At 36.5% G+C, this 72,089-nt stretch overlaps 3 protein-coding genes across 3 annotated transcripts; all 3 read left to right on the top strand.

Annotated features, from left to right (window-relative positions):
* Positions 1–36,831: 36,831 nt before the first annotated feature.
* Positions 36,832–39,003, top strand: LOC145127319 (uncharacterized). Its single transcript, XM_079062535.1, has 3 exons — positions 36,832–36,955; positions 38,457–38,701; positions 38,794–39,003. Exons 1-3 carry the CDS (start codon positions 36,832–36,834, stop codon positions 39,001–39,003), a joined length of 579 nt encoding a protein of 192 aa, XP_078918661.1.
* Positions 39,004–57,284: 18,281 nt separating this feature from the next.
* On the top strand, positions 57,285–64,114 carry LOC145127318 (uncharacterized). The gene is made up of 4 exons (XM_079062534.1): positions 57,285–57,445; positions 62,519–62,579; positions 63,383–63,695; positions 63,789–64,114. The coding sequence occupies exons 1-4, from the start codon at positions 57,285–57,287 to the stop codon at positions 64,112–64,114; spliced, it is 861 nt and encodes a 286-aa protein (XP_078918660.1).
* A 35-nt stretch (positions 64,115–64,149) lies between these two features.
* Positions 64,150–64,881, top strand: LOC145127317 (putative mitochondrial protein AtMg00310). The gene has a single exon (XM_079062533.1). The coding sequence runs from the start codon at positions 64,150–64,152 to the stop codon at positions 64,879–64,881; it is 732 nt and encodes a 243-aa protein (XP_078918659.1).
* The last annotated feature ends 7,208 nt before the right edge of the window (positions 64,882–72,089 follow it).

The following is a 72,089-nucleotide window of genomic DNA, read 5'->3' as shown; positions in this document are numbered from 1 at the left end:
AGAGAGGTGGTTGAGGAGAAAGGTTGATATGTTGGAAGCAGCTAGTGAAAGGGGGTCGAGTCGGAATCGGAAGATATGTGATAAGAGAGGCAGTGGGAAGGATATGGAGTTCTCCACGTTGCAAAACCGAAGAATTGAATAACATGGGAAGTTGGGGAAGATGCAAAATCGACGAACTGGCTAAAGTGGGACGTCTGAAGAATCAGAATTAGAGGAAGAAGACACGTATCCTAGATTCAAAATCCGGTGGAGTGTATATGTTAATATTCTATTGGTTAACAATGGTGGTGAGTAACAGGTGTAGTTTGGACAGCCTCCAACCACTGACCACCCATTTTCTTTAAAGGAATAACAAGAATAAAAAATGGACCAATGACCACCAAGAACTGTTCATAAGGGGAGGTCTAAATTCATATATATATATATATATATATATATATATAAATAAATAAATATATATATATATATATATATATATATATATATATATATATATATATATATATAGAGAGAGAGAGAGAGAGATAGGATCATATGTAAACTAACATATATTGTGTAATTGTGAAACCGATTCCTATCCAATCATTATATAATCTTTTTTATTTAAATTTAGTTCATAAAGGGTTTTTTAGTCATTTCCATATACTATACTATATAATTCCAAAATTAAACAAATAGATTTATGGAAACAAAATTGTATCATTGATTGACTATTGACTATTTTACGTCTTCTCTATATCATACCTAGGGCTCTAACGAATTTCATACTCGTTTCATGCCCCCATCTTCTTCAATTCATTAGAGCTTCAAACTGTTGGCTTTTGAGCATTCTAACACTCCTAAGGTGTTCATGCAACCCTAGAAACCTTGGATCTATGTTAGACTAAAATACATGCAAAATAATTTTTCCAAGGTTCATAACCTATCTTAGCATGGCATGGGGTACTTTTAAACATAAAAGATACTAGAAGAATTACATACCTTTAGTAGTGAGTTGATTCCTTAGGAGTTTGAGAGCCTAGCACCAATAATGTGAATGCCTCAAATGGAAATCACAAAACACCACAAACTTGGAAAACTTTATGAGAGAGTATGTTTGCTCTAGAAATCGGCCACTCTTATGCACACACACATAGTGTCATTTCAAGCATCACAAGCCTCTTTATATAGTGTAGATGATTAGGGTTATGAACCATGTAAACCCTAATAACCCATGTCTTTTCCTTTTCCAAGGATCCATGGGTTAAAAGCTCCATGGATCATCCATGGACTCCCATGCAAGCTTAGCCCATATCCTAATGAGTATTATCCCACACTATATAAATATAATAGCCCATATTTAATTAGTCACCTTTTGATCACTAAATTAATTCATAATTAATTTAAGATCAATACTAATTAAATAATATGATTTCATATTAATATATTATAACTTATAATATATGAATAAGTCATAAACATACTATTCTCATAATATTATCCATATAAATAGTTCGGGTGAAGTGCAAACCAAATGGACCATGCCGGGTCAGGTCAAGTATATACCAAATAAGTTATGGACTTAGACACCTTATCCAACAGTCTCCCACTTTGATATGTCTGATAACTGTATTTGCCTATATAGCTTCAGGAACCAACCGGCAATCGTAGCTCTCGAAAACTCTGTTGAACTATGAAGCGCCATTTTAGATAAGTAATCATATAATCCTCTGCTCTCATGATATCAGCCGGACAAATACATGGAACAATGTCTTACTTATTGTCCAACAGTTTGTTTCCCGATTTCCGATTTGTTTGACATAGAACTAAATTGAACACATCAATTAGGTTCTGACCGGGCCCGATACATAGGTCAAAACAAAATCATCGAGGGGCCCAAATATCGCTTCTAATCTTCCAAGGACTAAAAGGAACAGATAAACTTCAACTCATATGCTTGTTCTACTACTTGTTGAATTGTACACAAAGGAACGTTTTATAACATCAAGTTACTGATGCGTTTTCGTGCAATCAATGTACAACCAACTCATTGGTTACAACTCATATCTCTAGGTTTGAAGACTTATATGATATTACCGTCTCACGATCACTCGAGATAAATTCCATGAAGTGATGCAAGTGAGTGTGGGTTTATTCCAATACTCAGAACTTCTGAGCACTCATGAATGTTGTAGCAACCATTGATATGGCTAAACACCTTTAGTCATCTACAAGCCCAATTAATGACAGTCTTAATTCATACCTACTTCCGACGTATGACCGACTGTCGAAGTTTGAATAACTTAGTCATTCGGAAAGAATAACCTAGTTATTATGGAAGTCAAAACATGCAAAGTGAAACACAAGAATAATTGAATCCAATATGGTCTCAGCACTTATGAAGATAAATAAAACACCTTTTATTCATCACCATATTGATTCCACATTATTCTGTTTCGATTTATCAACTTAACACTTGAATTAAAACAATAGTTGTCCCATGCTCCAAGCATGTACACTATGTTTTCTAAACAATAGTCATGCCATACTCCAAGTATTCAAACTATGTTTGTCTATGATCCTTACTTTGTGAAGTAGATCAATTGAACACGATTCCAATGATGCTCATTTCACAATCCCAAATCCTTACCGTATATGTAAGAATATCAAATTCTTGTCATTTACTGTAATCTGTTAGATTTTAAACTCATATGCATTGTTCCTCTTGCAATGACTATGCACAAATGTCACAGAGACCTGACAACATACGTTACAAAGTATTCCAGTGGAAATCAATTCCATGGAAATGAAGTCTCACATTCAAAGTACATTTCTTTGAATATCCTTCTTGCATAAAAGTTTCTAACTTTTTCATAGATTCTTAAAATCCAACTCCCAATATTGAAAACATTTCCATATTCCCATATTGACTATCACTTCTGAGCAAGGGCTACCTCTTTTTAGAATATATCAATATGGCCCTTTCCAAATTTAATATCATACTTCCAACTGTCCATGAGAAACCAATCTTAGGTAAACCTCAGATTGTTCTCGACAATTGCTTAACCATTTCAGTTATATCCGGTTCTATTCCTTTTTCCCTCTTAATGCTCTAGGCATTTTGAAAATTTAGAACGGATAAATATTATAGCACATGTGACCGATTCTATAACCAAAGCATATGGGACACGATTCATGATGTCTCACATAAAGACATGATGCTAGATCAGTCTTTTGCTACAATATTTTTTTATTTGCCATGTTCTCAAAAATCGACTATGAAGAGGGATGCCGTAATCATAATCGAATTTTGAGAACGCAATATATATATATATATATATATATATATATATATATATATATATAGAATTCCCTTATGTTGAACCATTCAAACATAAAATTCATATATATATATATATATATATATATATATATATATATATATATATATATATATATTCTTGACTAAAGATGATTAAAATCTCAATCTAAACTTTTAGGATTGAAATGAAGTATAATCTCCTCTCCCTTAATTATAGCAAAACAACCTTTTTCCAAGCGAAACTTTTATTTTCTATAATTAACAATACTTATGATAATTGATTATGCTCCCACTGGCATAATAATTATTTAGCATAACAATTTTGCTCCCACTGGCTTTGACATGTACTCAGAAATCGACTTCTAGAAATCAATAATTTATTGACTTTCATCACCAAAGTTCAGATTTCTGATACGAGATGCTTCGACAAAACTTTATCTAAGCTTCTCAGACTCGTACATCTTTCCTTAGACAGCTCACATGTGTGTCTAAACAATTTCAGAACTATAAAAATGGATGGCTTAATCATAGTCTCAATTGTTTAGACCTTTGCCATTCCTCACAAGTCCATGTTAGTGTGTCGGTTAACCACACACGCTCCACTAACGACTTTGAGAATGCAAATTTCACAATTGCTATCTACTTAAAATCTACGTAGTAAAAGCGTTTCCTCACCATCATTTTCATGAATCGGAAAGAAACCTTATGACACTTAGATTTTATGATGTATGTGTTCCTATCCATGTGAATTTGTCAAAACCATAATCACAAGACAAGGTTAGTGACAAACTTAAACTCATATGAATTGAACTTGTTCAATCTTGATTTCTTGCCTCTTGGTAGCGCAAGGGCCCACGATTGCTTCCAAGTTGTTATGCTCACAATTGAGACTTCATAGAACTCACATACATAGTCAACTTTACCGGAATAGGCACAAAAACAGGAATTATGTCAACACGATAGGTTACAAACCTCAAGTCGTGTGCTAGCGATAAACAATAGGTTTTATCCTTGATTAGTTCTTGAAACTTTCAAGACCTTTAAGACTCCCACTGTCCTCTTGACATATAAGTTTCTCTTTGTCAAGAACCATTCCTTGACAAACAAACAAATATTCGAGAGTCAGTGCTAATTCTTATCAAGATAAACACTTCACACAATTGGTCTCAGTTGGTCTTTGTTTTATCCAAAACATCACAACTTACCAATTTCAAATGTACAAGAGTAGAAAACATTTTACTCTTACATCTGACAAGTGTTATAAAACCTTCTTTAAGATGTGTCACTCAAGTTACAATCTTGGAGTATGACTCTAAGACTTGTTTTTGGAATGAAGTATGACTTATATTCTCGATTTTAACCACTTCAATAATTCATGACCCCTCTTCTTAGCCATAAGAATGCACTAAGATGTCCCTAGAGGATGAATTGTGATATGGTCTCACAATCATTAAGATGATCATAAAACATGATACTAAAGTACTCTCCCATCTTTTCAGATTTGAGAAACGTTTATCTTTCTGCAAAATTTGATTCTTCCCATTCGCCCTTCCATACATTGAAACTTTTCCAATGTTTCAGAATTGTACTTAAACTTGTAGGTACAACCATATTTAATAAACTTTAGTAAATCATGACGAATAGTATTATTGATCTTTGTGGTGGACTTTGACCTGCACACACCCAGTGTACCCGATCCTTCAGTCTTTCACCTGACTCACATATACATGTGGTCAGGGAATTTGTCTTAACTTTCCAAAAATGAAAATTCTCATTCATCATGCAATACAACCTGCATGATTCCAAGTTTCGGTCCAATTGAAACTTGGGTGATGAGAATCTTTCCTTATTTGGTAAATTTAGACACTACCACAGATGAAAGAATCAAATTCATTATTGCTAGAAACATATTAACTTTCCATAAATGCCATTGCAAGGAGATATAAAATAAAGTAAAACAAAAATTTTATTTATTTATAAAATGCTGAAAAAACCTTTCCTTACAATGCAACTTTAAATGGAACTACGCTATTACATATTTCCTAGAAATATATCATAACTCCTAAGTAGTAGCTCAAGAATCCGATCTTCGAACCATGCAATTTAAATCCATCTTCGTGATCAGATTCAACATACTCTTCTTTTAAGCTTCCTTCCCTTTGCTTGATCCTGCCGTACATCAAAATGTATTAAGAACCTTCAAATAGGAGCTTAAGAGAGTTAGATAGTGGACTTACCTGAAGCAGAGTCAAACTATTTGACTTGACCTTCTCTTAGACCTTTCAGGTAGTTAGGGAAGATTTGCAACCAATGCCCCTTCCTTTGGCAATTGAACTAAATGGACCCTTTGGGAAAGGTACACTGGACTATCTCAGAATTGCTTTCTCTTTACCATTTGGTCAACCGAGTTGACTATGGCCGATCCCTTTCCATTGGGAAGAAAAAGTTTTTCTAGATATCCAATGTTACCGATTGTCAATGTCCATGGTAGTTTGGGGAGTTGATCTACTAATCAGATTTGATTTACCAGAGCTCCAAATCATTGCTGATTCAGCAACACCAAGCAAATAGATAAGATCATTAGGGTCATGTCATAGTCTATTACATAGTAGTCCCAAAGGATCTCACTGTGTGACTTAGGAAGTGATTGAACAACCAACTTTCTCAAGACTTTGACACCCAACTGTCCTAACTTGTCAATATGTGAGCACACATAGACCTTGCTTGCCAATAGGGCTTGAGTGACTTTGAACTATTCAAGAACTTGTGGGTTAGGGAGAATAATTGGAGGAGGTGGAGGAAGTGAAGCATGATGTTGTGGGACATCATCTTCAAGAGGAAAGCTTGTTCCAAGAGATTTAGGAAGATCACACTTGTCTGAACCAGACATCTACAATGGGAGAGATTCAAGTTAGTTGATTTAAAATCCTTAATATAACACCCAATATGAAATATTAAGGCTAGGACCCAACACAATATTTTATAACTTGGAAGAGGGATGCCTTAATCCAAGCTATTGAATATTTGAAGGTAGACGAATGACGATTCACTAATTTCCACCATGAAAAACGAAATAATTTTTTAGGTTTTAATTTGATTTGAAACTCCTCGATTGTGCCCTCTCAAATTTTGTGACTGGGATGCCGAGGATCACAAAACAAGGTGTGAATAACTATGCAAATTCACTTGGTATCCTTAATATTATCACCTAATCAATGTGCCGATTAACGACACGTGCTCCACTGATCTATGATAAACATTAAGTCACCCTTTGTGATCCTTACTAGTCCAAGTTAGTGTGCCGGTTAACCACACACGCTCCACCAACGACTTGGTAAGGTACAAAGTGTGAATTTCATGGGTTAGCACCATTTTCACATTTTCCTAAAGTAACTATGATTGGGAATTTATAAAAACATTTAGTTACTTTATAATAATCATTATACTTTTAATGAGAATTTAAAGTCATTGTCCTACCCGTTCGGCTAACGACCCTCCACCGATCAAAGAAGCGGTGGGTGAGAATGGACACCTATTAAGCTTCCATTTTATAGGCAACAACCTTATACCCCCCTTATAGACCGACTTCGTGAATGAGGCCTACTAACGGTAAAACAACTTAATCTTATACATATATATAATAATTAACCATTAATGTTATAAATAGTATAATGGTTGAATTTTAACTTTTAAAACTCTAAGGGTTGGAATTAAAGTATATTAAAGTGTGTGCAACTTTAAAAATTCCAAGACTTGAGGACAAGTTTTGAAACTATTCAAAACTTTTCATTTCATAACTTATGAATTAATGGTTCATAAAAATGAAGACTCTTCATTTTCATGTAACTTATGTGTTTTAAATGTGCATAAAAGAAAGTGACCTTTGGAAATCCATAACTTGAGGACAAATTATGGACTCCATTAAAACACATAAATGATCAAGAATTAATTAATAAACAATTTAGCAAGTAATTCCTATGATCTAACAATAATTCATAAGAACATGAATATCATATCAAAATTTCAAGAACATATGAACACATATAAACATGGAAATTTGATATTGGCCATTGTAAATGGATTAGCACAAACATTACACCACCTAAAACAAGTTTTAAAACACCAAAACAGTTTAGGGTAATGTTTCTAGTCCATTCCAGCAGCAAAAGTCGAAAATCTACACTCTGCCTAGCCGACTCGTCGAGTGCAAGAACTGACTCGCCGAGTTGGTTGAAGATTCGCTTGGACTCGTCGAGTCCCCTCATGGAATCGGCGAGTCCCCTGTTCAGACAGCAAGAACTTCGACTTTTCAGCTATTTTGCATCAAGTATCAAACAAACAATCCTAGGCTCTGATACCACTGTTGGGTTTTGAGCATTCTAACACTCCTAAGGTGTTCATGCAACCCTAGAAACCTTGGATCTATGTTAGACTAAAATACATGCAAAATAATTTTTCCAAGGTTCATAACCTATCTTAGCATGGCATGGGGTACTTTTAAACATAAAAGATACTAGAAGAATTACATACCTTTAGTAGTGAGTTGATTCCTTAGGAGTTTGAGAGCCTAGCACCAATAATGTGAATGCCTCAAATGGAAATCACAAAACACCACAAACTTGGAAAACTTTATCAGAGAGTATGTTTGCTCTAGAAATCGGCCACTCTTATGCACACACACATAGTGTCATTTCAAGCATCACAAGCCTCTTTATATAGTGTAGATGATTAGGGTTATTAACCATGTAAACGCTAATAACCCATGTCTTTTCCTTTTCCAAGGATCCATGGGTTAAAAGCTCCATGGATCATCCATGGACTCCCATGCAAGCTTAGCCCATATCCTAATGAGTATTAGCCCACACTATATAAATATAATAGCAAATATTTAATTAGTCACCTTTTGATCACTAAATTAATTCATAATTAATTTAAGATCAATACTAATTAAATAATATGATTTCATATTAATATATTATAACTTATAATATATTAATAAGTCATAAACATACTATTCTCATAATATTATCCATATAAATAGTTCGGGTGAAGTGCAACCCAAGTGGACCATGCCGGGTCGGGTCAAGTATATACCAAATAAGTTATGGACTTAGACACCTTATCCAACACAAACAACTAGGCAACAATAGAGCTCTGTATTTTGGCTCCTTCAACGTTATCCTATGTAAAATCTTGTGTTGTTTCTGCTCCAATCTCTTAGATTTCTCTCTACAACTCCTTGAGACCTACCAAACAAGTCACTTCTCTTATAATATCTCATTCTTCTCCCCACTTCATCCATTTCCCGAGAAAGTTATCAATCCGCGCAAGGGCTATACCGTCAAATGCACCCTACCTGCTGATCTCATCGTCCAAGAAATTCAGGAACCGAATTACAGGATGATCTCCTCTAGTTTCTTGTAATGTTCAATGTATTTATGTAGATTCGAATTTGGTTGTAATATGTCGAATCTGTGTAATTGTCTTTTTCGTATGTTCTATATGTATTTACTAAGGCATCTGTTTGTACGAAGCATGAATGTTTAGCCTTAGTATTTTTTGTACTTTCAGCCTCCTATAAATAGGAGCTGAACATAGACTAGATGATAGAGTTTTTACCAGTTTCTATTATAATTTGTACTCGTGTTCATTGGAAGTAATGAGAGCTTAAACCAGACCTTATTTACTTCTCGTGTTCAACTTACTCTGATTTTGATTCTTATACTCGATTAATCACTTCTACAATTGGTATTAGAGCAGGAATCTATACTGCTAAGATCTAAATTCCAATTGAATCTCTAGTTTTTGAGTCGCAAGTTTGTGTCAAAAGTTTCCGCACTGTTTGATTCTGAAAATCATCTCTGATCTTCAGTTTTGATTTGATTCTGCGTTTGAATTGAGTAATCTAGTAGTCGTTTTTGAGTTTCAGATCAATTCAGTCATTCAATTTCAAGTTTCTTCAAGTTTTTCTGAAAATCTCATCCGTACGTTAATGGCGAACTTCAATATGAACACGATGACTTCATTTTCTCATCTGTTAGGATCTTCTACGAAGATTCCTATGTTGATTCCGGAGTACTATGATTAGTGGGCTGATCGAATGGAGGATTCCTATATTGATTCCGAGGAACTCTGGAGCTGCATAACTGGAATCGCTCAACCTCCAGCAAATGTTCAACATATTGGATCATCTGGATCAGCACCTGCAGTTTATGATCAACTCACCTGGATGAAGAACAATGAAAAGCGCTGTTTGAGGGAGTTGCGAGGTGCCTTGCCACCTGTTGTTTACAATTACATCCGTGGTTGTAAAAATACAAAAGATATTTGGAATACTCTTAAGGAAAAGTATCCGGAAAGCGAGAAAACGAAGATCAACTCTGTTAAACAATGTCTTGTGGAGCTGAAAGAGTTTAGACAAAAGGAGAGTGAAACGATTGAAGTTTACTATGATCGTATTAATGAACTGATCTATAGGTGCAATCGTTATGGAATCATAAGGTCATCAATGGAGTTCAATCTCACTTTTGTGATGGGACTTCGTAAGGAGTGGAGACGTGTAAGCATGATGGTGAAGAATCAAAAAAGCTTTGATACTTCGTCTTTGAATTATTTGTATAATCAGTTGAAAACTCACGAAAGTGAAGTGAATGAGATGGATGAAGAGTCGAAACTGAGTTTGGGTGGTCCGTTGGCCCTAGTTTCGAAGGTGTCTGAGAAGGATGATTCTGATGAAAAAGGCTTCATAATAAATTCTGATGATGAAGCGGTTGCTTTTTACTCGAATAACCGAGTTAAAAAGTTTTTCAAGAAACCTATAAGTCTGGGGGTGAGGAGAAGAAGAAATTCGAGAAGAAGGATGTGAAGGCAACAGAAGCCAAAATAGAGAAGAAACTAAAGGGAGACTCGGGTATTGACTGTCATTACTGCAACGGAGCAAATCATTTGGCTAATGATTGTATGCTTCGTAAGAAAGAGGAGAAAAAGAATAGGGTGAAGGACGAAGCCTATGATGTTGAGAGATTGGAAGAAGTACGTGCAAAGAAGAAGGGGCTATCTTTTGTTGCTTAGGGAGAAGGTGAGGAGGATGGCACTTATCAGATCTGGTCTTCAGGATCTGACAATGAAGAGATGCGTAATCCGACACATGGTGCTATGTTCGCAAAGTTTGAAGAGGATGAGGACGAAAAGGTGACTGGTCGCTATTTCATGACCAAATCAGGAGACAAATCACCGATGACAACCAAGGTACGTGCTATTCTTCAATCGTTTAACATTCCTTTACAAGCTTATGATTCTGAAATAATTGCATTTGATGATACTGTTGCTTACTTTGATTCAATTGTGGTGTCTGCTAGTAATGAAGCTAAGAAACTGAATATCCAGTTGCTAGAGACACAGAAATTGTTAGATTCGAAAAGAAGCAGGGTAGAGTATTTGGAAATGCAATTGAATAATGTAAACAATGATAGGGAAAATCTAGACACGGATGTAAGAATGTTACTTGCACAAAGAAACATTTACTATAATTCTGCAAAGCGGTTGTATGCTAAATTGACGTCATTGCATCATTCGTCTGACATTAGCAAAGAATAACATAGGAAATTATTGCCTTTTCTTGTTTTTGAAAGATAGAAAGTTGATAGTTTGTCCTATGACTGTGAGAAAACTATAGCAGAATTCGATAAAGTGCCTGATAATCGATTTGCTTATGGTATTGTTAAGATAGACGAATAATTGAATGCTGATGAACTTGTTGAGATAGTAAATGATACTTTGACCAAAAGTGAACAAATCAAAATTTTGAAAAGAACTGAGAATTCGAAACTTGACTCTCAATCAAATTTCGCTGATGTCAATGATAATTCTGATAGTTTTAGCGAAATCAGTGAAATTGAGGAGGAGGAAAGTATCGATTGTTATCAGTTATCTGTCATTAATGTCACATCTAAGTCAACAGGTAAAGAAATTTGTGATGATTCGATAGTTAAGGATGACATTGATAGACCCTCTACTTCGAAAGTGTGTGACTTTGATCATGTGATTGTAAGAGACAGCCAAACATATAGTATTGATGATGAGAGTGAAGAAAAGGTTTCGAATAATTCTGAGCCAGAAAAGAATGTCTCGAATGAAACATCCATTCCACGGGTTGTTGTTGATCAAGTGTATGGAGACACTGAAAATTTCGACAAAATCGTCTCTAACAAAGGAGCTCACTATTTGGAAACAAATACAGTTGTGTATCCAAATTTCAAGTGTACAGATGATGTTGTATTTCCAAATCAAGTGTTTGTCACTATTGGAAATGTTGAAAACATCAAACCTGAATTCAACAAAATGGTCGAAGATGATAACATAAAGCATCAAAAGAAGGATTGTTTTCAAACCAAAGCACTGTCGAAAACAATCTAACAAAGAATTCATATGTTTTTCAAAGACAAAAACCACAAAGAAAATGGGTTAATAAACAAGAACTTACAAACGAGGTTTTAAAACAAGAATCTAATGAAACAAATGAATATGTGAAACTTAGTTCACAAGAATTTAAGGATCTTGTTGAAAAACTTTCGAAAGAAAAAGGAATTTCAAAAAGACAGGCACGAAAAAGAATTTTTTGGCAAGTTGTTTCCAATGAAAAACAATCAAATTTACCAACTAAGAAAATGCCTGAAAATGAGTTGCCTAAATCAGTGAAAACAAAGATTTCAACTTGTTCAGATAAAAAGGAAAATCTCGCTCAACCAATTTTGTCTGTTATTGAAAAATCTTCAACAAAATCTTCAAAATCAACATCTTCAAAGACTTCTCAACCAAATGTGCAACAAAAGAATTTTCAATCACAAAACCAAAAAAAGTTTTCAACTCCAAATTCATCTTTTCAATAACCAACAAACAATCAAAACCGTTTTTCTTCTAATAGTACAAATCGAACTTTTTCTAATGTTCGTCCATTTAACAATGATCGAAAATTTGAGAATATTCGAAAATTTGACAATGTTCAAAAATTCGAAAATGGTCGAAAATTCGAAAATGATCAAAAATTCGAAAATGATCGAAAATTTGAAAATGGTCGAAAATTCGAAAATGTTTGAATGTTTGCAGACCATCAAACAGTTGTGCATGATAAATCCACAAAAACTGCAAAGTTTATTCCACAGGAACCAAATTTTCTGAATCCTTCAATCCACAAAGCCACTAAAGTTTCGTACACAAGAGGTTCGTCTGGGGAGAGAAGAATCAATCATTGGCTTGAAAACAAAGGGAGAAAGTATCAATTGGGAAAGTTTTCTCAACATCAAATCCAGAAGGAATATGAACAGTATTTGAATGATACTTCATCTGGAAGTTCATCTTCGAAGGAATCAAATACTCCAGTTCAAAAATGGCAACCAATCCCAAAAGAAAGACACATTGAGAAAAATGAGAAGAAAATCAGTGAAAATCCAAAACTATCAAAAAATTATGTTTCGGCACCTTTAACTGATGATGTCGACATAATTGATTCATTCAAAACTAAAGTTCGAAATTGGGCTTTAGGTTCTCAATTTCATTCGATTTTTCAAACTAATGACCAAGGACCCAAACAGCCTTGGGTACCTAAATTCTTTTAATGAATGCAGGTACTGTGTGATGAGCAATATGATGAGAAATGGTACATTGATAGTGGTTGCTCACGTCACATGACAGGAAGAAAGGAGAACTTAAGAGATTTTAGAAGTTTGGTAAATGCTGGTGTTATGAAGTTCGGGAATAATCACAAGTGTCAAGTCAAAGGATATGGGAAAGTAACGAATGGACAGTTTACTATGAATCATGTTGCCTATGTCGAAGGTCTACAACATAATTTGATAAGTTTTTCACAACTTGTTGTGGGCACTGGTAATCAAGTTGTGTTTAACGAAGAAGGAAGTATCATCTCCAATGTTGATACGAAAGAAGTGTTGCTAAAATCAAAGCGATATGACGATATGTTCACCTTTGACATCAAACCTATTGTTGGGAAACCCTCAGTTTGTCTACTTTCGAAGGCTTCATCTGATGTCAGCTGGCTATGACATCGACGTTTATCACATTTAAGATTTCGAAATCTCAATAAGTTGGTGATAGATGATCTTGTTCTAGGTTTACCTGTTCTAAAGTTTGATAATGATACTTTGTGTGCAGCCTGCGAACAATGAAAACAGCATCGCAAAGGTCATCCAATTGTTATAGATTCGAAAATTGTTGAACCGCTGGAACTTCTGCATATTGACCTTTGTGGACCATCGAATGTTGAAACTCTCAACAAGAAACGGTACATGTTGGTTATTGTTGATGATTTTTCACTATTCACTTGGGTGTATTTTCTCAGGTTAAAATCTGAAGTCGCTCAAACAATGATCGAGTTTATCAAGAAAATTGAGACAAGTCTGAAACGGAAAGTTCGTAAAATCAAAAGTGATAATGGTTCGGCGTTTAAAAATAATGTGCTCGATTCGTTCTTAACTGAGAAAGGAATTTCGCATAATTTGTCATCGCCATATACACCATAGAAAAATGGTGTGGTTGAAAGGAGGAATAGGTCTCTTTGCGAAGCAGCAAGAACAATGTTGACATATGCGAATCTTCCTCAATATCTAATGGCAGAAGCAGTTTCGACAACATGCTTTACTCAGAATAGATCTTTCATTCATTGTCGTTTCAATATAACTCCGTATGAAATCATAAATAACCGAAAACCTAATGTCAAATTCTTTCATGTGTTTGGCTGCAGGTGTTTTATCATGAATCTCAAAGATAATCTTTCGAAATTTCAAGCTAAGGCTGATGAAGGAATATTTTTGGGATATTAAAATAATTCGGTTGCATACAGAGTGTTGAACAAACGAACAAGAAAAGTTGAAGAAATGTTTAACCTCACTTTTGATGATTACTATGTGAAACAAGTTGAAAAACAATTCGAACAAAAAACAAGTCTTAATGAATCAAATGATGAATCTGAAAGTTTTAATTCATCTGATTTTGATTATGATTTAATTTTTGGTGTTCCAGATAGGGTTGTAGATGCTGAAGTCCATGCTGCTGATAATCAAACTCCTGAATCCTCGAAGCATTCTGATGATTCGACACTTACATCAGATACAAATGCTAATGGAGAAAGTTTGCTAGATGCTCAAGTGGAGGGGGAACACTTGAATATTCCTACAACAGTTGGAGGGGAGCATCCTTTCGAGGGGGAGAATAGCAGTAGAAATGCAAGTTTCGAGGGGGAGCATCAAGATGACAATTGTGTCGAGGGGGAGCATAATGATAATGAAACCATAAATGTTGATGAAAATGATGAATTTCATGAATTAAATGATAATATTTCTGTTGTAGGATCCGAAAATGAAGAGATGTATGAAGATGCACCTTTAGACTTTGATCCGGCATACCCACCATTGGAAAAGTGGACAAGGAATCATCTTAAAGAACAAGTCATTGGAAATCCACAAGATGGAGTTTTGACTAGATCTCAAATTCGTGCAAAGAATGAGGTACTGAATGCTCGACAAGAATTTTGCATGTTTAATGTTTTCATCTCGAAAATTGAACCTAAGACAGTCAAGTTTGCAATGGAACACTCTGATTGGGTTGTTGCAATGCAATCTGAACTGGCTGAGTTCGATAAAAACAAGGTTTGGAGATTAATTCCTAAACCTGAAAATGTTTCGATTGTCGGATTAAAATGGATTTTCAAAAACAAAACCGACAAGGATGGAAATATTATTCGAAATAAAGCAAGATTAGTCGTTAAAGGATATTCGCAACAAGAAGGTATACAGTATGAAGAAACTTTTTCCCCTGTCGCAAGACTCGAGGCTGTTCGAATATTCTCGGCTTATGCAACTCACAAAGACTTTGATGTATATCAAATGGATGTGAAATGTGCTTTTCTCAATGGTGAACTTGAAGAAACTGTTTACGTTGAACAACCTCCAGGTTTCATAAATGAAGAATATCCTGATCATGTGTATATTTTAGATAAAGGAGTATATGGGTTAAAACAAGCACCAAGAGCATGGTATGCAACTTTTACCAGTTTCTTAAAACAATCGAAATTTAAACAATGATCAGCTGACCCCACATTATTTCGAAAGAAAGTTGGGAATCATCTAACGCTTGTTCAAATTTATGTCGATGATATTATTTTTGGCTCTACTGGCCCTGCTTTGTCTAGTGAATTTGAAAATTTGATGAAAAGCCAATTAGAAATGAGCATGATGGGTAAAATCAATAATTTTCTTGGTTTAAAAATTCATCAAAGCAGAGAAGGAATTTTCATCAATCAAGAAAATATACAAAGAATTTGCTCGAAAAATTTGGAATGAAAAACAGCACGAAGTTAAGAGTGATGGGTTTCGAGCAATACATCATTACTATGGTGTACATGCAAACCCTAATAGCTTTTGGATCTAGTTTGTCTAATGAACATTCAATTGAATATCCAAAGCTATAAACCCTAGATCTATCATATAAGAACTGAAATAAGGGGTTTAGTAATTACCTTTGGATGTTATATAGTAATAACAATCAATTCCTTGCTTTGATTGGCTTCAGAAAGCTTAGTGCCTCAAGTGTTACACCTCTAATGGAGTCACAAACATCACTAAGCAATTGGATGAAGGAGAGAAGAGAGGGGAGGCACCAAAAACGGCTGGAAACCCTAAAGGAACACTTGGCCACGTTTTTGGGGCATAGGGGTCCTTTATATACATGTAGGCTATTAGGGTTTGCAGCTAGGAAACCCTAATCTGACTGCTTAGGCCCTAAGCAGCCCATGGACTCCTTTAACATATCCCTTGGACGAATTCCTTATGGGCTTCCCATAGAATTCATCCAACCTATATATTATTAGGTGATCCATAGCCCAATTGTATTTATCTTATAATTACAACTCCAGTCCCCTAAGTTTAATTAATCTCTTTTAGTCACAAAATTAATTCTTAATTAATTCTTGACTAATATTAATTAAAAAATATGATTTCTCCTTTAATATATTATTCTTATAATATATTAATAAATCATAATTAAACCTTTCTCTCCTTAATTCATCCTACATATTGCTATGGTGAAGGCAACCCAAAAGGACCATGCTCATAATCGGGTCAAGTACATACCAAAATAGTTATGGACTTAGACACTAATCCAACAGTCTCCCACTTGGATAAGTCTAATAACTATTTTGCATAACCTCAGAACCTAATCAGTAATCGTAGCTTTCAAAAGCCGCTGTCAACTCTGATCTTATCAGATACGTGTGTCCTTTAGATAAGGGATCATATATTCCTCCATTCTACAAGATATCGTATAGACATGAGACATGGATTTAAATCATTCTCTCTGTCTATGTATTGTTTCCCGACATCTGATTTATGACGACTGACAACAGACTACAATTGAACACATAAACTTAGTCCCGGCTTGGCCAAGCGCTTAGGGTGTCATCACTAAATCATCGAGGGGCCCACAGATATCGCTTTTATCATACTTTGGGTAAAAGGAATGAATGGATAAACTTCGACTCAAATGCTTGCTTGCACCTACTAATCGAATCACACACAACAATAAGTTTTATAACACCAAGTTACTGGTGCGTTTACTTATCATCAATGTGCAACCGACCAGCAAATAACAACTCACACGTCTCAGTTTCAAGAATATATAATGTTATCGTCTAACTTATCACCCGTGATAAATCCATGAAGTGATTCAAGTGAGTGTGGGTTTAATCCAATACTTTAATCTTATCAAAGCACTCATGAACTCTGCAGCAAACTTGTGCTATGTCTAAACACTTTAGACAATCTACAGACAAATTCATGACAGTCTTCCTTCATACCTACTTCCAACCTATGACCGACTGTGGAGGTTCGAATAACCTAATTATTCTGGAAGTCAAAACATGCAAAGTGAAACACAATAATAATATTAATCCTTTATGGCCCCAAAACTTTTGAGCGTAAATAAAAACACTTTTATTTACACACCATATTGATTACTCATTATTCATTGCTTACTATTTCAGAAAATCAACTTATTACTCGAATTATAACCATAATTATCCCATGCTCCAAGCATGCACACTTTGGTTTCCTATGGTCCATACTTTGTGAAATAGATCAATTGAAAAACTTTTCCAATGAAAATCATTTCACAATCCCCAATCCTTATTATTAGTATAAGAATACCAAATTCTTGCCACTTTTAGAATATGTCAGATTCTAATATTTTATGCAATGATTCTTTCGTAATGTCATAGCACAAAAGTCACCAAGACCCGGCTAATGAAATTACAAGGTATTCTATCGGAAATTGTTACAAGACAATTCCATAGACGTGAAGTCTCACATTCAAAGTACATTCCTTTGAACATCCTTCTCGCGTAAAAGTTTCTAATCTAGACATATGTCTTAATATGCAACTCCCATTAATGGAAAAATTTCCATATTTGCCATATGACAACTCATTCTTAATAGAATCTTATCTATTCATAATAATGTCAATATAGTCCATCCAATACTATACTCCCAACTACTCATAAGTGACCAATCCTTGGCGAACGTTAGATCATCCTTTGATAGTTGTTTAATTATTTTAGTCAAATCCATTTCTAGTCCTTTTTCCCTCTTAATGCCCTAGGCATTTGGAAAATTTTAGAATGGTCAAATATTATAGCATATGCAATCGATCCTATACCCGAAGCGTATTGGACACGATGCATAATGTCTCACATAAATACGTGATACTTTATCAGCCTTCTGCCATAATATTTTATGTGCCCTGTTCCCATAATTCGAACTATGAAGAGGTATGCCGTAATAATCGAATTTTGAGAATGCACTATGTATCATTGACTAAATTTATTAACCCTTGCAACTTTGCAAAGTGTAATATTCTCTCCCTTAATTATAGCAAAACAACTTTTCAACCCTTGCAACTTTGCAAAGTGAATCTTTGTTTTCTATAATTAATATTGCTAACTTGCAATACTTACCATAATAATCATGCTCCCACTAACATGATGATTATTTTCTTACCAGCATAACACTTATGCTCCCACTAGCTTTGACATGTATTCAGAAAACAATTGAACTTCCAGAAATCAATGCTTATTGAATTCCTTAAGTTCATATTTCTAATACCTAATGCTTTGATAAGCCTTTATCTAAGCTTTGTAAGCTCATACACCTTTGCCTTAGATAGCTCACATGTGTGTCTAAAGAAATTCAAAACTTATGTTACTAAGTCCCAAATGTTCAGACTAATTGCCAAATCTCACAATTCGAACTATGAAGAGGGATGCCGTAATCATAATCGAATTTGAGAATACAATTTTCACAATTGCAATCTTCTTAAAATCTCTCTCAGTGAAAGCATTTCCTTATAATCATTTTCATGGAGAGAAACCTCATGACACTTAGATTTTAAATTGTATGTGTTCCTATCCATGTGAATTTGTCAAAACCAAAGTTTGCGACAAATCCAAAGTCATATGGACCGAACGTGCTCAATCTCGATTTCTTGCCTCATGGTAACTTGAATACCCACCATGTCTTCCAAGAAACTCACCCTTTCATATCAATGTACTTTCCATTGATCAAGGTGCTTTGTCTTTATGTATTCAAATAAGAACTCATGGAACTCACATGCATATTAACTCAATTGGAATGGCACAGAAAAAGAGTATGTCATCCACGATAGGCTTTAAACCTCAAGTCGTGTGCTAGTGATGATCAACTAGGTTTAACTCTTGATTTGTTCTTGAAACCTTTCAAGACCATTAAGACTCCCACTGACTCCTTGACATATAAGATTCTCTTGTCAAGGAACATTCCTTGACAAAACAAATATTCAAGAGTTAGTGTAGTTTTTATCAAGACTATCACTTCACATAATTGGTTCTAGTTGGTCTTTGTCTTATCCAAGACATCACAACTTACCAATCTCAAATGTGCAGGAATAAGAAGACTTTTTCCAATTCCCCATTTGTTGAGTGTTATAAACCTACTAAAGACTTGTCACTCAATTCACAATCTTGGAATATAACTCTAAGACTTGATATTGGAACGAAGTATGATTGACTTCTTGATTTTAACCATTTCTACAATTCTCGATTCCTCTTCTTAGACATACAAATGCACTAAGACTCACTTGGAGGATCAATTGAAAGATGGTTCTTAATCATTAAGACTTATCATAAAACACAATAAAAGGTACTCTCCCTTCTTCTTAGAATAGAGAAACTTTTATCTTTCTGCCTACTTGATTCTTCTTATTCGTTCTACTATTGATTGAAACTCTTTCAATCAACTCAGAATTATACTTAATCTTATAAGTATAACCATATTTACTAAACTTTAGTAAATCATGACGAATATCTTTATCACTCTTGTGATGGACTTGATCAACGCACAACCTAGTGTACTTGATCTCCTAGTCCTTCTCTTGACACTTTGTCAAAAATAGTCTAATTTCCAAATATGAAGTTTCTCATTCATCACACAACCTAGTTGTATGATTCCAAGTTTCTGTCAAATTGAAACTTGGGCGATGAGAATCTTCCCTTATTTGGCAAATTCTCGACATTTCCACAAATAACATAATTAAGAATCAAATCCATTATTTCTAATAATAGAAACAATTAAACATCAATTTTTCATACATACCATTGCAAGGATAAATAAATAAGACAAAATCAAAATTTATTTTATTGCGGAAAAATTTGTCCTTACAATGCAATTCAACTGAAAAACTATGCTATTTCATATTTCTTATCATTCTATCCTAACTCTAGAGTAGCAGCTCAAAAAATCTGATCTTCGAATCCATGCGATCGAAATCCATTTCTTCATGATCAGATTCAGCACGCTTCTTCCTTAAGCTTCCTTTCTTTTCTTCGATCCTGCAAAACATCAAAATGTAATCTTATCACATCATGTATCAAGAATCAAAAATAGGAACTTACAGAGTTAGTGTGGATTTTACCTGAAGTAGAGCCATACGTCTTGACTCTCCCATCTCTTAGATCTCTCAGGTAAACAGGGCATCTTCGTCTCCAATGCCCCTTCTCTTGGCAGTAGAAGCAAATGGACTCTTTTGGAATGGCACAAGGAACTATCTCAGAATTTACCTTTTCTGGATTTCCAATGTCACCATTTTCAGTGTCCATCGAAGTTTGGGAGTTTGATTCACCAGACAAATTTGCTTGATCAGCATGCCAAATCATTGCTGATTCAGCAGCTATAAGCAAATAGGTCAAATCAATGAGGGTCACGTCATGGTTCATCATTTAGTACTCTCTAACGAACTCACTATATGATTCAGGAAGCGACTGAAAAACCCAGTCAACTACCAACTCACCTGAAATCTCGACACCCAACATCCTTAACCTGTCAATGTGTGACTTTATCTCCAAGACGTGTGCACACACAGGTTTCCCATCTTCGTGTTTACTTGCCAATAGGGCTTGAGTGAGCTTGAACTTTTCAAGCCTTTGAACTTGTGGGTTAGGGAGAATAATTGGAGGAGGTGGAGGAAGTGAAGCATGACTCTCATTTCCTTGATCGTATCGTGGAACGTCATTTTCATTTGGAAAGCTTGTTCCAAGGAACTTTGGAAGACCATTGTAAGATTTAGACATCTACAAAACGGGAGAAAATTCAAGTTAGTTGATAAGAATCCTTGATGTAACACCCAAATGAAACATCAAGGCTAAGATCCAACACAATACTCTACAACGTAGAAGAGGGATGTCGTAATCTAGTTGTAGAATATTTGAAGGTAGGTAAATGACGATTTACCAATTTCCACCATGAAAAACGAAAAAGAAGTTTAAGTTTTAAATGAATTGAAACTCCTAGATCTTTTGATATTCATTGAACTATTCAATGGCATGTTTAATCTCGATTATGCCCTTCAAATTTGCGACTGCGATGCCGAGGATCACAAACAAGGTGTGAATAACCATACGAATCTACGTGATGCACTCAATGATACTATCACCTAATCAATGTGCCGGTTAACCACGCACACTCCATTGATCTATGATAAACATCGAGCCACCCTTCACTACTAGTGTCAACCTCAAATTAGTGTGTCGGTTAACCACACACGCTCCACTAACGTTTGACAAGGGTACGAAGTGTAATTCCATGGATTAGCATACAATTTCACATTTTGCCTAAAGTAACTATGATTTGGGAATTTGTAAAAGCATTTAGTTGCTTTGTACTTCATTATACTTATAATGGAAGGTTTCGTCCTATCCTACCCGTTCGGCTAACGACCCTCCACTAGTCAAGAGTGGGGTGGGTAAGAGTGGATACCCATTCAATCGCCATTTTATAGGCAATTTCCTTAAACACCCCTTATAGACCAGCTTCGTGAATGAGGCCTACTAACGGTAAGACTGACTGTTTACTCATAGATATATATATATATAATATTAGACTTTTAATGTTATATATAGTATAGGGTGTATTTTACACTTTTAAAATACTAGGTGGTCTAATTTAATAAATTATACTTTTAATTTAATTAAATGTAAACCAAAACTTTATGGGTTTATAAAATCTCCTTTAATTATAAACCTTAATTAATAAATAAAACCATAAGGGTGTAATTTGAACTTTTTCAAAATACGAGGGTTTTAGAATTTAGCATTTCAAAATTAATCTTTTAATCAACTTTTAAATTCCAAAACTTGAGGGCAAGTTTTGAACTTTTCAAAACATTAGGGTTTAGAATTTAAATATTTCAATAATTAAATTTTAATCAAAAATTTAAATTCCAAAACTTGAGTCCAAGTTTTGAAACCTTTCAAAACATTAGGGTTCAACTATTCAAATTTCAAAAACAAAACTTTTAAGTTCAAATTTAAACTATAAAACCTAAAGGGGAAAATTGAAACTTTTTCACAAGATAATTCAAATCTAAATTACAAATAATCAATCTTTATCTAATAAAACAAAAGATTATCTAAATTTTGACAATTATCTTCTATTTTGGCAAGGATAATCACCAAATATTGATAAAAATCAGATTTTATTCATAAAAAACATTTTAGGTAATTATCCACAGCCAAAACAGGTCAAAATCCCGAGATATCCTCTGCCTGACTCCCGGACTCGCCGAGTCACTACCTGGACTCGCCGAGTCCAGATACTGACTCGCCGAGTCGAGTCGGGCAGAGGCCAGAAAAACGATTTTCAGTCAATTTTCGATCAAGAAAGCATCAAATTCACTAACAAACAGCCCTAGGCTCCGATACCACTGATGGGTTTCGAGCAATACATCATTCCTATGGTGTACATGCAAACCCTAATAGCTTTTGGATCTAGTTTGTCTAATGAACATGCAATTGAATATCCAAAGCTATAAACCCTAGATCTATCATATAAGAACTGAAATAAGTGTTTAGTAATTACCTTTGATTGTTATATAGTAATAACAATCAATTCCTTGCTTTGATTGGCTTCAGAAAGCTTAGTGCCTCAAGTGTTCCACCTCTAATGGAGTCACAAACATCACTAAGCAATTGGATGAAGGAGAGAAGAGAGGGGAGGCACCAAAAATGGCTGGAAACCCTAAAGGAACACTTGGCCACGTTTTTGGGGCATAGGGGTCCTTTATATACATGTAGGCTATTAGGGTTTGCAGCTAGGAAACCCTAATCTGACTGCTTAGGCCCTAAGTAGCCCATGGACTCCTTTAACCTATCCCTTGGACGAATTCCTTATGGGCTTCCCATAGAATTCGTCCAACCTATATATTATTAGGTGATCCATAGCCCAATTGTAATTATCTTATAATTACAACTCCAGTCCCCTAAGTTTAATTAATCTCTTTTAGTCACAAAATTAATTCTTAATTAATTCTTGACTAATATTAATTAAACAATATGATTTCTCCTTTAATATATTATTCTTATAATATATTAATAAATCATAATTAAACCTTTCTCTCCTTAATTCATCCTACATATTGCTATGGTGAAGGCAACCCAAAAGGACCATGCTCATAATCGGGTCAAGTACATACCAAAATAGTTATGGACTTAGACACTAATCCAACAAAGAGTACCAATGGCGGTTGGAACGAGGCTAAATCCTTCGTTAGACACACCCGCGGTTGATCTTACTTTATACAGGAGCATGATAGGTTCAATGCTTTATCTTACTGCAAGTAGACCTGATATCATGTTTTCTGTATGCAATTGTGCTAGGTATCAAGCAAATCCAAGAGAACCACACATGACTGCAGTGAAAAATATTTTTCGTTATCTCAAGGGGACAACTTCGTTAGGATTGTGGTATCCTGCGAAATCAGGATTTTTCGTTCAAGCTTTTTCAGATGCAGATTTGGGAGGATGTACACTTGACCGAAAAAGTACGAATGGGGGATGTCAATTGTTAGATGGGAAGCTTGTAAGCTGGCAATCGAAAAAGCAAACTTGTGTTGCAATTTCTACTGCTGAAGCTGAGTAGCCACTTGAATTTCGCAAATCATTTGGATTCAGAGTCAATTGCGTGACTATGCAATTAATATGAAAAAGATTCCATTGTATTGTGATTCACAAAGTGCTATATGCATTTGTCATAATCTAGTACAACATTCAAAAACCAAACATATTGCACTTCGTTATCACTTTATTAAAGATCATGTGGAAGATGGCAATATTGAAGTTCATTTTGTAAAAACAACTGATCAGCTTGCTGATATTTTTACAAAAGCATTGGATGAAAAATCATTTGTTCGAATTTTGACAGGATTGGGAATGATCGAAGCAAGTTTTGTTCCCCCGTTTTCGACTTTTGGGAAAGAAAATTTTCGTTAGTTTGGTACATTCTTAAATTTTTGTTTATCTTTCTTTAATTTCGAAAAATTGGAAAAACCAAAAATATTTTCGTTTGTTTGTATTCTTTTCGAAAAATCAAAAATTCCAAAAAGATTTTCTTTTTTTATTCGTTTTAATTTTCGAAAAACTTAAAAAACACAAAAATATTTTCGTTCTTTTCAAAAACATAAAATACGAAAAAGATTTTTGTTATTTTGCATTTTGTTAGTTCTTTCTTGTGCAGGTTTCACGAAAGTTTTACATGGGTCATGCTTGTGTTTCTAGGGTAAGGTAAAATTTTGACAACTTTGTACTAGTTAGAATGTCCCTAGAAGCATGCTGCAGCATGTCGACCCAAGTCTCCATTGACTCAAAGTGTGCTTTCGTAAGCCTTAATGAAATTTTTCACTACGAAAATTTCTTCCCAATCAGGCTTGTATTCACTTCAGTCTACTGAGCTACCTAACTCTTCTCACATGAGTTAACAATTTCTGTTTGGTCCAAGAATAATAGAGGTACAATTGAATTCATGAACCAATCTTTTTCATCTCAAAATTCTAACACATCTCACACACAATGACATATGTCCAAGAGGTCATTGATCAAACCAATCATGACTTAGACATATCAAAACTCTGTGTTTATGATCTTGAATCATGAGGTCGTGATGAAAGTGAAACCCAATTTTCTAAACTTCTAAGGAATTGACGGGGAACTTCGTTCCAGATTTAACGAAACATTTGTTTCAGTACCAAGTTTTCGAAACTCCAAATCATGTTCAATTCTATTGCGTGATCTAGATCAAATAGTCGAAACCTACGATATTTGTTACCCAACAGGATCCAACTAAATTTTTTTTTCTTGAATATGATTTCCGGGTGAGTTTCATTTGAGATTCGAAGTCATTTTTAAATAAATCCAAAGCATACTGTCACTGACTACACTGGTCAAACAAGTAATTTCGGTTACAATTACTCACCTTATGTGTAGGTTGATATGTAACGAAATTTTTCAGCCACCCACGAAGCCTTGAAAAAGAAGCCCTTCGATACTTCTCTACAAGTATTCGATTGTAATTCACAGGAACATACACAAGTAGTTGATTATCTCTCTTGATAATTAACGAAGCAATCTTTGCCCGGGGTTTAACTGCCTTTGTATCGAAATTTTATTTTTCAACATCACAGATCCTAAATTTTCGTTAAGTTTTCTTCTTATATTCTTTCTTTGGCACACTGCACTCACGAAATCCTTGAGGTTTTCAGTATTACCAACTAAGGCTGATGATTTCGAAAATCTGGCAAATGACTTCGTCTCTAATCCCAAAGACGAAAGAGCCCAACCTCCATGCCGAAGTTTTTTGATCTTATCCATTTGGTACTCACTAACGGTTTGATGTGACAGTTTGGCAACGTGGCCCAACTTTCAAGGAACTTTATCTGACATGGCGCGTTTAACGGCTAGTGGTGCGACTTTCAAGGACAGACGTGGCTTACTCTTTCAAGAAAACGTTTGGAATTCAGTTGGGGTTACATATAAAAGGAAATTGTAATATACTTTTACAATTACGCGTTCAAAGTTCTCAAACGATCAAAACTCCCTAATTTCTCTGTTCTTCAAGATCTTCTCAAACCCTAATCAATGGCAGCTGATCCCACCTCTACTACTGAAGAAGTTGTTTCTCAACCAATTATGAAGATTCAAAGCACCAATTACCAAGTTGAAGGAGATGTGTCACTGTATCCAGAAGAACTCAAGATGCTGATTGTTCCTCTTAAACATTCAGGTCTTGCAACTGCAATGTTCAATGCCTTTGAAGTTTCGTTGTCTTGGTTATCAATGGCTGGTTCAACTGCTTCTTACAGCAAAGCCACTGATATTATCACATTCAATCTGGTGAATGAGAAGAGAATTCGTCTCTCGAAGAAATTGTTTACTCAAATCTTGGTAATTCCAAATTCTCTTCCATTCATTCAACCTACTGCTGATCAAGTAATGTTCATGTTTAACGAGATGGGTCATCAACCACCACTCGTTAAGATCAGTGATTTCAAGAAATCTGGTCTTCCTTGTATCTGGAATTTTCTGTTTGGGATATATCTTTGTTGCTTAACTGGGCGAAGTGTGGGGCTGGATAAGGGGAGAATGGAAGTGTATGGATAGGTAGCCGGCTTGTATTATGATCTAAATGTTGATTATGCAACTCGGATTTGGAAGGAGTTTATCAAGAGTTTGGAGAACACGAATGTGGTGAAAGGGATTTCGTGTGACCGTTATTGGAGTCTGGTTCTTCAGCATGTTTATGAAAAAGAAGGCATTCCAGTTCCTGCTGATGAGGCTAAGGCAGAGTTTACAAAGTATCACTTTCCAAAGAATGTTGCAGATAATTCTGATGAATTTCCAACTGTTGCTCGAATTCCTGATGGAATGTTGAAAAAGGTTGATCCAGCGAATTCTGTGTTGGTGGCATATTTGCAGAATGTTAATCCATCCATCGAAACTGGTATTTTGCTAAAACCAAGTGATGAAGGGTCTTCTAAGAAGTCGAAGAAATCCAAGAAGGTTCCTGAGGAGACTGTTGTCCATGAAAGTCCTAAGAAGCAATCTAAGACTAAGTGTCCAAAGAAGGTTGCAAGTGAAACTGGGAAGCCTCAAGACAAAGTTGTTCCTGAATCTTCGAAGTAATTCATCCCTTCAAAATCAGGTGTGTTCAAGAGATTACGGAATTTCACATAGCAAAAACGAACTTCGTCAAAATAGCATCTCCTACTGTTCATAAACCTTAGCTTAAGAGGCAAGGAGTAAAAGTTCGTGAAATTCCTGCTCCTGTTTCCCCATCTTCCAAGAAGCGAAGAGCTGAGGATGTGGCGAAGCACATTAACAAGAAGAGGAAGAAACGAAAGCTGGTGATTCGTACATAGTCCTTTGACATTGAGACGGTTCCAGAGTCACCTTTGGGTTCGAATTCTCCGAAGGTATCACAACCAATCATTCTTGAAACTGTTTCGACTCCAATAACCACAACTCCAATTGAGATTGTTGTATCTCAACCTATTCCTGAAAAGGTTCCAGTTTCGCCAATTATTGCAAACGTATCTAATACGAATGCACATATTGTGGTGAGTATTCCTCTAGCTTCTCAAGGTAATCATGAACCTATTACCAGTTCCTTCGTTTCAATGTAATCCTGAACCTATTACCAGTTCCTTCGTTTCATTACCACCCTTTATTACACCTGTTTCCACTACAAATCCTTCACAAACTTTCGACCAAGTTTTGAATCAACCCTTTACTACACTCTTTCCATCACAATCAACCGATCCATAAAAACCCACTTCCGATGATGAAACAGATGGACGAGGTTTCGAAGGAACATTTGAGGATCTACAGTTCGATTCAGAAGAAGAAGATATACTAGATCACATGTTGATGTCTGGAAAGCATTTCAAGATACTAAATAGAAAACTCAATGCCATTCTTCAGTCACAAGCTGATTCTGGCGCTAAGAACTCAGTATCTGGAATTGAAGTTGATGTGATGTTCAAACCTGTGGAGCTTCGCATGCAAAAGAAAATGGATGTGATGGATAAGAATAACGAATTGATGATCAAAGCTCAGACAGATTCGTTTAACTCTGAACTCAAGGATCTTCGTTTAATAACAAAAGAAAGCCATGTTATGTTTGTTAAAGATGTGAAGACTGTTCGGGAAGATATGAATAGAAAGCTTGAGGAGTTGAAGGCTGAGGTTTCCAAAGAATTACACGAGCTGAATTCCAATTATTCAACACTTCAGTCGAATGTTGACACAATTGCAGTTGTTGTACGAAGAGTTGTTGAATGGTATCAAGCTTTAACTCTGAAGTTCGATGCAAAGGATAAAGTTGATGCTCAGCAGTTCGAAAGATGGGTGTTATGCTTGGGGAATTAAAGGAGTTAGTGTCGAAGCCAGCTCCTACGTCATTATTGTTGGATTAATGTCTAAGTCCATAACTATATTTGGTATGTACTTGACCCGACCCGGCATGGTCCATTTGGGTTGCACTTCACCGGCACAATTTATATGGATAGTCTTTTGAGAATAGTATATTTAAGATTTATATTAATATATTATAAGTTCTAATATATTAATATGAAATAATATTATTTAATTAGTATTGATCAAGAACTAATTTAGAATTAATTAAGTGATCAAAAAGAACTAATTAAATATGGACTCTTATATATATGGAATGGGCCAAGTTCATTTAGGTTGGGCTAAGCTTTCATGGATGGTCCATGGAGCTTTTAACCCATGGATCCTATGTAAATGAAAGGTCATGGGTATTAGGGTTTACATCGATGTAACCCTAATCCTCCATAATATATAAAGGGGTCATTGGCTCACAAAATTGGCACAAGTGTGTGAAAATAAGAGTGGGCCGATTTTAGTGTGCATACATATTCTCTCAAGTTCTTCCAAGGTGTTTTGGTGATTTGTGATTCCATTTGAGGCTTCCACACTATTGGGGCTAACCTCTTAAAGCTTGAAGACATCAAGCTACATCAAAAGGTATGTCATCTAACTAGAACTTTGTAGTATAGGTGCTTCATAATATGCTAGTTAGGATGAAACTTTGGAATAGTTAATATTTGCATGTATAATAGAGAAAACATAGATCCAAGGTTTATAGGGTTGCATGTACACCATAGGAGTGTTAGAATGCTCAAAACTCAACAGTGGTATCAGAGCCATGGGTTGTTTTCTGTTATATTGATGTAAATGTTTTATTTTCAAGTTGAAAAAAAAAGGAAAAGAAAAACATGACGTTTGTCAAATTTTAAGATAATTACTTGTTTTGTGAAAAACGAATTATTTGTAAAATTTGAATCATTTGTTATATGAGTTGAATTAGGTCAAATTTAGTAAAAGATAAAATGATATGATTATTTTATTAGTTTTAAAAGTTTGATCTAAATGTTTTAAGGAGTTACATATTTTGTCATAAAATTTTGGAGCTCAAAAGTTTTTTTAAAGTTGTGATGTTAAGGGTTTTTGAAACTTCCATAAGTTATGGATATGAAAGTTTTTTTTTTAAAAAAAAAATTTGATTCAAAGTTTTTATGGAGTTACAAAATTTGGTATTAATGTTTTAAAGAATTCCATAACTTGTTCTTAAGTTATGGAACATGGAAAGTTTCATCATAAAACACCATTAATTCCATAAGTTATGGAATCTAAAGGTTTTCAAGAATTACAAAACTTGCCCTCAAGTTTTGGAATTTGAGAAAAGTTTTTTATGAAAAAAAAGAATTGAATTCTAAATCTCTTGGGTTCATAACTTAAACAATTAATTAAATGGATTTAATTTTGAGTTTAATAATTGGAATTATGATGTTTTGTTGAATAGTTCAAATTAACTCTTATGGACTTTATTAATAGTTAATTAAAGCGTTTAATTAAAAGAGTATTATTAAATCCATAAATATATGGTTTGAGTTTAATTAAATTAAAAGTCTAGTTTAATTAATATATTAAACCACCAAGTATTTTAAATGTCTAAAATACACCCTTATACTATTATAATATTAAAAGTTTAATATATTATATGTATAAGAGCAAGTCGTCTTACCATTAGTAGGCCTCATTCATGAAGCCGGTCTATAAGGGGGGTATACAGTTATTGCCTATAAAATGGCAGTTTAATGGGTGTCCACTCTCACTCACCGCTTCCTTGACCGGTGGAGGGTCGTTAGCCGAACAGGTCAGACAAGGACTATAATTCTCCCTTCATTATAAGTATAATGATAAATACTAAGTAACTAAACACTTATAAATTCCCAATCTTAGTTACTTAGGAAAATGTGAATAAGGTGCTAATCCATGAAATTACACTTTGCACTTTGTTTAAGCTGTTAGTGGAGCGTGTGTGGTTAACCGGCACACTAACCTGGACTTAACAAGGTAGGCAAAGGGTAACTTAATGTTTATCATAGTATTGTTGGAGCGTGTGTGGTTAACCGGCACATCGATTGAGGGGTAAATATTAAGGGTACCAAGTATATTTGCATGGTTACTTCACACCTTGTTTTGTGATCCTCGGCATCCCAGTCACAAAACCTGAAGGGCACACTCGAGATTGAAACATGCCATTGAAAAGTTCAATGAATCTCAAAAGAATCTAGGAGTTTCAAAAACCAATTAAAACCTAATAATACATTTCGTTTATCTTGGTGGAAATTGGTGAATCGTCATTCACCTACCTTCAAATATTTTATAGCTTGGATTACGGCATCCCTCTTCCAAGTTATAAAATAGTTTGTTGGGTCCTAGCCTTGATATATCATATTGGGTGTTATATTAAGGACTTAAATCAAATTTACGTGAATTTCTCCCATTGTTGATGTCTGGTTTAGACAACAATGATCTTCCCAAACCAAGCTTTCCTAATGAATATGACTTCCCGAGTTTGGCTCATGGAAGTCATACTTCTCTTCCTCCACCTCCTCCAATTATTCTCCCTAACCCACAAGTTCAAGGTCACTCAAGCCCTAATGGCAAGCAAGGTCTATGTGTGATCACATCTTAGAGATGAAGTCACATATTGACAAGCCGGGAGAGTTGGGTGTCAAAGTCTTGAGAAAGTTGGATGTTCAATCACTTTCTAAGTCACATAGTGAGTTCCTTTGGGACTACTATGAAACAGACTATGACATGAACCTTAATGATCATATCTATTTGCTTGGTGCTGCTGAATCAGCAATGATTTGGAACGATAGTAAAGCAAATTTGATTAGAAGATCAACTTCCCAAAAACTTTATGGACAGTGACAATGGTGACACTGGAAATCCAGAAAAAGCATTCTCTTCCCAATGGAAAGGGATTGGCCATAGTCAACCCGGTTGACCAAATGGTAAAGAGAAAGGCTAAGTCTGAGATAGTCCCATTACCAAAGGGTCCATATGTTTATTTTGCCAAAGGAAGGGGCGTTGATTGCAAAGCTGCCAAATTTACCTAAGGATGTTAAAGTCAATAAGTTTGACTCTACATCAGGTAGAGCCCATTATCTAACTCTGTTAAGTTCTATTCTGAGATCCTCATTACATGATGTGACTGGGTCACATGTTGATGTTTTAAGAATCAAAGAATAGAGAGAAATCTTAAAGGAAGTATATGCTGATTCTGATCGCGAAGGTGGATTTCGATCGCATCAGAATTTTGAGCAGTTCCTTAAGAAGTTATGATATATTGCTAAGGAATAGATAACAACAATTTTCCATGTGGATTGTAAGGATAAGTTTTTCCGCAAAGTATTAAAATAAAAGAAAATTGTTTAATTTTAATTATTTGAAGTATCCTTACAATGACATTTGTGGAAAATTGTTGCTTATATGATTCCACTGACAGCAATATTGGAAAATGGATTTGATTCTTTCATTTGTGGTAGTGTCTAAATTTACCAAATCAGGAAAGTTCCTCATCGCCCAAGTTTCAATTGGACCGAAACTTGGAATCATGCAAGTTGAATAGTATGATGAATGAGAACTTTCAAGCATTGGAAAATCAAGACTAATTACTTGTTCACATGGATGTGTGAGTCAAGTGAAGGACTAAAGGGATCGAGTACACATTCTTGTGCACTGGTCATGTCCACCACAAAGCTCGTTAAGACTATTTGATTTACTAAAGTTTAGTAAATATGGTTATACTTACAAGTTTAAGTATAATTTTGAAACATTGGAAAAGTCTCAATGTATGGCAGAACGAATGGGAATAATCAAATTAGGCAGAAAGATAAAAGTTTCTCAAATCTGAAAAGATGGGAGAGTACTTTAGTATTATGTTTGTGATCATCTTAATGATTTAGAAATCATATCACAATTAGTCCTCTAAAGGTCATCTTAGTGCATTCTTATGACTAAGAAGAGGAGTCATGAATTGTTGAAATGGTTAGATCAGGAAGATGAGTCATACTTCGTTCCAAAACAATTCTTAGAGTCATACTCCAAGATTGTAACTTGAGTGACATATCTTAAAGAAAGGTTTAAAACACTTGTCAAATGTAAGAGTAAAAGTGTCCTACTCTTGTACATTTGAAATTGGTAAGTTGTGATGTTTTGGATAAAACAAAGACCAACTAAGGCCTAATGTGTGAAGTGTTTGTCTTGATAAAGAATCCACACTATCTCTTGAATATTTGGCAAGATAGTCCTATATGTCAAGAGGATAGTGGGAGTCTTAAAGATCCTAAAAAGAATTTCAGGAACTAATCAAGAATAAAACCTGAGGTTCTTCACTAGCACACGACTTGAGGTTTATAACCTATCGTGTTGACATATTCTGTGCCCATTCCAGTTAAAGTTGGCTTTGCATAGGAGTTCTGAAAGTTCTCAATTGGTTGCATAAGAACTTGGAAGCAATGGCAGGCCCTGTACTGCCAGGTGGCAAGAAGTTAAGATTGCATAAGTTCAGTCCATATGAGTTTGGATTTGTCATTATCCTTGTCTTGTGACTATGGTTTTGACGATTCACATGGATAAGAACACATACACCATAAAATCTAAGGGTCATAAGGTTTCTCTCCGATTCATGAAAATGATGGTGAGGAAACACTTCCACCAAGTAGATTTGAAGTAGATGGCAAAAGGTCTAAACAATTGAGACTATGATTACGGCATCCCTTTTCATAGTTCTGAAATTGTTTAGACACACATGCATGCTATCTAAGGAAAGGTGTATGATTTTGATAAAGTTTTATCAAAGCATCTCGTATCAGAAATCTGAACTTTGGTAAGAAAGTCAATAAAGTATTGATTTCTAGAAGTCCAACTGATTTCTGAGTACATGTCAAAGCTAGTGGGAGCATAAGTGTTATGCTAATAATCATCATGTTAGTGGGAGCATGATAATTATTGTTAGTGTTGCAAGTTAGCAATGTTAATTATAGAAAACAAAAGTTTCAATTCGTGAGGCTGCAGGGATTGAAAAAGTTGTTTTGCTATAATTAAGGGAGAGGATATACTTCATTTCAGTTCTAAAGGCTTATATTGAGACCTTAATCATCTTTAGTTAAGAATATATATATGAATTTCATGTTGGATTGGTTCAACTTAATGAAATTCTATATATTGTGTTCTTAAAATTCGATTATGATTACGACATCCCTCTTCATAGTCAAATTTTGAAAACATGGCAAATAAAAATATTGTAGCAAAAGACTGGTCTAGAATCATGTCTTGATGTGAGACATCATGAATCGTGTACCATTTGCTTTGGGTACAGGATCGATTGCATGTGCTATAATATTTGTCATTTCTAAATTTTTCCAAATGCCCAGAGGCATTAAGAAGGGAAAAAGTCTAGAATTGGATATGACTAAAATGATTAAGCAATTGTCGAGGACAATCTGAGGTTTACCAAAGATTGGTTGCTCAGGGACAGTTGGAAGTATAGTGCTAATTTTGGAAGGACCATATTGACATATTCTGAAAAGAGGCATCTCTTATTCAGAAGTGATAGTCAAAATGAGAATATGGAGTTGTCTCCATAGGTGGAAGTTATCTGTGTAAGATTAGAAAACTTAATGCAAGAAGCATGTCCAAAACAATGTACTTTGAATATGAGACTTAGTTTCCATGGAGTTGATCTCCATTGCAATACCTTATAATGACTGTTGACAAGTCTTTGTGACTTTGTACATATTCATTACAGGAGGGTCAGTGCATATAAGTTTAAAATCTAAACAGATTTCGATAAATGATAGGAATTTGAAATTCTCACATATTTCGATAAGGATTTGGGAGTGTGAAATTAGAATCATTGAAATTATGTTCAATTGGTTTATTTCACAAAGTAAGGATCATAGACAAACATAGAGTGCATACTTGGTGTATGGCAAAGCTATTGTTTAAGAAAAACATAGTGTACATGCTTGGAGCATGGGACAACTAGTATTTTTAATTCAAGTATAAAGTTGATAAAACCGAAACAATGAATAATGAGTAATCAGTATGGTGATAAATAAAAGTGTTTATTTATATTCATAGGGTTTGATACCATATTTGATTCATTTATTCTTGTGTTTCACTTTGCATGTTTTGACTTCCAGAATAACTAGGTCGCTCTTCCTGAATGATTAAGTTATTCAAACCATCCACAGTCGGTCATATGTTGGAAGTAGATATGAATCAAGACTGTCATGGGTTGGTTTGTAGAGGTCCAAGTTGGTGGACAAAGTGGTGCTACAACACTCATGAGTGCTCATAAGTTCTGAGTATTGGATTCAACCCGCGCTCATTTGAATCACTTCATGGATTTTATCATTAGTGATCATGAGACGATAATATCTTATATTCTTCAAACCTAGAGATATGAGTTGTTACAATGAGTTGGTTATACATTGATTGCACGAAAACGCATTTGGTAACTCGATGTTATAAAACGTGCCTTTGTGTATGATTCAACAAGTAGTAGAACAAGCTATATGAGTCGAAGTTTATCCATTCCTTTTACCTTCGGGATAAAAGCGATATCTATGGGCCCCTCGATGATTTAGCGATGACACATGTGAGTGCTTGGCCAAGCCAGGACTGATTTGATTTGTTCAATCAGTCAGTCATCATAAATCGAAAATCGGGAAACAACAAATGGACAGAGAGAATGATTATAATCCATGTCTCAGTCCATATGATATCTAGAATGGGGGAATATATGATCCCTTATCTAATGGACAAGTCATTGACAAGGTCAGAGTTCGACAGCGGCTTTAAGAGCTACGATTGCCAGTTAGGTTTTGAAGTCATACTCAATAATAGTTTTAGACTTATCCAAGTGGGAGACTGTTGGATTAATGTCTAAGTCCATAACTATATTTGGTATGTACTTGACCCGACCCGGCATGGTCCATTTGGGTTGCACTTCACCGGCACAATTTATATGGATAGTCTTTTGAGAATAGTATATTTATGATTTATATTAATATATTATAAGTTCTAATATATTAATATGGAATCATATTATTTAATTAGTATTGATCAAGAATTAATTTAGAATTAATTAAGTGATCAAAAAGAACTAATTAAATATGGACTCTTATATATATGGAATGGGCCAAGTTCATTTAGGTTGGGCTAAGCTTTCATGGATGGTCCATGGAGCTTTTAACCCATGGATCCTATGTAAATGAAAGGTCATGGGTATTAGGGTTTACATCGATGTAACCCTAATCCTCCATAATATATAAAGGGGTCATTGGCTCACAAAATTGGCACAAGTGTGTGAAAATAAGAGTGGGCCGATTTTAGTGTGCATACATATTCTCTCAAGTTCTTCCAAGGTGTTTTGGTGATTTGTGATTCCATTTGAGGCTTCCACACTATTGGGGCTAACCTCTTAAAGCTTGAAGACATCAAGCTACATCAAAAGGAATGTCATCTAACTAGAACTTTGTAGTATAGGTGCTTCATAATATGCTAGTTAGGATGAAACCTTGGAATAGTTAATATTTAAATGTATAATAGAGAAAACATAGATCCAAGGTTTATAGGGTTGCATGTACACCATAGGAGTGTTATAATTCTCAAAACCCAACAGTTATTAACTCCTGAGTTTTTAACTCAGAAGTTACACTCATAAGATCAAGCTATTCAGAAGGCTGTGGCTCCCATTTCGAAGTTTGCTCACATGTTACCGATTGGTGCCCCACCTGTTGTCACAGGGGTGCAAGGGGGAGAAAAGAAAGTTCCAGAAAGCAAACCTTCGAAAGTTATAAAAGTTGTGGAAAATCTGAAGAAAATTGAGAAGATTGTTACTACTGGTGAAGTAACGAAAGTTGTTTCTACTCAAGTCACAGTTCCAATTGTTTCAAAGGCAAATACAACGGAAGCAATCAAAACAACAACAAGATCCATTCTGAAGGGGATTGTGTTTAATTCACCAACTGAAGGAGGAAGTTCAAGTTCGGCAAAACCAAAGATCTCAGAAGGTGTAAAAGATAAAGGGAAAGTCATTGTAGTCGAAAAGACTAAGGAAGAGAAAAAGGCCGAAATTGAAGCTGAAATGGAGAAACAAAGGCAAATTCAAAGCATACTGAGACTTCGTGAAAGTGATCCACCTGGTATCGAGAAGGGAGATACAAAGAAGCTCTACGGTTATGAAAATATTGAAGCAAGGGTTGCGTACAATCATATGTATGGTTTTGAGAAGAAGCTAGAGAAAAGCTACTCTATCACTAACACTGATATGAGTCAACTTGATTTCCCTATAAACGAAATGATGTTTATAGTGGCTCAATATACGATTGTGGAGAAGTTCAATGAGGATGATTACATTCATATGAAACTTAGGTTTCATTCAGTTATTGGAAAAGAACCGGAGGAGATTTGATCGTTGGTGAAGGTTAATAAAGTTATCAACATAACGAAGGATGTGATGTTCGAGAATATGATACGTAACTTTTGGTATCATGTTGTAAGAGCAAACAACCAAGTCTGTGATTTCTCTGTTGCTGATTTCCCACTAATGAACTTGAATGATCTGATTCTAGTTGCATTAATTCTGAAGGATATAGAGGTTTTGCAACTTCAGGGGACTGATAAAGACGTATTGAGGCTTGGTCTTGGGCATATTAAAATCTTCATAGACAATTACTATGATTTTCTGGCATTGACTGATGTGGAGTTAGCATCAGCAATGGGGAAAGAAGTGAAAGTTGCAATGGAGTTGCTGAAGACTCAAGTTGAATTAAAGAAGTATGTTGATGGGGAGATTTCATTAAAACCATTTGGGATGGTATTTGGTGGAAAAGACAAGAATGGTAAAGCAAAGAGATTTTTGTTCCAGACTTAAGAGATCGAAAGATATACCACCTCCCAATATACAAACTTCATTGTCCGTATGAATAATTGCAAGAAAAACAACGATGGTGATAACGCGGAGTTGAGGAAGGTTATAACATGGTATTCAGAGATACGAAGGATGATGCATTTTGCTGCACAGATTCGACATGATTACAAAGGTGGAGATTGTAGAGTCGAATTTGGTTGTAATATGTCGAATATGTGTAATTGTATTTTTTGTATGTTCTTTATGTATTTACTATGGCATCTGTTTGTACGAAGCGTGAATGTTTAGCCTTAGTACTTTTTGTACTTTCAGCCTCTTATAAAGAGGAGCTGAACATAGAGTAGATGATATAGTTTTTCCCAGTTTCTGTTATCATTTGTACTCATGTTCATTGGAAGTAATGAGAGCTTAAACCAAACCTTATTTACTTCTCGTGTTCAACTTACTCTGATTTTTATTCTTATACTCGATTAATCACTTCTACAATTTACAAATTTCATATTTTCAATATTTCCATCCGTAACTGCCTAGATCCTGTTTTATCTTCTTTCTTTCCTTCCTTTAATCAAGTTAAGGTTTTTTGTATTGCATAAGAAATATCTTTGTTTTATTAAATTGGATAAAAACGAAATTTAATACCTAACATTCTTTTGCGTTCATTAGCATCTCTATATTTATGCACTTAACATGTTTGTCAAAAGTTCTCACTAAAATCTTGTTTTCTTCCCATTTGTTCAGGTTCCTAGATTTCGCATCAAAAAGAAGGTCTGGAGCTCTGTAGTTCGGCTCCTCCAACATTGTATTTCGACTCCTCCAACGTTATCCTATGTGAAATCTTCTGTTTTTTCTCCTCCAATCTCTACGGGTTCAAGAATAAATGTATTATTTCGGAAGTGTATTCATTCAAGAATTTACTTTTGTATTTGAATTTTATAGCTATTCTAATAAGAATTACACATTTAGAATTGTTTTTTATTTTCATTCTTACAAAAATCTCTTATTCCTTCAAGAATGTTTATATTTTTCACAATTTTAGAATTGTAATTTTTTTTTCTCCTGGAATATTAGAATAACATGTATATTCTAAAGAAATTAATAATAAATGTAATAATATTCTTGTTTTTTCGTTTTCTTAAAGCTGGAATTCATTATTTTGTTTCCTTAAATAAAGATACAAAAAATGTCGAAATTACCCCTAAGACATTTTGAAATTTGAATTTTAAAAAAAAATTAATAATAAATATAATAATATTCTTTCAAGAATAATTTTGTTTTTTAATGATCTAATGACTACGATTTATTTACACAGTTACACAATAGCTGCTAGTTACAAATAAATCTAGCCCTATATAGGATAAAATGGAGAGTATTAAAAAAGTAATTCGTAAGTGGGCCTCCAAAGTAACAATTGAGAAAAGTAGTAGAAAAAAGCAACTCATTTAATTACTTTCTGGGGGTCGAAAATGTTTTAGAAGATGGTAGTGGTGATGTTCAAGCTGCTATTAATCGTCACAATATTATAGCAGAAATACGTAGTCTTGATCAGGTGGATTTGAAGGATGTTGTTCAGAAGGCGAAATTGAAATGGAATATTGAAGTCAATGAAAATTCTAAATTTTTTCACGGGCTTATTAATCGGCGACGACATCAACTCTCAATTAAAGGGATTAAGAGCGAAGGGGTCCGGATCACGGACCTGGTGTTAGTTAAAACACAGGTTTTTGACTTTTTGCAGAGAAATTTCAGAAGGTACATGGAGTCATGATTACTTAGCGTAGCAGTGGCTTTAAGTCTCTTTCAACTTCTCAGGTGGTTGGAATTGAAGGTCCGATTACAAAACAAGAAGTTAGGAATGCAGGGTGGGCTTGTGGTTCTAATAAGTCGTCGGGGCCTGATGGTTTTACGTTTTCTTTTTATAAACCATACTGGGAGTTTCTGAAAGGTGATGTGATGAATTTTGTGGCTGAATTTTTTCAGGGAAAATACCTTCGGGATGCACTTCATCTTTTATTACGTTAATTCTTATAGTGGCTAGCCCTATGGTTGTTACGTACTTTCGACCAATCAGTCTTATAGGTGCCTAATATAAGATTATCGCTAAACTTTTAGCTCTTCGTCTTTCTCCAGTAATGAATTCGATCATTAGCTCAGAACAGTTAGCGTGTAACACCCCGACACCCAGGTATAAATTTTACAGCTTTATATTCATATTTAAAGGCCTACTCGAACAGTTGGATGCCCCAACTTGTCGTGTAGAAACGGATATGACCGCGTGAATTAAGGGACCTACTCGACGAGTTGGAGCTGGAATGTGAAATCCTAATTTCCAGGGTTTTGCACCCTATTTAAAGGCTTATTAGCCACCCTCTGCCTCTCTTATCGCCTCCCTTGACCTCAGAAAAACCCTAATCGTGTATTACTCCCCTTTTGTGTGTGTAAAAGCTTGGAAGGTGGTTTTAGTGCAAGGAACTTGAAGACTTAAGAGCTTGGATCAAGGAGAAGCTTGTAGATCTAGTATCTGCTCCATTTTGGCTTGCATTTGAAGGTAACAAGTTGTTACCTTGATCATCCTAGAGTTAGATCTCCTCCATTCAAGGGTTTAAGATCATTTCTAGCATATTTGTGGGTCATTTTTGGTATTGAGCATGATCTGAAGTTGTAACTACATATCTGGACTCCTCTAAGCCCTCATAGTCATAAATTTATCGAATTTATTGTTGGGTTTTGAGCATACTAACACTCCTATGATGTACATGCAACCCTAGAAACCTTGGATCTATGTTTTCTCTAAAATACATGCAAATTTGATTTCCAAGGTTTACAACCTAACTAGCATATTATGGGGTACTTGTAATACAAAACTTTAAGTAGAATAACATACCTTTATTTTGTGGTTGATTGCTTGGAGGTTTAGAGCATAGCACCAATAGTGTGGATGCCTCAAGTGGTGTCACAAATCACCCAAAACAACTTGGAAATACTTGAGAGAATATGATGCTTGCTAAAATCGGCCCACCCTTGTTTCTCACAGACACTAGTGCCAATTCTAGAACCAAGGATCTCTTTATATAGTATGGAGGATTAGGGTTACACCCTAATACCCATGACTCTTCATTTACCTAGGATAAAGGGTTAAAATGTCCATGGACTATCCATGGACTTCAATATACTCTTAGCCCATCCTAAATAAATCTTAGCCCAATCCATATATATGTAAAAGTCCATATTTAATTAGCCTCTTTTTGATCTTTAAATAAATTTGTAAAATCAATTCTTGATCAACACTAATTAAATAACATGACTTCATATTAATATATTATATCTTATAATATATTAATAGATCATAAACATCTTATTATCAAATGTATATCCATACAAATTGTTAGGGAAGTGCAACCCAAATGGACCATGTTGGGTCGGGTCAAGTTCATACCAAATATAGTTACGGACTTAGACACTTTATCCAACAGTCTCCCACTTGGATAAGTCTGATAACTATAGTTGCAAGTATACCTTCAGGAACCAACCAACAATCGTATCTCTTTAAAACTCTGTTGAACTATGAAGCGCTATTTTAGATAAGTGATCATATAATCCTCTGTTCTCAAGATATCAGCCGGACAAATACATGGAACAATGTCATACTTATTGTCCAGCAGTTGTTTCTCGATCTCTGATTTGTTTGACATAGAACTAAATTGAACACATCAATTAGGTTCTGACCGGGCCCGGCACATAAGACAAAACCAAATCATAGAGGGGCCCATATATCACTTCTATTGCTAGAAGGAACAGATAAAATTCGACTCATATACTTGTACTAACTACTAGTTGAATTATGCACAAAAGCACGTTTTATGACATCATGTTACTGATGCGTTTTCGTACAATCAATGGACAACCAATTGATAGTCAACAACTCATATCTCTAGGTTTGAAGATATATATGATATTACCGTCTCACGATCACTCGAGATAAATTCCATGAAGTGATACAAGTGAGCGTGGGTTTAATCCAGTACTCAAACCTTATGAGTACTCATGAATGTTGTAGCAAACATTGCAATGTCTAATTCACCTTAGACAAATCATACAAGCCAAATTCATGACAGTCTTAATTCAATACTACTTCCAACGTATGACCGACTGTGGAGAGTTTTGAATAATATAATTATTCAGGAAGTCAAAACATGCAAAATTGAAACAATAGTAAACGATTAACATAGGATAGTAACACTTTACTCATAAATAAATAACAACTTTTATTTAATCATCAAATGTCAATTACATTTTACAAGTTTCAGAAATCTAATTAAAACTAATATCGTCCCTCAGCCTGATGCTTCTTGCATGCTGCAAATGGCTAACCCTAGTTAGTCCCTTCGTGAGGGGATCTGCAAGATTCTCTTCTGACGATACCCTCTTTGCCACGAGGAGTCCTTCTTCTATCTTGTGTCTTATGAAGTGATATTTTTCTGTCAATGTGTCTGGATTTGCCATGATCTCTTGGTTCCTTGGCTAAGGCAACCGCACTATTGCTATCACAGAAAATCTCCATAGGCTCCTGTATAGCTGGTACAACTCCAAGGTCTCCAATGAAGTTCTTCAGCCATATCGCCTCCTTTGTCGCTTCACTTGCTGTTATGTACTCTGATTCACAACTAGAATCAGCTACTGTCTCCTGCTTGGAACTTTTCCAAGTAGTTGCTCCTCCGTTTAGGGTAAAGACCCAGCCTGACTGAGAGCGGAAATTATCCCTATCATTCTAAAAACAAGCATCGCTATACCCAACCAGTCTCAAGTCATCACTCCCACCAAGGGTAAGAACCCAGTCCTTAGTCCTCTGTAGGTACTTGAGAATGTTCTTTACCGCAGTCCAGTGAGCCTTGCCAAGGTTTCCCTGATATCTGCTGACCATGCTCAAAGCAAATGCCACATCAGGATGAGTACAAGTCATAGCATACATGATCGAGCCAACAACGGAAGCATATGGTAATCGACTCATCTCAGCTATCTCAGCCTCTGTACTCGGACTCTGAGTTTTACTCAGTCTGACATTGTGCTGGATCGGTAACTCCCCTTTCCTGGAATTCTCCATGTTGAACCTCTTCAACACTTTATCCAAGCAGGTACTCAGACTAAGTCCAATAAGTCTTTTACTCATATCTCTCAATATCCTTATCCCTAGGATATAGGCAGCTTCTCCAAGGTCCTTCATAGCGAAACACTTCCCAAGCCAGGACTTAACCTCCTGCAAAGTTGGGATGTCATTTCCTATGAGTAGTATGTCATCCACATACAATACCAAAAAGCTAACTATACTCCCACTAGGCCTAACATATACACATGACTCATCCTCACTCCTCGAAAAGCCAAACTCTTTGACTTTCTCATCGAAGCAAAGATTCCATCTGCGAGGTGCTTGTTTCAATCCATAGATAGATTTCTCAAGCTCACACACATTATTAGGGTATTTAGCATTGACAAAACCCTCTAGCCGATTTATGTAAACATCCTTAGCCAACTTTCCATTAAGGAAAGCGGTTTTGACATCCATTTTCCATATTTCATAATCATGAAATGCAGCAATGGCTAGCATAACCCTAATAGACTTAATCTTTGCTACTGGTGAAAAGGTCTCATCATAATCAACTCCCAGAGTTTGGGAAAAGCCCTTTTGCAACCAGTCGCGCCTTATACATATGCACATTACCATCCATGGCGGTCTTCTTCTTGAAGATCCATTTGCACCCAACTGTTTTACGACCTGGTACATTGTCAACCAAGTTCCAAACTTGATTGTCATACATGGATTGTATCTCGCTGTCCATAGCCTCTTTCCATTTAGTTGCCTCAGGGCCTGCCATGGCTTCTGTGTAGCTTTTAGGTTCATCCAAACTTACCAGTGTACTATCACTGATAAGCATATCACCTTCCGTAGTAATATGGAAACCATAGTAATGATCAGGTGCATTCCTAACTCTCATGGAACGCCTCAGATGTATGGGTTCTTCAGTCGGATCAACTGGAGTTTCCTCCTCAAGTTGATTACTAGGGTTTGAGGTTCCTTCACCACTTGAATCTTGAATTTCTTCAAGGTCAATTTTCCTCCCCATGTTTCCTTGGCTTATGAACTCTCTCTCACGAAAGACTCCTCTTCTAGCTACAAAGACCACATTCTTATTGGGTCTGTAGAAGAGGTAACCAAAGGATTTATGTGGGTAGCCGATGAAAATACACCTCTCACTTCGAGGTTCGAGCTTGTCGTGAGACTCGCGCCTCACGAAAGCCTTGCAACCCCAAATCTTGATGTGGTCTACATTAGGAACTTTCCCAGTTCACATCTCGTGAGGTGTTTTGGTAACCTTTTTGGTAGGGACTAGATTAAGGATATGGGCGGCAGTCTCTAAGGCATACCGCCAGAATGAGATTGGTAACGAAGCTCGACTCATCATGGAACGAACCATGTCCAACAAGGTTCGATTGTGCCTATCATCCACACCACTCAGTTGTGGTGTCCTAGGAGGTTTCAGTTGTGAGACAATCCCACATTCCTTAAGATAGTCAAGGAACTCAATACTAAGATATTCTCCTCCCGGATCGGATCGGAGCATCTTGATGTTCCTGCCCAGTTGATTCTCCACTTCCTGCTTGAACTCTTTGAACTTTTCAAAGGTTTCTAACTTATGCTTGATTAAGTAGATATATCCATATCTACTATAATCATCAGTAAAAGTCACATAGTGGAGATTAGCATGCCTAGTGGCGGTTTTGAAGGGTCCACACACATCTGTGTGTATGAGGTCCAACAAACCTTCACTCCTCTCACATGAACCAGTGAAGGGTGACTTTGTCATTTTTCCAAGTGAACAAGACTTGCAACTATCACCCGACTTTAGGTCAAATGATTCTAAAACTCCAGCCTTTTGGAGTTGGCATATGCGCTTCTTGTTAACATGTCCAAGACGACAATACCACAAGGATGCTTTATCTAGACTATTTGAAGAATCAATACACAATACATTATTTCCTAGATTATCTACAACATTCACAGCTTCATATACACCATCACAAGGTAATGCTTTAAAAGTTAAACCCACCCAATTGCCACAACAGGGGCAGTAGTAGGAGTAGGAGTAACAGCTAATGTACTTTTAAGGCCACTTTCAGCGGTCCTTAAAAGTCCTTGAAGCTTGCTGAGTGTGACTTCCTCCTTCTTCATATGATAAATCATGCGAAACTGATCATAACTTGGATGTAAGGAATGGAGAATGATGCTAATCTCCATGTCCTCAGGGAAGTCCACATTAAGCTTCAATAATCGGTCCACGAACCTTTGCATTTTCTGCAAGTGACCAGTGAGGGATTCTCCCTCCTTCATCCTAGCTGTTATCATGGAGGAAATGATTTCATACCTCTCCTGAAGAGCACTCTGATGGTACCTATCCATCAGATCCTGGTGCATCTCAAAAGGGTAGAAATCTTCATAGGATTTCTGGAGTTCTGCTGTCATTGTGGCCAACAAGGTGCAAGACACCTTAGTGGCATCTTTCTCATGGGTAATGTACTCAGCAACCTCCTCAGGAGTAGCAGTTGACTCATCAACAACCTTCAGTTCTCTATCAAGGACATACTCCTTCTCCTTATAGAGAGTAATCATTCTGATGTTCCTAATCCATTCATTGAAATTGGAACCATCAAAAGTGACTTTCACACACAAGTTCATTAGGGAAAAGGAGCCTGTATGGTTTGAGCCAGTAGCAGTGTTGGAAGACATCTGAAAGAAAGAAAGATAAGTTTTATTAGATAAAGAGTCCTTAATAAGTCACGCAAATGAAATATTAAGGCTAGGACCCAACAACCTATTTATAACTGGAAGAGGGATGCCGTAATCCAAGTTATAAAATAGATGAAGGTAGGTAAATGACGATTTACCAATTTCCACCATAAAAAAACGAAAAAGATTATTAAGTTTTAATTGGATTTGAAACTCGTAGATCTTTTGAGATACATTAAACTTTCAATGGCATGTTTGAATCTCGATTGTGCCCTCTCAAATTTGTGACTGGGATGCCGATGATCACAAACAAGGTGTGAATAACCATGCAAATTGACTTGGTACCCTCAACTTTATCACCTAATCGATGTGTCGGTTAACCACACGCGCTCCACCGATCTATGATAAAATCAAGTTACCCTTTGCCACTCTTACTAGTCCTTGTTAGTGTTTCGGTTAACCACACACGCTCCACTAACGAATTTGTAAGGTACAAAGTGTAATTTCATGGGTTAGCACCTAATTAACATTTTCCTAAAGTAACTAAGATTGGGAATTAATAAAGGTTTAGTTACTTTATAATTTCATTATACTTTTAATGAGGATTAAGGTCCTATCCTACCCGTTGGACTAACGACCCTCCACCAGTCAAGGAAGCGGTGGGTGAGAGTGGACACCCATTAAGCTGCCATTTTATAGGCAACAACCTTATACCCCCCTTATAGACCGGCTTCGTGAATGAGGCCTACTAACGGTAAGACCGACTTATTCTTATATATATATATATATAATAATTAAACTTTTAATATTATAGAAGTATATGTTGGATTAATGTCTAAGTCCATAACTATAATTGGTAAGACTTGACCCGACCCGGCATGGTCCATTTGGGTTGCATGGCATCATGCATTTGGATAGACTATAATGAGAGAAATAACACTTAAGGTTGGTTAATATATTATAAGTTCTAATATATTAATAAGGTTATTTAATTAGTATTGATCAAGAATTAATTTGGAATTAATTAAGTGATCAAAAGGAGACTAATTAAATATATGGGTTGATTGTGTAAATCATTCATTCTTATATATGTGGGCTTGTGATCCAAGATTCCTTATGTTGGACTAAGTCCATGGGGTGACCCATGGATACTCCATGGAGGTTAAAATCCATGGAGCATAAGGAATGGGAAAAGTTATGAGTTACATGGTGTAACCCTAATAGCCACCATATAAAAGAATCTCATGGCTTAAGAAATCGTGCACTAATGTGTGAGTGTGAGGGCTAGACGATTTCAAGGAGTGTTCAAGTTTCTCTCAAGTTATTCCAAGTGTATTTGGTGTTGTGTGAACCATTTGAGGTGTCACACTTGGGGCACTAGGCACTCAAGCTTCATGAAGACATTCTACATCAAAGAGGTATGTATTCTATCTTGTTATATTTATTATTTTGTATGCTAGATTAGGATAATACCTTGGATGTTCATAATTGTATGCATAATAGAGAAAACATAGATCCAAGGTATTTAGGGTTGCATGTACACTTAGGAGTGTTAGAATGCTCATAACCCAACAATGGTATCAGAGCCCAGGTTGTTTTCTTGTTATACTTGCAAAAGTAGCTGAAAAATCGAGTTGGATGCATATATTCGATTGTTTTGGCTGGAATTGGACTAGGAACATTACCCTAAGATGTTTTTGGACTTATAAACTTGTTTTTGATGTGGTAATGTTCATGCTAATCCAATTTCTAAGATAATTGTCATAATTTCAAGATTTGTATTAGTTTGTATGTTCATGCTAATTTCTTGAAGATTGATGATTTGAATTATCTTGTTCTTATGAGGTTCTTAGATTAATAGAAAAGTTGTGTGAAATAGTTGTTTTCAATCCATTTTAATCTAAGAGTTGATTCCAAAGTGTGTTTTTGTAACTTGTCCTCAAGTTATATGAAAAGTCACATTTAAGAATCATAAAACTCATAAAAGTTGGCAAAGGTTACAAAATGAAGAGTCTAGTTCTAATTAAATGGTTTTATGACTCCATAACTTGTCCTCAAGTTATGGAGGTTCAAGAGTCTCTTCATTAAATTAAAAAAAAAAGTGTAACCTTAATTAGTTCCATAAGTTACAATAAAAAAAAGTTATTTTTTTTTATTAATTAGTTTAAAGTCTTCCATAACTTGTCCTCAAGTTATGGAACTTGAAGAGTTTTTTCTTTTTTATAATTAAAACTACTTTAAACTCATAAGTTATGGAATTAATTAGTTTTGAATAGTTTCAAAACTTGCCCTCAAGTTTTGGAATTTGAAAAGTTTTCACTTATGAATACTTTAATTCCAAGTTAGCCCTTAGAATTTTAAAAATTAAAATTCAACCTTTATACTTTATAATATTATAAGTTAATAATATTTATATATATATATATATATATATATATATATATATATATATATATATATATATATATATATATATATATAAGAGTAAAGTCAGTCTTACCGTTAGTAGGCCTCATTCACGAAGCCGGTCTATAAGGGGGGTATAAGGTTACTGCCTATAAAATGACAGTTTAATGGGTGTCCACTCTCACCCACCGCTTCCTTGAGTGGTGGAGGGTCGTTAGCCGAACGGGTAGGACAAGGACTATAATTCTCCTTTCATTAAAAGTATTAATGATAAATACCAAGTAACTAAACTCTTATTAATACCCAATCTTAGTTACTTAGGAAAATGTGAATTTGGTGCTAACCCATGAAATTACACTTTGCACTTTGCTTAAATCGTTAGTGGAGCGTGTGTGGTTAACCGGCACACTAACCTGGACTTAACAAGGTAGGCAAAGGGTAACTTAATATTTATCATAGTATCGGTGGAGCGTGTGTGGTTAACCGGCACACTGATTAAGGGGTAAATATTAAGGGTACCAAGTATATTTGCATGGTTATTCACACCTTGTTTTGTGATCCTCGGCATCCCAGTCACAAAACCTGAAGGGCACACTCGAGATTGAAACATGCCTTTGAACAGTTCAATGAATCTCAAAGATCTAGGACTTTCAAATCCAATTAAAACCTAATAAATTATTTCGTTTTTCATGGTGGAAATTGGTGAATCGTCATTCACCTACCTTTAATATTTTATAGCTTGGATTACGGCATCCCTCTTCTAAGTTATAAAATAATTTTTTGGGTCCTAGCCTTAATATTTCATATTGGGTGTCATATTAAGGACTTTAAATCAACTATCTTGAATATCTCCCAAAAAGATGTCTGGTCTAGACATTTATGATCTTCCCAAATCTCTTGAAACAAGCTTTCCTAAATGAAGATGATGTCCCATGGATATCATACTTCTTTCACCTCCTCCAATTATTCTCCCTAACCTACAAGTTCCTAAAAAGTTTAAGGTCACTCAAGCCCTATTGGCAAGGCAAGGTCTAGGTGTGATCACATCTTGGAGATGTAGTCACATATTGACAAGCCGGGAGAGTTGGGTGTCAAAGTCTTGAGAAAGTTGGTGGCTCAACTACTTTCTAAGTCACATAGTGAGTTCTTTTGGGAATCCTATGAAACAGACTAAGACAAGACCCTTAATGATCTTATCTATTTGCTAAGATCAACTTCCTAAAACGCTATGGACATTGACAATGATGACATTGGATATCCAGTAAAGCTCTCTCTTCCCAATGGAAAGGGATCGGCCATAGTCAACTCGGTTGACCCAATGGTAAAGAGAGAGGCAAAGTCTGAGATAGTCCCATTATCAAGGGTCCATAGGTAACTATTGCCAAAGGAAGGGGCATTGGTTACGAAGCTGCCAAATTTAACTAAGGATGTTAAAGTCAATAAGTTTGGCTCTACTTCAGGTAAAGTCCATTGTCCAACTCTATTAAGTACATGCTGATTCTGATAGCGAAGATGGATTTCAATCGCATGGTTCGGTGATCAGAGTTTTGGGCTATTACTTAAGAGTTATGATATTTATATTGCTTAGGAATAGATAACAACAAGGTTTTCATATGGATTGTAAGGATAAGTTTTTCCGCAAACTTTTAAAATAAAAGAAAAAGGTTTTGATTTTATTTATTTTAAGTATCCTTACAATGGCATTTGTGAAAAGTTGTTGCTTATAAGATTCCATTGATAGCAATATTGGAAAAATGGATTTGATTCTTTCGGTTGTGGTAGTGTCTAATATTACCAAATAAGGAAAGATTCTCATCACCCAAGGTTCAATTGGACCGAAATTTGGAATCATGCAAGTTGTACAGTATGATGAATGAGAACTTTCAGCTTGGAAAATTAAGACTAATTCCTTATGTGAATAAGGAAAGGATTAAGGGATCGAGTACACATTCTTGTGCACTGGTCAAGTCCACCACAAAAGATCAAGAAGACTATTCGTCATGATTTACTTAAGTTCAGTAAATATGGTTATACTTATAAGTTTAAGTATAAGTCTGTAGCATTGGAGAAGTTTCAATGTGAGACAGAACGAATAAGAAGAATCAAAGTATGGCAGAACGATAAAAGTTTCTCAAATCTGAAAAGATGGGAGAGTACTTTAGTATCATGTTTATGATCATCTTAATGATTAAGATACCATATCACAATTGGTCCTCTAAAGTCATCTTAGTGCATTCTTATGACTAAGAAGAGGAGTCATGAATTGTTGAAATGGTTAAATCAAAAAGATGAGTCATACTTCGTTCCAAAACAATTCTTAGAGTCATACTCCAAGATTGTAACTTGAGTGACATATCTTAAAGAGGGTTTGTTAACACTAGTCAAATGTAAGAGTAAAAGGTTATCTACTCTTGTACATTTGAAATTGGTAAGTTGTGATGTTTTGGATAAAACAGAGACCAACTTAGGTCAATTGTGTAAAGTGTTAGTCTTGATAAAGAATCCATACTATCTCTTGAATATTTGACAAGGGAGTCTTATATGTCAAGAGGACAGTGGGAGTCTTAAATCTCTTGAAAGTTTCAAGACTTAATCAAGAATAAAACCTAAAGTCCTTCACTAGCACACGACTTGAGGTTTATAACCTATCGTGTTGAAATTTTTGTGCCTATTCAAGTTGGCTTTGCATAGGAGTTCTGAGAGTTCTCAATTGGTTGCACAACTACTTGGAAGCAATGGCAGGCACCTGAGCTGCCAAATGGCAAGAATTTAAGATTGCACAAGTTTAATCAATATGAGTTTGGATTTGTCACTAACCTTGTCTTGTGATTATGGTTTTGACAAATTCACATGGATAAGAACACATACACTATTAAATCTAAGTGTCATAAGGTTTCTCTCCGATTCATGAAAATGATGGTGAGGAAACACTTTCACTAAGTAGATTTTAGCTAGATAGAAATTGTGATATTTGCATTCTCAAAGTCGTTAGTGGAGCGTGTGTGGTTTACCGGCACACTAACATGGACTTGTGAGAAGTGGCAAAGGTCTAAACAATTGAGACTATGATTACGGCATCCCTTTTCATAGTTCTAAAATTGTTTAGACACACATGTGAGCTATCTAAGAGAGGTGTATGATTTTGATAAAGTTTTATCAAAACAATCTAGTATCAGAAATCTGAACTTTGGTAAGAAAGTCAGCTGATTTCTGAGTACATGGCAAAGCTAGTGGGAGCATAAGTGTTATGCTAATAATCATCATGTTAGTGGGAGCATGAAAATTATGACAAAGGTTGCAAGTTAGCAATGTTAATTATAGAAAACAAAAGTTTCAATTCGTGATGTTGCAGGGGTTGAAAAAGTTGTTTTGCTATAATTAAGGGAGAGGAAATTATACTTCATTTCAATTCTAAAAGCTTAGATTGAGATTTTAATCGTATTTAATCAAGGATATATATATATGAATTTCATGTTGGAATGGCTCAACATAAGGAAATTCTATATATGGGTCCATTATTTGCGTTCTAAAATTCGATTATGATTACGGCATCCCTTTTCATAATCTGAATTTTGAGAACTTGGCAAATTGAAATGGAAATATTATAGCAAAAGACTGGTTTAGTCTTTATGTGAGACATCATGAATCGTGTCCCATATGCTTCGGATATAGGATCGATTACATGTGCTATATTCATCCTTTCTAAAATTTTCCAAATGCCTGGGGCATTATGAAGGGAAAAGGTCTACAATTCGATATGACTAAAATGATTAAGCAATTCTTGAGGACAATCTAAGGTTTACCAAAGATTGGTTGCTCAAGGACAGTTGGAAGTATAATGTTAATTCTGGAAGGACCATATTGACATAATCTGTAAGGAGGCAACTCTTGTTCAGAAGTGATAGTCAAAATGGAATATGGAAATGTTTCAAAGTTAGAAATTATTCAATCTGTGTAAGATTAGGAAACTTAATGAAAGAAGGATGTTTCCAAGGAGCTGATCTCCTTTGGAATGCTCTATAATGATTGTTGTCATGTCTTTCTGACTTCGTGCATAATCATTAAGAGGATCAATGCATATAAGTTTAGAATCTAACAGATTTCAGTAAATGGCATGAATTTGGAATTCTTGCATTTGCAGTAAGGATTTGGGACTGTGAAAAGAGGATCATTGGAGTGATGTTCAATTGATCTATTTTACAAAGTAAAGATCATAGACAAACATAGTATGCATACTTGGTGTATGGCATGACTAGTGTTTAGAAAACATAGTGTACATGTTTGGCGCATGGGACAACTATTGTTTTAAATTCAAGTATAAAGTTGATAAAACCGAAACAATGAATAATGAGTAATCAGTATGGTGATAAATAAAAGTGTTTATTTATATTCATAGGGTTTGATACCATATTTGATTCATTTATTCTTGTGTTTCACTTTGCATGTTTTTGACTTCCAGAATAACTAAGTCGCTCTTCCTTAATGATTAAGTTACTCAAACCATCCACAGTCGGTCATATGTTGGAAGTAGATATGAATCAAGACTGTCATGGGTTGGTTTGTAGAGGTCCAAGTTGGTGGACAAAAGTGGTGCTACAACACTCATGAGTGCTCATAAGTTCTGAGTATTGGATTCAACCCGCGCTCATTTGAATCACTTCATGGATTTTATCACGAGTGATCATGAGACGATAATATCTTATATTCTTCAAACCTAGAGATATTAGTTGTTACTATGAGTTGGTTATACATTGATTGCACGAAAACGCATTGGTAACTCGATGTTATAAAGCGTGCCTTTGTGTATGATTCAACAAGTAGTAGAACAAGCCATATGAGTCGAAGTTTATCCATTCCTTTTACCTTCGGGATAAAAGCGATATATGTGGGCCCCTCGATGATTTAAAGATGATACATGTGAGTGCTTGGCCAAGCCAGGACTGATTTGATTTGTTCAATCAGTCAGTCATCATGAATCGGAAATCGGGAAACAACAAATGGACAGAGAGAATGATTGATAATCCATGTCTCAGTCCATATGATATCTAGAATGGAGGAATATATGATCCCTTATCTAATGGACAAGTCATTGACAAAGGTCAGAGTTCATCGACAAGGTCAGAGTTCGACAGAAGCTTTTGAGAGCTACGATTGCTAATCGGTTCCTGAAGTCATACACAATAATAGTTTTAGACTTATCCAAATGGGAGACTGTTGGATTAATGTCTAAGTCCATAACTATAATTGGTAAGACTTGACCCGACCCGGCATGGTCCATTTGGGTTGCATGGCATCATGCATTTGGATAGACTATAATGAGAGAAATAACACTTAAGGTTGGTTAATATATTATAAGTTCTAATATATTAATAAGGTTATTTAATTAGTATTGATCAAGAATTAATTTGGAATTAATTAAGTGATCAAAAGGAGACTAATTAAATATATGGGTTGATTGTGTAAATCATTCATTCTTATATATGTGGGCTTGTGATCCAAGATTCCTTATGTTGGACTAAGTCCATGGGGTGACCCATGGATACTCCATGGAGGTTAAAATCCATGGAGCATAAGGAATGGGAAAAGTTATGAGTTACATGGTGTAACCCTAATAGCCACCATATAAAAGAATCCCATGGCTCAAGAAATCGTGCACTAATGTGTGAGTGTGAGGGCTAGACGATTTCAAGGAGTGTTCAAGTTTCTCTCAAGTTATTCCAAGTGTATTTGGTGTTGTGTGAACCATTTGAGGTGTCACACTTGGGGCACTAGGCACTCAAGCTTCATGAAGACATTCTACATCAAAGAGGTATGTATTCTATCTTGTTATATTTATTATTTTGTATGCTAGATTAGGATAATACCTTGGATGTTCATAATTGTATGTATAATAGAGAAAACATAGATCCAAGGTATTTAGGGTTGCATGTACACTTAGGAGTGTTAGAATGCTCATAACCCAACAGTATAAGGGTTGAATTTTAAACTTTTAAAAAACTAAGGTTCAATTTGGAATTTAAAGTATTAATGTCTGAGACTTTAGAAATTCCAAACTTGAGGGCAAGTATTGAAACTATTCAATACTTTTCATTTCATAACTTATGAGTTTAATGGTCCATTAAAGTGAAGACTCTTCACTCTATGTAACCTCTTATTCTTTAATGAAAATTTTAAAGAAGTGACTTTTGGTTATCCATAACTTGAGGACAAGTTATGGACTCCATCATTAGGCATTAAGATCAAGAATCAATCATAAAACAATTCAGCAAATAATTCCTATGATCTAACCATAACTCTTAAGAACATGAACATTCATATCAAAATTTCAAGAATCATATTAACTCATATAAAACATGGAATTTTGATATTAGCCATTGTAAATGGATTAGCATAAGCATTACACCAACTAAAACAAGTTTTAAAACAGCAAAACAGTTTAAGGTAATGTTTCTAGTCCATTTCCAGCAGCAAAACTCGAAAATCTGCATTCAGGGGTTCTTACTCGTCGAGTGCAAGAACTTACTCGACGAGTAGGGTGAATTATCACATGGACTCGTCGAGTCCCTACATGGACTCGGCGAGTTCATGCAGCAGATAGCATATTTTTGAGCTTTTTCAACAAGATTGCATCAAGTATCAAGAAAACAAGCCTAGGCTCTGATACCACTGTTGGGTTTTGAGCATACCAACACTCCTATGGTGTACATGCAACCCTAGAAACCTTGGATCTATGTTTTCTCTAAAATACATACAAATTTGATTTCCAAGGTTTACAACCTAACTAGCATGTTATGGGGTACTTGTACTACTAAACTTTAAGTAGAATAACATACCTTTCTTTTGTGGTTGATTGCTTGGAGTATTAGAGCCTAGCACCAATAGTGTGGATGCCTCAAGTGGTGTCACAAATCACCCAAAACAGCTTGGAAATACTTGAGAGAATATGATGCTTGCTAAAATCGGCCCACCCTTGTTTCTCACACACACTAGTGCCAATTCTAGAACCAAGGATCTCTTTATATAGTATGGAGGATTAGGGTTACACCCTAATACCCATGACTCTTCATTTACCTAGGATCCATGTCTTAAAAGCTATATGGACTATCCATGGACTTCCATATACTATTAGCCCACCCTAAATAAATCTTAGCCCAATCCATATATATGTAAGAGTCCATATTTAATTAGCCTCTTTTTGACCTTTAAATTAATTTGCAAAATCAATTCTTGATCAACACTAATTAAATAACATGACTTCATATTAATATATTATATCTTATAATATATTAATAGATTATAAACATCTTATTCGCAAATGTATATCCATACAAATTGTTAGGTGAAGTGCAACCCAAATGGACCATGCCGGGTCGGGTCAAGTTCATACCAAATATAGTTACGAACTTAGACACCTTATCCAACATTCATCATGCTTTGCCCTTCTCTTTGGCTTAAACCTCTTCCTTAGCTTGATTTTGGCATTTAAGGCCTTGCATGCACGTAAAGTTTGCAACTTTACGTGGTAACCATGTCCTAGGCAGCTAGATCTACAATTTGGAGCCTCAATACATCTTAAAAGCGTCTGAATAAGAAAAGGACTGAAGGGACTCGACGACTTGTATGGTCAAATCGACGAGTCGGATGAAGATTAAATGTTTTTGGTCCTGCATGGACTCGGCGAGTCAGTGAGATGAATCAATGAGTTGGTAAGGGTTTTCCCAACATTTTGGACACTGCATGGACTCGACGAGTTGTCTGGAAACTCGACGAGTCAACTGGGGTTTTCACGGTTCTTTGACTTTGGAAGGAACTCGACGAGTCAGTGGATGTACTCGACGAGTTGAGTCAACATGGACTGTTGACCTTGACCGTTGACTTTGACTTTGACCAAGGGTTGACCAGTTTGACTTCTGGGGGTATTTTAGTAATTTGGAAATTTATGGAAGTGATCATTGGTGGATGTAGGTGTTTGAGTTTAGAGCTATATTTGGGAAGTTTGACATCATCATCCCGAGCTACTTGTTAGGTGAGTTTTTCTCACTATATCAACATGGTCTAAGGCACCAATGCCGATCCTTCTTTTGGATTGTTATCATGGTTATTGCATGATGATATGCTTAGTGACATGTTAGGTCGGTATCCTGGAATATAGGATGATGCTATGTTAGTGACCAGTTAGGTCGGTATCCTGGTATATAGGATGATACTATGGTTAGTTATCTGTTAGATCGGTATCCTAGTTATAGGATGATACTATGTTAGTGATCTGTTAGATCTGTATGACTATCTATACATTCTAGCTAGCGTATGATATTTATGTGCACATGATTGTTTGATTGGGGGATGGGATGAGGCGGTCATTCTTTGTGCTTTTTCCAACATACCCAGGGAGGACCGGAAAGACAGCAGACCCGGTTAGGGCGTACTTGTCAGGCCAAACGCCCGGCGAGTGGTGCGGATAGGCTGAAGGCCCTAAGAGGCGTTCCAGACGTGCCGATGGCTCAGAGAGCGGTCCAGATAGACTGATGTCCCTGCGAGGCGGCCCAGTCAGGATGATGGCTCATTATGCATGTTGATTGTTTATATGATATTGTTATGGTTTGTATGGCATTGGTATTTTGGTGGAACTCACTAAGCTTCGGGCTTACAGTTGTTGATTTTGTTTCAGGTACTTCCGATGATCGCGGAAAGACGAAGGCGTGATCGTGCACCTCCTTATGTTTTTATGATTTGATTCTGCGATACTCTGACATGAAACCATTTTGAAAACAAATTTGTAATAGTTAACAGTTTTTGAATGATTTAAAATTTTTTAATTTGGCATGATTTTTTATGGGTGTTACAAGTTCATATCAGAGCCTTGGTTTGAGTGAATTGGAGGAGCACTCGTGTGTATCTAGTCTCAAACTAAGGACAAGATTTTAAAATGATTTTTCTAAATGGTTTTCAAAGTACTAAAGGAGGATGCAAGTGTACGATCAGCCGGAGCGAGTAAGTAGACCCCAAAATACCTTATAGATTATTTGATTTTGTGATATGTTAGAACAGAATACTAGTACTAGGCTAGGAATCTTCAGGAATTCCATGATAGAATTGCCTGGTTATATGATGCCTGATATCCTAGGGTTTTCCTTATATAAGATTGACATCATTACTATAATTGCTTAGAGTATGCATTACGGTCGTATATAACTAAGATCTTATATCCTGAGAATGTTTGGTTTGGCCTTATTTCTTGTTCTTGTTTAAAGAAGGGCTTAGGTTAGGATCAGGTATTCGAAAGTTTATAGGGTCCAGCGTTATGTATGACTAGCATACACGAGTGCTGCAGGGTTGGTGGATGTTTCATGGATAAGTCGTGTGGGATCAGTCCACCAGTTATGAGATATTTAGCCTTCCTTTAGGAGTAAGGATTGAGCACATTCCATTCTTACGTATATTGTTAGGGCATTGTGATGATACTTGAGAAAAATATGGGTAGGTGTGGAAGGTAGTATGGGCCCGTACTACTGAAAACACAAGACCCATACGCGTAGCAAGGAAGTCACAATCCCTAGGGTTTTGTTGGGAGTTGGTTCCCGAAATATTATATGGAATGTCTTATATCTTCCTGGTATATTTTCAGCATGGTGGTTACTAGACGATTTGTGACTGGATCCGGATCAGGATCAGAAGATGGCGGTCAAGAGGGACCAGCAGTGCCCGAGGTCATTGGTCAGATGAGGTCGGATGAGTTGGACGCCAGGATTCGAGAGATCCTGCATGATGATGTTTCTACTCTATTCTGGGCACAATTTTCGGAGATGTTTGGGTCTATCAAGACCGCTATGGTGGAGTACTTTGATAAGCGCTATGCAGCTATTGCTAAGACAGCTGCCAGTGCAGCCTCCGTAGCGGTAGCCGCTGATGGTGGTGGGACCAGCCGGGCTTTCCAGTACCAGGACTTCGATAACATGAATCCCCTGACTTTTGATGGTATTCAGGACTCGATTGTAGCCATGAGGTGGTTGTCTGACGTGAAGGGATTTTTCTACACATGTTCATGTCCTACTGACCAGAAGGCAGATATGCCCTAAACCTGCTGAGGTCCGAGGAAAAGGACTGGTGGAGGTTGATGATGGGGTCGTATACAGAGGATCAGAGAGCTGCGATTACTTCGGAGCAGTTCAGGGATATGTTCCGTGCTCGTTACATTATACGGGTCGAGTGGGAGCGGTTAGCTCAGGATTTCTTGCAGTTGAGACAGGATGCTGAGATGGTGACGGAGATCACCCATATGTTCACCAAGAGGGAAATGTTTTGCTCGGAGTTTGCTTCCGAGCAGGCTCATATGACATGTTATCTGAGCATGCTCAAGACTGAAATCTGTCAGTTTGTTGCTACCCAGCGTTGCGATACACTGTTGGAGTTACAAGAGGCCGCTAGGCGGAGGGAGCCGGAGATCGAGTTACAGTTACGGGAGTAGAGGCAGGCCCCGACGCAGTCACAGCCGACGCCAAAGCGGTCTAAGACCGCTGATTGTAGGTCGGGAGGCCAGCATGGCCACACTTGTGGCAAGTGCGGGAAGGGTCACTCATGGGTTTGTAGATCTGGTAGTGCATGCCCAAATGTGGCAAGGAGGGGCACTTTGCGAGGGATTGTCGCCAGCCAGCCCCGGTTCAGGATATAAGGATCTGCTACCACTGCCATCAGGTTGGTCACGTAAAGACCAACTGTCCACAGCTCGTTGCCAGGCTGGCGCAGGCTCCAGCGCCGGTTACACTGAGGATTACTGACGGGGGTCAAGGTAGAGCAAAGCTTCCGAAGGCTCGGGGACGCGCCTTCCAGCTTACAGCCGAGGAGGCCAGGACAGCACCGGATGTGGTTGTTGGTATGTTTCTATCCTATGTGTTACTGATTATATTTGTTTTATACTTATATGTGTTGTACCGTGTTAGTACGTTCTTAGTGAACTCCTTACATGCTTTGGTATTATTTAACTCCGGGGCTAGTCGGTCTTTTGTCTCTCAGTCATTCAGTAGGAAGTTCGGTTTTCCAGTAGGAGAGCTGGAGTGTCCGTTCCGAGTCTCTATCACCAACGAACATAGGATTTCAGTTTCTTCAGTCTATCGGGGTTGCGTGTTGGACATCTTCGGGGTATCTTTCCCAATAGACTTGATTCTGATTCCCATGGGGGAAGTATGTGTGATAGTGGGTATGTACTGGGTGAGTCGATTCGGTGCCATGATCGACTGTGAGGGTCAGCGTGTAGTAGTTCGAACCCCAAGTGGGGGAGAACTGATTCTCTTTGGTGAGGGCACCCGAGTAGGTTCAGGGTTTTGCGCAGCTGCCAGGCTCGGCAGTATATTCAGCACGGGTGTGGAGGTTATCTAGCGTATGTGGTGGATACATGGGTCAGGGATCAGGTCTCGGTTTCAGAGGTTCCAGTAGTCAGGGATTTTGCTGACGTGTTTCCAGAGGAGTTACCCGGAGTGCCTCCGGAGAGGCAGGTCGCGCTCAGGATCGACCTTGTGCTAGGTGCGGCCCCTATCGCCAAGGCTCCGTACTGATTGGCACCACCGGAGATGCATGAGCTGTCATCACAACTACAGGAACTGTTGGGCAAGCAGTTCCTTCATCCGAGTTCTCTTCGTATGGAAGAAGGATGGTTCATACCGGATGTGCATTGACTATCGGGAGTTAAACAAGTTACGGTGAAGAACCGTTATCCACTCCTGAGGATAGATGATCTTTTCGATCAGTTGCAGGGAGCATCTTGGTTCTCCAAGATAGACCTGAGGTCTGGGTATCATCAGGTCAGGGTTAGGGAGGAAAACGTAGAGAAGATCGCGTTTCCGACTCGTTATGGACATTACGAGTTCGTGGTGACGCCGTTTGGGATCACCAACACGTCGACAGGGTTTATGGACCTGATGAATCGGGTCTGCAAACCGATGCTCGATCGCTCGGTCATCGTGCTCATAGATGATATCTTGGTGTTCTCCAAGACCAGGGAGCAGCATGAGGAGCATCTTCGGGGGCTATTGGGAGAATTAAGGCGAGAATGAATTTATGCCAAGTTCTCGAAGTGTGATTTTTGGTTACGAGAGGTTCAGTTCCTTGGACATCTCGTTAACCAGGATGGGATTTTGGTCGATCCGGCCAAGATCGAGGCGGTTATGCAGTGGGAGGTTCCGAAATCTCCCTCGGATATCAGGAGCTTCATGGGATTGGCTGGGTACTACCAGAGACTCATATAGGATTTCTCCAAGATTACAGTACCCCTCACTCGTCTGCTAAGGAAGAGGTGGATTTTCGATGGGGCCCTGAGCAGCAAAAGGCATTTGAGACCATCAAACAACGACTTTGCGAGGCTCCAGTCTTGACTCTCCCGGAGGAAGTTGAGGATTTTGTAGTGTTCTGTGATGCATCCATCACGGGACTGGGAGCGGTCCTCATGCAGAGAGGATGGGTGATAGCCTACGCATTGCGGCAGTTGAAGCCGCATGATACGAGATACCCCACGCACGATTTAGAGTTGGGAGCGATAGTATTCGCTCTCAAGATTTGGAGACATTATCTCTTCGGGTCCGCTGTATCATTTAGACGGACCTCAAGAGTCTGAGACACATCATGGATCAGCTGAACTTGAACATGAGGCAACGCAGGTGGCTGGACGTAGTCAAGGATTATGACTGCGAGATCCTTTACCATCCGGGTACGGCGAAGGTGGTTACGGATGCTCTAAGCCGCAATTCAGCTGGACCTTCTGCTCCAATGACATGTATGAGGATATCAGTAGATTCTCCACTTCTGAGCTTCATCAGGGAAGCTCAGGCTGAGGGCGTACGACAGGAGAACTAGAAGCTTGAGAGGATTAGAGACGAGATCACCCGATTTGTGCAAGATAGTCGGGGGTTATTGACTCGTTGCGGTCGGGTCTGGGTTTCGTTGTCTGGTGGGGTCAGACAGATTGTATTGGAGGAGGCTTATAAGTCTCACTTCTCTATTCACCCGGGGGCCACCAAGATGTACCGGGATCTGAGCTTGAGTTACTGGTGGTTGTGTATGAAACGAGAGATCGCTTGGTACGTGAAGAGGTGCTTGACCTGCAGGATGGTCAAGGCCGACCACCAGAGGCCGCATGGCAAGCTGCAACCTCTAGAGATTCCCATTTGGAAATGGGAGCAGATCAAGATGGACTTCATCACCAAATTACCGAGAATGGCAAAGGGTTTCGACACTATATGGGTCATCGTGGATCGATTGACCAAGATTGCCCATTTTCTACCCATTCGAGAGAGCTCATCGGCCGATAAGCTGGCCAATGTTTATATACACAAGATTGTCGCTCGCCATGGGGTTCCGGTGTCTATCGTTTCAGACCGTGATGTTCGGTTCACCTCCCATTTCTGGCAGAAGTTCCACGAGGAACTGGGCACGCGGCTGCATTTCAGTACCGCACACCATCCGCAAACAAATGGCCAGAGCGAGCAGACCATTCAGGCCCTAGAGGATATGTAGAGGGTCTGCGTCATTGACTTCGGTGGGAGCTCGGACTCCTACCTACCCCTTGCAGAGTTTTCCTACAACAACTATCACTACAGCATTGGTGCTCCACCTTATGAGCTGTTTTATGGACGGAGATACCGCACCCCAGTCTGTTGGGGCGAGGTTGGTCACAGGCTGATGGTCGGACCGAGGTAGTCCTGCAGACTACCGAGATGATTCAGCAGATCAGACAGCGGTTGCAGACCGCACAGAGTCAGCAGAAGTGTTATGCCGACCGACGCCGATCTGAGTTGGAGTTTCAGGTCGGTGACATGGTACTCTTGAAGGTCTCACCTTGTAAGGGTGTGATTTGCTTCAGGAAGAGGGGGAAGTTGGGTCCCCGATTCATCAGGCCATTTAGGATCATTGCCAGGGTTAGCAAAGTGGCGTATAGACTGGATCTCCCGGAGGAGCTTAGTCAGATCCACAGCACTTTCCATGTTTCATAATTGTGGAAGTGCATACTAGATAAGGAGGCAGTGGTATCATTGGATGACATACAGTTCGACGAGCGCCTGAACTATGTGAAGAGGCCAGTTGCCATTCTGGAGAGGAAAGTGAAGGTTCTACGGAACAAGGAAGTACCTTTGGTAAAGGTACAATGGGAGCATCAGAGGGGATCCGAGTGGACTTGGGAGATGGAGGCAGAGATGCGGGAGCATTTTCCGGAGTTGTTCACTGCAGCAGACTTCGAGGACGAAGTCTATTCCAAGTGGGGGAGAATTGTAACACCCCGACTCCCAGGTATAAATTTTACAGCTTTATATTCATATTTAAAGGCCTACTCGACAAGTTGGATGCCCTAACTCATCGTGTAGAAACGGATATGGCTGCGTGACTTAAGGGACCTACTCGACGAGTTGGAGGACCCAACTCGACGAGTTGGAGCTGGAATGTCAAACCCTAATTTCAAGGGTTTTGCACCCTATTTAAAGGCTCATTAGCCACCCTCTGTTTCTCTTATCGCCTCCCTTGACCACAGAAAAACCCTAATCATGTATTACTCCCCTTTTGTGTGTGTAAAAGCTTGGAATGTGGTTTTAGTGCTGGGAACTTGAAGACTCAAGAGCTTGGATCAAGGAGAAGCGTGTAGATCCAATACCTGCTCCATTTTGGCTTCCATTTGAAGGTAACAAGTTGTTACCTTGATCATCCTAGTGTTAGATCTCCTCATTCAACGGTTTAAGGGCATTTCTAGCATATTTGTGGGTCATTTCTGGTATTGAGCATGATCTGAAGTTGTAACTACATATATGGACTCCTCTAAGCACTCGTAGTCGTAAAGTTATCGGATTTATCATGATTTGGCCCTTCTCTTTGGCTTAAACCTCTTCCTTAGCTTGGTTTTTGCATTTAAGGCCTTGCATGCACGCAAAGTTTGCAACTTTACATGGTAACCATGCCCTAGGAGGCAAGATCTACAATTTGGAGCCTCAGTCTTGCTTAAAAGCGTCTGAATAAGAAAAGGACTGAAGGGACTCGACGAGTTGCATGGTCAAATCGACGAGTCAGATGAAGATTAAATGTTTTTGGTTCTGCATGGACTCGGCGAGTCAGTGAGATGACTCAACTAGTTGGTTTGGGTTTTCCCTACATTTTGGACACTACATGGACTCGACGAGTTGTCTGGAAACTCGGCGAGTCAACTGGGGTTTTCATGGTTCTTTGAGACAAGTCAGTGGATGTACTCGACGTGTTGAGTCAACATGGATTGTTGACCTTGACCGTTGACTTTGACTTTGACCAAGGGTTGACCAGTTTGACTTCTAGGGGTATTTTAGTAATTTGGAAATTTATGAAAGTGATCATTGGTGGATGTAGGTGTTTGAGTTTGGAGCTGTATTTGGGAAGTTTGTCATCATCATCCCGAGCTACTTGTGAGGTGATTTCTTCTCACTATATCAACAGTGTCTAAGGAACCAATGTCGGTCCTTCTTTTGGATTGTTATCTTGGTTATTGCATGATGATATTCTTAGTGACCTGTTAAGTCGGTATCCTGGAATATAGGATGATGCTATGTAACTGACCGGTTAGGTTGGTATCCTGTTATATAGGATGATGCTATGGTTAGTGATCTGTTAAATCGGTATCCTGGTTACAGGATGATACTATGTTAGTGATCTGTTAGATCTGTATGACTATCTGTACATGCTAGCTAGCGTATGATATTTATGTGCACATGATTGTTTGATTGGGGGATGGGTTGAGGCGTTCATGCTTTGTGCTTGTGCCAAAATACCCAGGGCGGACTGGATAGACTACATACCCGGTTAGGGCGTACTAGTCAAGCCGAAGGCCCGACAAGGAGTTCGGATAGGCTGAAGGCCCTGAGAGGCGATCCAGACGTGCCGATGGCTAGGAGAGCGGTCCAGTCAGGCTGATGGATCATTTTGCATGCTGTTTTTTTATATGATATTTATATGGTTTGTATGGTGTTGGTATTTTGGGGGAAATCACTATGCTTCAGGCTTAAATTTGTTGATTTTTGTTTCAGGTACTTCCGATGATCGCGGAAAGGCGAAGGCGTAATCGTGCACGTGCTTATGTTTTTATGATTTGATTATGGGATACTCTGACTTGAAACCATTTTGAAAACAAAGTTGTAATAGTGAATGATTTTTGAATGATTTAAAAAGTTTTAAATTGGCATGATTTTTTATGGGTGTTACACAACGTTTGTGAAGGGTAGACAAATTTTGGGTGGTCTGCTTATGGTTAATGAGATTGTCGATTGGTGTAAAAAGAGGAAAAAGAAACTCATGGTTTATAAAATAGATTTTGAGAAGGCATATGATACAATTAATTGTGATTACTTCTGTCAGATGATGAATTTTTTTGGGTTTCGGGTCCAAATAGATCAGTTGGATTCGTGGTTGCTTTTCTCTGCTAATGCATCTTACTTGATTAATGATAGTCCTTCAAATGAATTTAAGTTGGATCGAGGTCTTATTCAGGGTGATCATTTGTCTCTGTTACTCTTTATTATGATCATGGAAGGTCTGCATGTGGCCGTGCAGGATGTTGTAGAGTCGGGGATGTTTCATGGTTTTAACATCGGGTCTATTACTCTATATAATTTCTTTTATGCAGATGACACTTTATTTGTGGGCAATTGGTCTTGGCGAAACATTAATTGTTTGGTTGATCTGTTGGACTGTGTTTATTTTGCGTCGGGCCTTAGGCTAAACCTTCGAAAATCAAATCTTTATGGAGTCGGGGTTGATTTTTTTGAGGTGAAATCTTTAGCAGCTGTTACAGGATGTAGAGCGGAGAAGTTTACTTTCTTTTATCTTGGACTTCTGGTAGATGTAAATATTGTCAAAATTAAAGGGTGGAAATCGATTATGGAAAGGTTTAAAAAAAACTTTCCAATTGGAAGGCTAGCTTATTGTCGATTGGAGGTCGATCGGTATTGATTAGTTCAGTTTTGGGTTCTTTGGGGAGTTACTATATGTCTCTTTTCCCAATGCCATTTCAAGTGAGAAAACATTTAGAGGCATTGCGAGCCAAGTTTTTCTGGGGTTCGGGTGAAAATAAAAAGAAGTTAGGTTGGGTTAACTGGAATATGGTGATGTCTTCAAAGGAGAAGGGGGGTCTTGAATTTGGAAGCCTAGTGGCCCTTAATTGTGCATTGATTCAAAAGTGGCGGTGTCGATTTGTAAATGAAGAATGTGCTTTATGGGTTAAGGTGATTTCAGAGGTGCATGGGTATAATCCGAGTGATTCTCTTCAGAATGCTAAGATTCATAATTTTGGAGTTTGTTCTCGGATTGTGGGTTCGATAAACATGATTCATGATAAAGGTGTCATCACTTATTCTTGCATTCAGAAAAAAAAAGTCAGTGATGGTCGAAGTACTCGCTTTTGGTGGGATGTTTGGACAGGGAACATGGCTCTGAATTTGAGATTTAATCGACTTTTTTATCTTGGCCGAAATCCGGAGACTTCCATTACGAGAAGGTGGTCTAATGGTTGGTCGTGGTCTTGGAGTCGCCAAATATGTGGATGTGTTTTGCAACAACAACTTGATGATTTGATAAGCCTTATTGGCAATTTCCATCCCACAACTAAGAAGGATTCTTGGATATGGGATGTTGATGGTGTCATTGGGTATTCGATTCATGATACTAGGCAACTTATTGGCAAGGTTTCGCTTCCAGATGGTCTGCCAGTTACTAGATAGAATTGATATGCGCCGCAGAAGGTAAATAATTTGTGTTGACTGGTGTTGCGGGATCAACTTCCTACTAGGTGGAATTTAAGTCTTAAAGGTTTGAAGCTTCCTTCTTTGGTGTGTCCTATGTGCGATGGACATGTGGAGAAAATGATCATCTTTTTCTCATATGTAATTTGGCGGGTTCTATTTGGCAAAGGGTTTTTAGATGTGTTGATCTAGTGTTGCATGGTTGGGATACGTTACAAGACATATTTGATTGGCTAGATATGGTCTCGTTATCCAGAGAGAGAAAAATAGCGTTCGAATCGATTATTCAAACGATCATTTGGGTGATGTGGAAGTTTCAAATTGATTTTATATTTTGTGAAGTGGTTCCGCCTAAATTTTTTATTTTTGATTATATTGTTAATATGTCATGGAAATAATAAGGTTAAAGCTACCTGGGTTAATTGGCTTCAAAACTCATTATTAGCTTCTTCTTTTTTGTAATTTCTAGCTTTTTGTTAGTTTCATTTTTAATTTTAAGCTGTTCATATATATATATATATATATATATATATATATATATATATATATATATATATATATATATATATATATAATACTACTAATTATTGAATTTATACATATATTTTTATACGTATAAATATATATTTATATCTTTAAAATCATATTTATGTGTATAAAAATATAAAAACATATTTAAACGTATAAAAACATACTTAATATATATATATATATATATATATATATATATATATATATATATATAATCATTTTTAGAATATTTATATGTATTACTTTTGTATAAAATGTTTTTTTATATATAAAAATAATTATTGATGGTGTTTTTATATTTGTATGTATATAATATATTTTCATATGAAATAAATACATATATATATATATATATATATATATATATATATATATATATATATATATATATATATATATATATATATATATATGTATTTATTTATAAAACCAATATCAGATAAGAAGGAAAATTTTGGTAGGAAAGTCAAAAAAAAATTTATATAAATATTTTTTTTAGCAATCAAACGAAATGAATCATTAGGTGATTCAAACGTAAAATGATTCATAAGAAAAAATTCTCAAAAAATACATTCATGGTTCATTTTTAAGTAACTCATGAAAAAAATTAATTTTATGACAAATTTAGTGAATATCAACAAAATCATCGTAAAAATGATTCATCGAAATATTTTTTCGAGAATTTCTTTTTGTGAATCATGTTATTTTTTATTCATCTAGTGATTCATTTGTTTTGTTTGCCAAAAAAATATGTCAAAAAAAAAAACTTCTTACATTCCTACCTAAAAAATTCTTACCGGATATATATATATATATATATATATATATATATATATATATATATATATATATATATATATATATATATATATATATATATATATATATATATATCATACAAGACATTCTCAGTCACAAAAGCAGCCACGTTAAATGTTCCTACCAATCTTGATTGACTGTTTACTATTATTAATATTTTATGAATATATTAATTGTTGATATTTCAGTGTAATAATTATTAATTTTTTCCTCCGTTTGAAGTAATCATATGTACATCGCTATCATGGGTTTAAACATCACTAATTCCATCGTAGAAGACCACGTTCGCTACTAACATGACCAGACAGCCCAATGCACTAAAAGCAACGTGACTCCCACTCGTAACATTGTCCTTGATTCTCTTTGTTCACTACTCTAAAGATGCCTAAGGCGTTGTTGTTCGAGAGTGTTACGTTTGGTATTTCAACTCTTATACCCCTAATCAAACATGATGCTTGATTTGGCGTCTATGTGTAGCCAACATCACTCCAGTCCTAGTGCACTATTGTGCACAAGTACAATGTTTCAAAATGGTTATCTTGAATACCAATCGATATCGACGTGCACTATTGGCTATAGGTACAATGTTTCGAAATGGTTATCTAGAAAACCAATCGACATCGACTTGGCTTACATTCTTCTCCAACGATATTCTTCCTTTGAGATATCCAGACCGGTACAAACCTATGTTCAAGTTACTACTCTTTTACCTCCACTATATGTATTCCCCTTTTTATTTTACTTGTAATTAGTTCATTCACTTTCTATGCTCTAAAAGAAATTTAACTCATTCACTTTCATGGGTCATAAACACACCTCGCCATTCCATATTATGTATTCATGATTGCATATTAATTATTAATTCAAGTCAATATATATTACATACAATTCTACCAAAGCATGCAATCAAAATCACCACATATCATGATACGAAAGCATGTAATAGAATACATCTTTTAACAATATACTTTTTAGCACGCATTTCCTATCCATACAAAATAGATTACAATAGAATCATAATGAACTTAACCACTCAAAACATGCATAAATCCACATGCAATGATAACTAGCATATCAATTACCCTAGTTACTTTATTCATAGAAAATAATAAGAAATGTTGCTCATATTTCACACATTTTCAGATTTTATCATTACATGCAACAATCATAGACCAAAACACTGTTGGGCTTTGATACAAAAATAAAAGAGTTTTTCATAAAATCCAAGCAATGACAACTATAAAATTTACTATAAATTTTCGAGTATATTTTCAAAACAAAACCACCAAGGATCCTTTTAACAGGTTAGAATGATCTTAAAACCAACCATAGGGTGGTTTATAAAGACAACCTTTGGAGCCTTTGGACTCTCTTGGATTTTGGGTGTTGATGAATATGGAAAGAACAAAGAGCTTAAACTTCTCTTCAATTATCCACCACCAAGATTAAGGTACCAAGAATTGCTAGATTCCTTTTTGTATACTTTGTTCTTTAAGCCTTTAAGTTATTAATAAATAAGCATTAAAGGATGACACAATGGAAGCACCAAAAGCCAAGAACAAACTTCCAAATAGTGAGAGATTCTATGCTAGGAAACTCACGACTTTTTTGGAGGATTTTAGAAGCGAAAGAACTAGCAACATTTTCATGAAAAGGGTCTCTTTTATATCCTATGCAAAGTAAGGTCAAAGCCTATATAATAATGTAAAGTAATACACTAGTTTAGAAGCACGGGAGACAAGAGATGGAGGTTGACAAGCAACCTCCATACCTCTCAAAATGTTTCGGCTATAAGGCCATAAGATGACGAAAAATGCTTGCAAGTTTCTTTATATAACAAACCAAATTAGCTAATTAAGTCATAGTTAGCCAAAGTGTCCAAAAACTTTGTACATTACTTATTTATCATACCATATGATAAATAACTAGTTTGTTGTATCATTTCATTATTATTTTCATAAAATAGTAACTTTTCTCTAACTAAATACAAGAGTTGAATTTATTTATTAATAATCAAATTCTTAATAAATATTCAACATTACCAACTGGTGTGACCTTATAGGATCTTATGTTATTAGCAATATCACTCGATAATAGTTAGTGAGCATATAGATCCTACAATCTCCCACTTGCACAAGCTTCATTAACGATTGACAAGACAGTAGCTGGCATCTAGCAACAAGCTACTGCCCCTAACAACACACGAAGGGGTGCCATCAATCAACATCCAATTCTAGGAGCTCAAAAGCTGCAATTGAAGTATAAGGTAAGTGTATCAATATTCTATTTATTTCAAACATCCTGTTGGATATGAGACATGGAACATAATCATTCTTATTTGACATCCAACTTTAAGTAAGGTGCCTTAGATATCTAACTCTCAACACATAAGATGAACAAATCACATCATGACTACATATACACCCTTATATAGTTCATGTTACACCCAACGAAAGCTTTTATGACTGCATAGTTACGAACAACGTTTAACCATGCCAAATTTGTTGGGTTTAAATTCAAAATAGTTTCAAAAAAATCATAATATTAGCAATGGAAGTCTTAAAAATTTCGAACATAATAACACATTACAACCCACTAAGGATCTTCTTGCAAGTTATGGAAAGATAAAAACACAACCATAGAAGAAAGAAGATGATAACAACCTTTGTTTTCCCTTAAGTCCTCTTAGGAGGCTTGAGTTTTGATGAAGAATGTCTAACCAAGAGAGAAACAAACAATGCACCAACATGATGAGAATGCTAGTTTTTTTTTTGTTAACTCCTAAGATTGGAAACAAATACCAAATATTTGATCCCAGAGAGTATGAAAACAAGTAACTTAATCTTCTTATCTTTGCTAGAGAGAATAAGATAGAAACAGGGAAGTGGTTTCGGAAATTGCGCATGAATGATAGGTCAAAGTGCAAACAACTAGTCTTAAGCATAAAGAAAAATCCTTAACCATTATGTATTAGCACTTTAAGACAACCATGTCCCTATGTCATCAACATGTCCTTCTTACGGTGATCACTTTACATTAAACAAAAGCAAAAGCCATACTCCTTCACTAGTCAAACTAGTTTCGGCCGTGGACCCAAAAAGAAGACAAAAAGTTTAACTTTTATAAACTTAATGTTTATAAAATATAAACTTTGTCTTTATGTAAAAGACAAAAAGGATTCAAATAGTCCAAAATGTTGTGCATGACTTATTAATTCATTTCTTAAGAAATAATATGTTACTTGTTTTGTAAAATAACTATTTCCATGAAGTAAATATTTTTCCAATTCATTATAACAGTTTATGAATATTTATTAAAATCAATTTCTAATAAATATTCAGTTGTATCAAATTGTTGTTAGTGTGACCCTTAGGATCATATGTTAATTAGCAATATCATTCTTATAAATTTACTCAAGGACTAAACATGATAATAAAGAACTCAATAAATATTTAATGAAAAGATCATATGCCATATATACAATAGTCATTACAATAGATGATGCTACAAAATGTTCCAATATTCAACACTAATACATAGATCAAATCCAATCACTAGAATAGCAAAGTCCAATCTCTCGAGCATGTCATTCAAAATTTTCTTAAGGAAGGGCCTTCATGAAAGGGTCAGCCAAATTTTGACCAGTGTGAACTTTGTGAATACTGAGTTCACCATCTTTAATCTTATACCGAATGAAGTTGAATCTCCGACTTATATGCCCGGTCTTTTTTGTGTGATCTAGGTTCTTTTGCCAAATCAACTCCACCCTCATTGTCATAGAAGACTTCTAGGGGTCCTGAATGGAAGGAACCCCACCTAAATCTCCAATGAATTTCTTTATCCAAGCATCTTCTTGTGCAGCTTCTGAAGTAGCGATGTATTCAGACTCTGTAGTGGACTGTGCTACAACACTTTTCTTGAAGCTCTTCCAAGACACTGCACCTCATTGAAAATGAACGCATATCCTGATTGCGACTTACAATCATCTTGATTTGTTGTGAATGAAACATCAGTGTAACATTTTATACTTAAGCTTTCATCAACGCCTCCATAGACGATGAACATATCTTTAGTTCTACGTAAGTACTTAAGGATGTTATTCACATCTTTCCAATGACCCTCCCCTGGATTTTGTTGGAACTTTCTTGTCATTCTCATAGCATAAGCAAGATCAGGTCTAGTACAATTCATGGCATACATAATAGATCCAACTGCCAAGCATATGGAATATCTTTCATCTTGTCTAGCTCAGCCTTTGTGTTAGGACATTGGGATGAGCTTAGTAATGTGCTATGTGCCATGGGTACAAATCCTTTCTTAGACTTTTCCATCTTGAACCATTGCAATACTTTGTCAATGTATGTACTTTGGCTTAGACCTTTTAATTGTTTTGATCTATCTCTATATATTTTGATTCCAAGAATATATTGAGCCTCACCTAGATCCTTCATTGAGAAACACTTTCCTGACCAGGCCTTTACATCTCATAAAGTGATAATCTCATTTCCAATGCTATGTATGTCATCCACATATAGGACTAAGAAGGTCACCGACCTCCCGCTAGTTTTCATGTAAAGTCAAGATTTATCTTCTTTTATAACAAACCGTACTTTGTGATTTCATCATGAAAATGATGATTCTAATTTCGGGATGCTTGCTTTAACCCGTAAATGAATATCTTGAGCTTACACACTTTATTAGGATGCCTTTGGTCAGGAAAACCTTCGGGCTGAACCATATAGACATCTTCTTCCAAGTTTCCACTTAGAAAAGCGGTTTTGACATCAATTTTCCATATCTCATATTCATGATATGTGGATATGGCAAGTAGTATCATAATAGATTTAATCATAGCAACTTGTTAAAAGGTTTAATCATAATCAACCACTTGGGTTTGAGTAAATCCTTTAGCAAAAAAGTCTTGCTTAGAATGTGTGTAAATTGCCATCCATGTCAATCTTCTTCTTGAAGACAAACTTACAATCTACACTCTTACATTGGGGAGGAAGTTCATCCAAATCCCAGACATAGTTTTCTCTCATGGATTGGATCTATGCGTTCATGGCTTCAAGCCATTTTTCAGATTCAAGATCTGCTATATCATTTTGGTAGGTGACAGGCTCATCAGCATTCATCATCATAAAGCATTCATCAATGAAAAATCCATATCTCTCAGGTTCTTGAAAAATTCTACCGGATCTGTGAACGCCTTGTGTTTCAACAGGTTGGAGAGTAACAATCTTTCCATTTTCAACAACTTCTTCTTTAGTACTAGTTTCGGCTTGAGTTGCCTCAGGCTGTGGTTCTTGATCCTCTTCATGTTCCACGCACCTCCCACAGGGGATTGAAGATGATCATCAGGATGGACTGGTTGGTGCCCAATGAGGTCATGATTGATTGTAAGCGGAATTGGTGAGAGTTCGAGCCCCAAGTGGGGAAGAACTGGTTATTTCTGGTGAGAGAACTTCGCATGGACCAACTCTCTGTTCAACTGCGAGGCCTAGGAGGTTTCTGCAGCAAGGATGTTCTGAGTTTCTGGCTTATGTTTCAGATACATGGGTTAGGGCAACGTCAGAGTTGAGTAGATTACCCATTGTGCAAGATTTTCCCAATGTTTTTCCCGAGGAGTTTCCGGGAGTGCCTCCTTAGAGGCAGTTTGAGTTTCGGATTGATTTGATGCATGGTTCGGCTCTGATAGCCAAGGTGTCGTATCGCCTAGCATCGCCTGAGATGCAGGAGTTGTCTACGCAGCTGCAGGAGCTGCTAGACAAGGGTTTTATCCGTCCGAGTAGTACTCAGCGCAAAACATCGATCCTATTTGTGAAAAAGAATGATGG

The sequence above is a fragment of the Lactuca virosa genome, chromosome 7, assembly GCF_052849685.1.
Source record: "Lactuca virosa cultivar CGN04683 chromosome 7, Lactuca_virosa_CGN04683_v6, whole genome shotgun sequence".
Taxonomy (NCBI): domain Eukaryota; kingdom Viridiplantae; phylum Streptophyta; class Magnoliopsida; order Asterales; family Asteraceae; genus Lactuca; species Lactuca virosa.
This window is presented reverse-complemented; position numbering and strand designations above follow the sequence as displayed.

What these genes read in the sequence shown, in the direction of transcription:
- LOC145127319 (XM_079062535.1), top strand. Translation starts at nt 36,832, where the DNA reads ATGGGGAAAGAAGTGAAAGTTGCAATGGAGTTGCTGAAGACTCAAGTT. An exon ending in TGGTGGAAAAGACAAGAATG is followed by an intron (nt 36,956 to 38,456) that starts GTAAAGCAAAGA and finishes AAAATGTTTTAG; the next exon opens with AAGATGGTAGTGGTGATGTT. An exon ending in TGGTGTTAGTTAAAACACAG is followed by an intron (nt 38,702 to 38,793) that starts GTTTTTGACTTT and finishes TCAACTTCTCAG; the next exon opens with GTGGTTGGAATTGAAGGTCC.
- LOC145127318 (XM_079062534.1), top strand. Translation starts at nt 57,285, where the DNA reads ATGGGGTCGTATACAGAGGATCAGAGAGCTGCGATTACTTCGGAGCAG. An exon ending in CATCCCGAGCTACTTGTGAG is followed by an intron (nt 62,580 to 63,382) that starts GTGATTTCTTCT and finishes ACGTTTGTGAAG; the next exon opens with GGTAGACAAATTTTGGGTGG. An exon ending in CTTTATTATGATCATGGAAG is followed by an intron (nt 63,696 to 63,788) that starts GTCTGCATGTGG and finishes TCTTTTATGCAG; the next exon opens with ATGACACTTTATTTGTGGGC.
- LOC145127317 (XM_079062533.1), top strand. Translation starts at nt 64,150, where the DNA reads ATGTCTCTTTTCCCAATGCCATTTCAAGTGAGAAAACATTTAGAGGCA.